Source organism: Lactuca serriola, chromosome 6 (assembly GCF_051521515.1).
Source record: "Lactuca serriola cultivar US96UC23 chromosome 6, Lser_US96UC23_V15, whole genome shotgun sequence".
NCBI lineage: Eukaryota > Viridiplantae > Streptophyta > Magnoliopsida > Asterales > Asteraceae > Lactuca > Lactuca serriola.
Window position 1 is genome coordinate 98,718,326 of NC_136413.1, and position 72,089 is coordinate 98,790,414.

Below are 72,089 nucleotides of genomic sequence, written 5' to 3' on the forward strand. Positions count from 1 at the left end.
CTAGCGGCTTACAACAACATGCTGGTGCAACCATAATTGACAATTCAGCAACTCAACTACCATTATATCTAGCAAACCCCAAACCAAGACGGCCTCTTATGGTGCGTCACATCTCCATTCATGAATGAACTCCTAGAGTATGAGATCCCCAATACCACAAAGTTGCATCACTACAAAAACTATAATGGTACCACAGACCCAAACAGCCACATCGACACGTATGAGTGGAACATGACATGCAAAAAAGCTTGATGAACGCTTTTGGTGCACGTATTTCCCCACAACCCTCGATGGCAATGCATGGACGTGGTTCAAAAAACTCTGGCCAAGGAGTATTTACTACTTTGACCTACTAAAGTACCTTTTTTGACCAACTTCATGCAACTACACAAATACAAAGGGGACTCCCACTCCATCATCGTATGCAAACAAAGAGAAGGAAAAATAGTCAAAGAATACTTTTCTTGATTCATTAATGAAACTCTAGATGTACCAGAAAATGATGAAGGATTGATAGCAGAAGCATTCACATGGAGTCTCCTTCTTGGCCCACTTTCCTACAAACTCATGGGAAAGAAACCTCAAACACGAGCGAAACTGAAAGAGAAAGTGGAATGATACCTATGACAAGAAGAAGAAAAAACCTCAAAACAAGCATACCTTAATGCCATGACGGCCCCAGCCGCGAAACACTGCCACCCAAATCCCCATTATGCCAATCGAGGGGGAAATAGATACCACTAACGAGACAGACATTTTGACTCTTCGCAAGAGAAGATAGACAGGGGTGGTGGGAAAAAGTATACAACGTCACTAATAAACTAACGGCAAAAGTAAAAAAGCCACGCTACTATGAATACCACAAAAGTAGAACACATGACACAATCAACTGTTCAGTTCTGAAGCGAGAGACGGATGAAAAGCAGTTAAAGGGGAATGCCAACGTGCCCTAGCACATACGAAGAAGTCGCACCCAGTCACGCATGTAACATACCGTCGTTTTCTGTATTTTAAAAGTCAAATCAAGTCAATTTCCGTCAAATAAAAGATAAACTTAATGATTTATTATTTTAATGAATTTAACATAAAGTTTGCATAATTATATATCATACACTTAAAACACTTTGTAAAAGTGTTGTATAATTTAAGAAGTAAAGATATAAAAAATCCGAAGATCCTCTTACTTGTAAGCCTTCGCTATTCCTTCTTCTTTCTTCTACTCGGACCGCAAACCTCTTTGGGCCGCAAACGACTCACAGGCCGCAAACCTTTGCATGACCGTGAACCCTTCGCTGGCCGTAAACCTTTGCTTAACCGTGAACCCTTCTTAGCCGTGAACTCGAGGATCTTATCTCCTCGGGATGTGTTTACTATCGAACACTCATAAGTGTATATACAAATATGACTGATTTATACCTCATTTCACACACTCCAACCACAAACACTCTCATTCTCTCTCAAGTATCAAAGGCCAAAAACCTCCTCTCTCCTCATGAACATCAAGTATTCTTCATATTTATCAAACAATCACCTTCCAATCTTCATATCATTGGGCCGAAAACACTTGAATCTTCAAGTGTTCTTCAATTCATCAAGAGCATCAGCTGAAAATCCAAGGACATCCTCACTTTATAGCCGTAAACTCAAGAACATCAAGTGTTCATAGGCCATGAACACACAACTGACCATGAACAGCGATAGCCTTCAAACTTTTCTTTTAACACTCTTATTTGTAAGTTAAACTTGAAAATTAGTTCGATTCCTTATTGTATTTGTGATTACATTCACTAAAAATATACATATATTGCATTGAATTCTTATCGGACTTGGAATATAACTCGTGGGAAGAACATCCTAAATCAAACCTCTAATCGAATCACTCACAAAAGGTGACTTTATACCCCTACATTTTTATGATGTTTAACTGTTTTAGGGGGGGGGGGGGGATACAAGTGAAACACAAGAAAATTGTGTTAATATCTCAAAAGTTTTTAAATGCTTTTAATATATTAAAATTGTTATAATTGTTAAAAATTTCATATTTATATCTATGTAAATTATATAATTAGGATTCAGAAGATTTAGAATATGTAATTTGACCCCATTTCATGTTCCTTATTTGGTTGTGGGCTTGGGGTAAAGTTTTTTAATCGACGATCTAATAAATCACATATATAAATATTACATTTATATAAATATAAAATGGTTTTCAAATTGTCTGATACTACATGGGTACAAATAAGGAATTTAATGAAATAGCAGTATTACAGATTCTTACAGTAAAACAAACAACTAAACTATAATATGTATAGTTTAGAGGACTCATTAGTTGGTTTCAGGGTTTAACGTACATAACAGGAAACCAGAGATAGTACATGACGGAAAACAAACAAAGGACAATTGTTAGAAAACAAACAAATTACTTTACTGAAAACAAACATATAAACTAGATTCTATACACTTTATGAAACTTACTTACAGTGTATTTATTACAAAGTAAGTTTTCATTATTCTACGCGTGCTCATCAATATGGCATTTGTGAGACAAACTTCATGCACTTTTCTAAGTACCAACCAAGTCCTGAAATAATAACCAGAGTCTCCTAGCAGGAGAGCGCGACACTTGTATATTGATCTATATGGGACTGAAAATCCCACACCTGAACTGGTAGCTACAGTTAGGCAGGCATGCCTAGGCTGACAAATGTCTTACCATTTACGACGCCTGAAGAACGTCGTGTTCAGGAGATCATTGGTCATATATTATGGTTATAATAACTCACAATTTGGTATTGAACAAAATGATTAGTGTATGAATAAGTAACACTTCACATAGTTTTATTTATTTATAAAACTATAATACAGTAATTTACAAGTATAAACACAGATTACTATTTCAATATAGAGAAAACATATTTTTCATGGTTTTATGAGAACTAAAATACATTTTACAAATTCATAGTACAGAAAGTATCACATATTTTGCTTATAAAATAACATAGCATAAAATATAGGATTTTCTAGGAAAAACATGTTTACCTTATCAATGAACAAGAAAACAAATTTCAGTTACAAACATATTTATGAACTCACCAACTTAATTTTTGACACATTTGTAAAAGCTACTTGTATTCTCAGGAAAACAGTAATACAGGTACAACCACCGCTTTTGAGAAGATGGAGATCTATAAACTCATGTCTTTTAAGCTTGTACTTTTGGGTTCATATACATTTTTTGATCATAGATGTAAAACTTATAAATTTGTAAATACAATGGTTGTTGTTGTACTTTGATTAATATTATGCATTGTTGTTATACTATGCATGAAGTCCTCCGCCCCCGAATGTTTCCGCCGTTCCGGTTTGGGGTGTGACAAATTAGTATAAGAGCATTGTTTATAGTGAACTCAGTATATCAAACCATAAAATATATACAAACTATAAATGCTATGGGGCTGAAGCGCTCTGACTACAAGTATACCTTTAAAATTCAATATTTTATAAGAAGTTTACTAACATACATATATACAGGAAACTATGTCACAGCAATAACAATACAAAAGTATTTGGATGTTGGACACTAATGTTAAACCTGGACAGTTATGTAATCATATCTGGGATCAATATAGCCTGATCAACTATATTTATTTGATATATGACCAACATGTGTTTGGGAGTGATAGTGGTGTTGCAACAAGTCTAAAACTTACCTAAGTACCAGAAGAACTCCATGATAAAACATAAAAGATAAAAATACTATAAGAGTATTTTATGACACAAAAACAACAAGATACAAGAGAGTCATCCTTACTAGGAACAAACATGAGAAGACAAAAGAATCATTATTGGTAGAGCTATATATATTAAGTATATATTACAATTATTTATAATTAAGGTTTTATAGACTTAGAATCTATACGATCTAGCTTTATTTCCTATTCCTTGTTTGGTTGTGGACTTAGACCAGGATCATTTATTCGAAGGTCTATTCTACCCAAGTTATATATAATTAGTATACACTTTGTAGTCATAGAAGTACCTAGTACGAGTCATGCCATACAAAATACATTAATTGTTAACTATAAGTTTCTTATATGGAAACTTGAAATTGTTTATTTGGATTTATCAAATCTACTAGATGTCTCTTATCTCCCTATTCTCGTTTAGATAACATGGATGGATTTCATCTACCAGGAGATCCGTACTTTCATAATGAAGGGAAAGGAAGACGGCACAATGCTGAACCAAAGGATGATCCTGCAGATCCAATAGAAGGGGATCTTCCTGAAGATTCTGACACAGAATCAAGAGCCTATAACCCACCTCAAGTTACCCAAAATCCTATTCCTTGACAAAAGTTTTATGGTCTAACACCTTAGTGGGTAGTGAACTTAGATAGGTAGAGTCATGAGCAAGGTCAGGATCGTCCTTATAATGGAGATCGAAGCTTTTACAATCTTGACGAAGGAGGGTCAGCAAACAGAGCCCTTACTGTGTTAGTTCATCGGATTGCGCATAATGATGAACAAGGAAGATCTACTATCGATGGAGTCGTACAAGTTAGTGCTACAACTAGATCTAACACAGTTTGTCTTCACCACCTGATTAGAAACCATGAAAAAAACTTGAATATTGTGACAACCCGATATTTCGACTCTATGTAATGACCTAAAAAGTCAAGTGTTGTAACCACTTTTGATATAATGAAATTAACTTCAAAAAATAAGATGTGCAAAAGTCTCTATAGGGATATCTATTATGCTACATAATGTGTCAACGTTTACAGAAATACTAAGAACACTAAAATCCGTGTTATAACGAAGAAGTTATGACCATTCTAAGATTTCCGACAAAACCGGCAACACCGATTAAACGAAAAACGCGAAGTTTCAATACAATAGTTTTTAGCCTTAAGTATCTAAATGAAAGTTGTAGATATCATTAAACCGTGAGCGTACATAAAAAGAACGTCCAAATCTAACTTCGTATGAGGAAGTTATGATTTTTCTAAATCCGGATATAGCAGTAGACAGCTAAAAACTCGAAATAGAGATCGAGAGACTTTTGGCCGAAACAATGTGACAACCCAAAATCTATTCCGTCATTTTTAACCTCCTTCCATTAATAAGCCTCATTTTAAGTATTCGTCCGTTAACCTTTTTGGAAGAGTTTAATTAAATTAGGACTTTTATAATGACTTGGTAAGGGTTGAAACAAGTTAGAAACACCCCAAAATTTTCCTTTGAAAAATTTTAGTTTCAACCAAATCGAAATTTGACAGTTTAATCAGGTACGACCAAAAAGCCCCGTCTAACGGCAGTATCCGGTAGATTTCCACTGAGCCTTAACTCAAGCCCCTATATAAGGGAGAGTAAACTCCATTTCACCCTTTTTTACTCTCTCTCTATACTCTCTCTCTACAACTTGTTTTTCGAGCCAAAAATCGTCCGTTTCGAGCCCCAAACTAGTAGGTAAACTATCCTAACTTGTTGTATAGCTTATCTTGCATGCAAATTCGTGTTTACAACATAAAATAGGGACAAAATCATGTGTTTACGGCCCAAGAACACTCTTGGACCGTGAACACCATTTAATGGGTTTTTTAAGCCCCAAAACCCCTCCAAATTGCCCCTAAGGCTTAGATATGACTTGTAGGCTTATGGAATCGGACTTAGAACACCTTAAACTAGCATTTTGGGGAGTAAACTTGAGTTTACTGTCCAAGAACATGCTTGGGCCGTAAACTCCTCTTCATGGGGAGTAAACTCATATTTGAGTGTTTAAAATCCACTTAAACACACCAATAGCCTTAAATTAAATTCTAGAATCGACCACCAACAAGTTAGGGACCTTAAACATAATTAAAACAACTCCATAAGGAGTTCACGGCCGTACACCCCTCATGAATGGGTACCTGGGCCGTAAACTCCTATAAAGGGGTTAAATGGTGCCCTAAACTCCCCATTTGACTTGGAAAAATGCATAGGATTTTATTCTCTACCATTTAAGACCTTAAAACACCAAAAGAATGAGTGTGTAGGAGCTTACGGCCGTAAACTCCTAGTTTAGGGCCGTAAACTCCTCAAATGGTCCATTTGATTCCTTAAATCCATTCATACACTTTGTATTTGGACCTAGCCTAATTCCACAATTGATATAAGGTCATTTAGCATCCTAGAACACTCCCACCATGAGTTTACGGCCGTAAACTCATGGGGACATGGTCTTAGGGCCGTGAACTCTATATAGAGTTTACTCTTGAAGAGTAAACTCCATTCCTAAGCCATTCAAGCCTTTAGATGTTACCCGAGACACCCCTATCACTTAACCAAAGTGTTTTCCGTGCTTTAGGATGCGTATACTTGTTTAATAGGTATTATATGTACTAATTGTATGTAAACATATGTTATCATATGTTAATAGGTCACTAAGTGTGTTTAAGTTCTTACTTGACATCGAGCATCCAACCGGCACCTTCGTCGGATCCACTTACATCAGGTGAGTTCATACCTATGAATGAACCTTTTAAATGTTTTTACATGCTTTTATTGGGGGGAATACAAGTTAAACATGCCAGTTATCATATCAATCACATGTGATTGATAACCCGCATGCACAAGGATTTACCACACTGTTAACTGTTTTACCGAGAATGACACTGTAAATGGTTTTCTAAAACGTCGTTACTTGTTCAGCTTTTACTTATAATGTTTTATCAAGGTTTCATTTTAAAACTTGTTTATGAAAGGTTCCCAAAGGATTTCTAAAGGTTTTCAAACTTATTTTACAAAAGAATACCAAGTTGTGATTTTCTTAAGTATAAAGATTTTTTTTCCAAAGTTTTCATCAAGGTTTTCTTCCATGTTTTTATACTCTTACTTGTTAGATACCGCTGCTTCACTTCCACTTAGTTTAAACTCCTACTTGATAACGCCTTCACTTCGTGATACGCATATCCTTGTTATCACTTTTACTTCACCTATACTGGTTACACTTATGCTTCACGTTTCGGCTATACCTCACGATTCGCTTATACTTCACAATTCGGCTATACTTCACGATACGCTTCCACCTGTTAAACACTTAAACATAGTTAGTTGTATGCATGTGCCTGTATAGATGCATATAAATAATGTTTGAAGGACTTAGGAAGGCTTGTTCACCCTATTTCCTTTTCTTCGTTGAGATGTGGTCTGGTGGGATCGGATGTCCGTCCGAAGGTCGTTTGATCATTAGTTATATATTATGTATACAAGCATAGACATATAGGGTTAAATTAGTCAGTCCAGTTGTGAGTCTCTATCATTGGTCCAGTATTTTACATCAGATCTCAGTACACGAGATACATCTTCAGTACACGGCCTTCTCCGTTGTCAAGTTGGTAACCAGAGTCTCTTGTTGGGAGAGCGATATTATGTGTATAGATCTATACGGGATTGACACCCCCGCACCCTGACTGCTAGCTACAGTCCACGGCCTACCAAGCCAAGGGGTGACAAATGTCATATTCATACCGACGCTTGCAGGGCGTCAAGTTCTCTAGTGTCTATCAATATGGTTACGAGTATCTCGGGGTTACCTTATAATTCATGGCTTTAAGGTAAAGGGTTTTATACATAATATTCATTGTGTTCACTGTATTCATTGTATTCACTGTGTTCACTGTCTTCACTGTATTCACTGTGTTCACTGTATTCACTGTATCCACTATGTTCACTGTATTCACTATGTTCATTGTGTTCACTGTAATCACTGTATTCACTATGCTCACTGTATTCACTGTATCCACTATGTTCACTGTATTCACCGTATTCACCGTGTCCACTTCTTTAGACCTTGCTAGCTGTATCTTTCATTTGATACTGGCTAGGGTCTGTATTCACTGTTTTAGACCTTGCTAGCTGCATCTTTCATTTGATACTGGCTAGGGTCTGTATTCACTGTTTTAGACCTTATTAGCTGTATCTTTCATTTGATACCGTCTGGGGTCTGTGTCTCCTTTTGTTAGACTGAGACAGGCGTGTCGTTCAGTCGATACTCTCCTGGAGTCTATGATTCTTTTTGCCTTAGTCAGCAGTCCTCACTGCTGAGGCGTATGTTATTTTCCCTGATATTCTCCTACTTTCTTAATAATCAAATCATGTATGTTGATAATGATAGTGTTTAAGGGAAAACTACTTTTTACCACATAACTCTGACCAGTCTTGGTAGAAGACTGCTTTTAATTAGAAAATATAGGATTTTCTAGAAAGGACTCTATTTCACTGTATACTTGGAAACTACTACTTATATAAAGTTATTTGTATAAAATGACTCTAAATACTTATAAACTCACCAGCATTTGTAAAAATGCTGATACTCGCTTTTCAAATAACTTGTATTCTCAGGTCAGCATTAGACAGGTACATTCCAGGAGCTTCTGTTGAAGACGGTTTTGTGCCAAGCTGCATCTATACTAGTTTCTGTATTACTTTGATGATTCTATACAATGTAAACTATGTGAAACTATTACTATTAATGCAATGGTTGTTGTACTTTGATTACTATACTACATATGTTGTGATACTTGACATGACGGCATCCACCTCAGAACGTTTCCGTCGCTCTGGTTTTCGGGTGTGATAAACAACCTTAATGAGAATCGAAGGTCTCAACAATAGTAGGGCAACGGTAAAAAGTCTGACGAAAACGGACATCAGATGAAGAAGTTATGGATTTTTAACGGACTTTTCGTGTCCCGGCCCATTAAAAATACATAATTAAAAATAAATCAAAATTTGCCAATGAAGTCTAAACGAGATTTGTAGAGTATATTCTCACCTACGCGTGTATATAAAGAACGTCGAAAACAGAGCTCGTACACGAAAGTTATGGATTTTACAAGTTTAAGGCTCAAATCCGAGGCTGTTAGGTCTGCCACGATGCGGCATAGTTGGCCACGACCCGACAAGTGACTGAGGGCGTCCTATCAATGGAAGAGGATATGGCAGCCCACCACGACGTGTCCAACCCTTTGCCACGACGTGGCACCCAAAATCTACCCCTATAAATAGAACTCTTGGGGTGTCGGGTTTAGGTGCTCCATTCTTTTATCTCTCGTGCCGAAACTCTGCGGTTAAGCTCCTGAAACCTTCCCGAAGCCCCGGTTTTCACACTCAAGTGCTGAAGGAAGATTCTACACTCCCGAGATTCCTGAGAATCCTGAGAAAATCAACACTTCCAAGTCGAAGTTCTGCTCGGTTATCATCTCGTTTTCTCCAATCAATCAAGTGAGTTTATACCCCTATAAACTACACTTTCAGATGTTTTATCGACGCTTTTTATACACTTTTAGCGGGGGGAATACAAGTAAACACACGGTTATTATCGTGTGTAACATAAAGTTTCACTATATACTCTTTTTATCAAGTGAATCATATGTGATTCATAAGTACTACATAGGAACTTTCGTATGCAATATATATTCTCGATAACATCTTGTCTTTTGGAAATAAAACATGTTTATATATGTATATACGAATCAAACAGTTTATTTATAATTTAAATATATGTGATCATTTATGTCACTTTAAATGTTATACTTTACATAACAAGTGAGCATTACACTAGGATTTACTATACGAACGAAACACACACTTTGAAAAACTATAATAGGTATAGTTTACGAGAAAATCATGAACATTTACATACTAGATACACTATATCAAAGAGATATTTTCATACACAAGAACAAATGGATATTTTCATACGTAAACCTGTTTTATACTAAGTTTTGTGAGACGTTTCACGTACTTTCGAGTATACACTTTAAGTCTTGTATTATATACCATAATCCCTTGTAGGGGGAGCGTGATTCTTGTGTATAGATCTATACGGGATTGACAATCCCGCACCTAAGCTGTTAGCTACAGCTAGGTCGGCAGGCCTGAGCTGACAAACGTCATAACTTTCCAATGCCTAAAGAACGTTGTTATAGGCATCCTGGTCAAATAGTATGGTTATAAGACTCACATGGAGTATTAAAAACACATTGATTTATGGGGTTTTTCAAATACCTTAGCGATTTATACATAAATCTACTATTTTAGGCACGAAAAGCACTATTGCATTACAGTTTTGGAACAATTGAACTACCATCTACTATAGCACAAAATATGGGATTTTCTAGGAACATTTAAACACGTACAAACCATTTTCATTCTATTTCATACAAACATTGTCACTAAATACTTATGAACTCACCAGCTTAAATGCTGACCTACTCTTTCAAAACTACTTGTATTTCTCACGGATTCAGTAATACATGTAAACTACTGCTTTTGAAGACGGGATGATGCGGCGTTAGTTTAATTTCATTTTGACATCATATTGTAATTTCTTTTGAAACAAGTACTTTCTACAATGTAAACTTTCAAATTATATATATGATGGGTGTGTTACTTTCTTTACTATGTATTCAACTGTTTCGATACTACATGAAGTCATCCGCCCTCGAACGATTCCGCCGTGCTGGTTTGGAGGTGTGACAGATTTGTATCGGAGCATTGTTCATAGTGAACTAAGTGTATCGAACCACATAAGATATACAAACTAGAAATACATAATGGACTAGAACTCTCTGACAAAATGTTTCTACTCCTAAAACCTTGTTTCATTTAATTTAGATTATTTTGGGTCGTAAAAGTACAAATACATGCATACAACTATATATTTTCATGGTTAGAACTAAACAAGAAGTATTAAGACAAGTTGGACACTACGATTAGGCCTCGAAATATGTAATCGGATTTGGGACGAATATAGCCTGATCAACTATATTTATCCGAGATTGGACTAACGTATGTCGAGGAATGGTCGTAGTGAGCAACAAGTCAAAACTTACCAAAATAAACACTAGCATCAAAACATACAAATTTAAAATACTATAGGAGTATTTGGTACATGCAATAGTTAAATCGACATGTTTAGTTTTACATGTTTCAAATTTTGTTCAATTCTTATAACCCTATTCTCGTATAGTCAAATGGCTAGATTCTATCCACCAGGGGATCCCTACTACCCGAATCAGGGCAATGTTGGATGGGTAGAGGAGGACCCCGAAGAGGATGAAGAACCTATCGAGTTGGATGAAGGGGTTGACTCTGGGATAGACTCAGAACTAGAGGTGATCAACCCACCAGTCGCTCAACCTCCCGCAGTTAGGAGAAACTTTCAGGGACCCACTCCTGTTTTGGGAAGTCACCTCCACCATTGGAGTCAATAGTAAGGAGTGCGTCCTCCCTACGACATGTGTCGAGACTTCTACGATGTCAGCGGCGGAGGTTCAGCCGACTGAGCACTCCCAGTCATGCTGGGCAAGCTAGCCAACCAATCCTATCAATCCGGGGTTCAAGCTAACCAGATTCGTGAAGTCAACGTGGAAGTACAAGTTCACACTTCCGACATCCGTCAACTGGATAGGTTACAGGATGATACCCAACTCCACGCCGACACATTCCAAGCACAAATGATTGCATCCTTCTCTGAGATGAGGGAACAGCAAGCCGCCTTCGATAGGCGTCTTATGGAAGCAAAGCAATCAGATGCGGAGTCAAGCTCCAAGCGCAACCTACGTCGCAAGTAGTGCTTGCGGATTCCCAAAATTTTGTTATAGAATAGGAAATCGGCTAAAAGTCTTACCTTCTTTAACTTCCTGTAATCAGAGACCTTCAGAAAGGTCAAAATTTTCTAACTTTGGATGTAACGCAACCATATGTTTAATATATATAGGGCATACCTCTTTTGTGTGTTAATTCTGTGCATTTCATTCGAGTTCATGAGTTTGTTTAATTCAAACTCCACTGGTGAATCAAACTCAAATCCATGTGTTGGTCAAACGAAATTCTCGAACTATTAAAGATAGTTAACTCATTATCATTCAACTCTCAACCACCAAAACTTATAATTTTTTATTTTTATTTCTTGGCAGCGTGATGCCTCCTTGTCCAAACCTAAGACCCATGTCGTGCATGATACCTCCACCACCACCGCCTCCATCGACGGAAAATGCCGCATTGATAGCCGTAGTAACAACGGCAATGGCCCAAATGAGTAACAATGGTTCTGGTGGGGGAGTAAATAGTTCTAGGAATGGCCAATATCCAGGTCGTTCAGGGGATTGTACATATAAGGATTTCATGAATAGAAAACCCATTACTTTTAATGGGGCCGGAGGAATAATGGCTCTATCATAGTGGATAGAGAAAACGGAAGCAGTTTTCGAGATTTGCTCTTGTCCGGAAGGGAACAAAGTGAAGTTCGATGGCTGTACTTTCTCTGAAAGAGCTCTAACATGGTGGAATGGCCATGTCAAGTCACTAACGCTAGTAGTGGCTAACTCTATGGGCTGGGAGAATCTAAAACAAATATTACTACAAGAGTACTGTCCACGGGGTGAATTACAAAAGCTCGAACAGGAACTTTGGGGCCTTACCATGGTAGGCTCAGACATCACGACCTATACCAACAGGTTCAGTGATTTGGCAATCCTTTGCCCAGGGATTACTACTCTAGAGAGCAAGAAAATAGAGAGGTACATCTGGGGACTGTCCCCCCAGATTCAAGGAAGTGTACTAGCTTCCAAACCAGTCACTTTCGATAGAACCAAACAGGTGGCACAAGCCCTCGTTGACCATGGAATCTGTCAAGGCTTCGCAACTACCGCTCCGGAGCAACCCAGAGGAAGCAACAACTACAACAACAACAATACCAAGAACAACAAGAAGAAGAAGTTCTGGAACAAAAGGGAGAGTCAGCCTTCACATGAACCTTCCAAGAAACAACAGATTGTGGCAGTCCATGCCGCTACTGCCCCCACTGCTGCTCCAATTACCACTACACCAGCAAAGCCATATGCTGGAAACCTGCCGAAGTGCGCCAAATGCAATTTCCACCACAATGGAAATTGTCGGGAGATGCACTGTAACAATTGCAACAAGAAAGGGCACATAGCCCATTTCTATAGAGCAACAGCACAACCGATCACCCAAGTCCAAGGAGTCGGTGTGGTTCAAGCATGTTACGGGTGCGGTGAAGCTGGGCATTACAAAAGAGACTGCCCTAAGGCAAGGAATGTGGGTGGCACGAGACGAGTGCTAGCAATAGGGAAAAACGAAGCGATAGCTGATACCACGGTGGTTACAGGTACGTTTCTCCTCAATAACGTTTATGCATGCATACTCTTTGGTTATGGTGCAGAGAGGAGCTTCGTGAGTCATAGATTCAAACAGATACTAAAACAGAACCCTAAAACACTGAATAAGATATTTACAGTACAAATGGAACACGGTAGAACAGAAAGCACGAGCGATATGTACATAGGCTGCACACTAACTCTAAATGAACATTCATTTCAAATTGATCTAATGTCGATCACTATAAAGAGATTTGATATCATCATCGGTATAGATTGGTTAAGCCTACACCATACCGATATACTTTGTCACAAAAGGGTCGTTCGCCTGAATTTGCCAAATGGCGAAACTCTTGTCATTTATGGTGACAAACCCGGTACCAATTTACAAATCATCTCTTGCGTCAAAGCCCAGAAATACCTACACAAGGAGTACCATGCCTTCTTAGCACATGTGGTAGACAAGGAAAAAGAAACGAAAGATATCAAGGACATTCCGGAAGTCTGTAACTTTGCCGATATTTTCCCTGAAGATCTTCCCGGAGTTCCACCGAAACGTCAAGTCGAGCGCAGAATCGAATTTATTCCCGGAGCTACACCAGTAGCTAAGTCACCATATCGTCTAGCACCGGTAGAGATGCATGAGTTATCCAGCCAATTGAATGAACTGCTCAACAAAGGATTCATCAGGCCGAGCTTCTCACCTTGGGGAGCACCAGTCTTGTTTGTAAAGAAGAAGGATGGATCTTTCCGCATGTGCATCGATTACTGGGAACTCAAAAAGCTTACTATCAAGAACCGATACCCACTACCACGCATCCACGACTTATTCGACCAACTCCAGGGGGCGACTTATTTCTCAAAGATCGACTTAAGATCCGGGTATCACCAACTACGAGTCTTGGAAGGAGATGTTCCCAAAACAGCTTTTCGAGCTCGTTATGGTCACTACGAGTTTGTAGTGATGCCCTTTCGTTTAAAAAACGCACCGGCGGTGTTCATGGACTTAATGAATCGGGTGTGTCATTCGTTTCTAGACAAGTTTGTGATCGTATTCATAAATGACATACTCATCTATTTGAAGACTAAAGAGGATCACAGTCAACACCTCCGACAAGTCTTGGAAATGCTAAGAAAAGAGAAGCTATACACAAAATTCTCCATGTGCGAATTTTGGATTCGGAAGGTTGATTTCCTAGGTCACGTGATTAGCAAAGACGGAATACACGTGGACCCTTCCAAAATCAAAGCAATCGAGAACTAGTCAGCTCCAAGAACCCCAACAGAAATTCGACAATTCTTGGGCCTTCTTGGCTACTACCGAAGGTTTATACAGAACTTCTCGAAGATTGCGAAACCACTTACCACGCTGACCCAAAAGGGTGTTAGTTTCAATTGGGAAGAAAGACGAGACACTGCATTCCAAACACCGAAGCAAGCTTTATGCAGCGCACCTATATTGTCCTTGCCAGATGGAACAGAAGACTTCGCGGTCTACTGTGATGCATCTAATCAAGGTCTTGGATGCGTACTAATGCAACGAGGTAAGGTCATCACTTACGCCTCAAGACAACTCAAGACGCACGAAGTCAACTACACTACCCATGATCTTGAAGTAGGAGCAGTCGTTTTCGCGCTAAAGATCTGGAGACACTATCTTTATGGCACGAAATGCACGATCTTCACTGATCATAAGAGCCTTCAACACATTCTCAACCAAAAAGAACTCAAAATGAGGCAGAGACGATGGGTTGAACTACTGAATGACTATCAATGCGAGATTCGCTATCACCCAGGAAAAGAGAATGTAGTAGCTGATGCTCTTAGTCGAAAAGAATACTCAAGTCGCCGAGTGAAATCCTTAACCATGACGATCCATTCACATCTCAAGACAACGAGGTAAGGTCATCACTTACGCCTCAAGACAACTCAAGACGCATGAAATCAACTACACTACCCACGATCTTGAAGTAGGAGCAGTCGTTTTCGCGCAAAAGATCTGGAGACACTATCTTTATGGCACGAAATGCACGATCTTCACTGATCATAAGAGCCTTCAGCACATTCTCAACCAAAAAGAACTCAAAATGAGGCAGAGACGATGGGTTGAACTACTGAATGACTACCAATGCGAGATTCGCTATCACCCAGGAAAAGAGAATGTAGTAGTTGATGCTCTTAGTCGAAAAGAATACTCAGGTCGCCGAGTGAAATCCTTAACCATGACGATCCATTCACATCTATCCACACAAATCAAGGAAGCTCAGAGGGAAGCCTGGAAAACAGAGAATGTGGCAGGTTAAGCCCTAAGAGGAATGGACAAGAATCTCGAAGTCAAGGGTGATTACTTCATGGATCGGATCTGGACACCGAAGTTCGGTGGATTCAGAGACGTGGTCATGAACGAGGCACATAAGACTCGATACTCCGTACATACAGGTTCAGAAAAGATGTATTTAGACATCAAGAAACTGTATTGGTGGCCAAACATGAAAGTGGAGATCGCTATCTATGTGGGCAAGTGTCTGACTTGCGCCAAAGTCAAGGTAGAGTACCAAAAGCCATCAGGATTACTACAACAACCCGAAATACCCAAGTGGAAGTGGGAACGGATAACCGTGGATTTCATAACCAAATTACCCAAGACAGCAGGTGGGCTAGACACCATCTGGGTAATCTTCGATAGGTTAACAATATCCGCACACTTCCTACCCATAAAGGAAACCGATAAGATGGAGAAACTAACTCGAATTTACATCCAAGAGATTGTAAGACTGCACGGTGTACCAATATCCATTATCTCCGACAGAGATAGTAGGTTCACCTTGCATTTCTGGCAGTCACTACAAAAATCTCTTGGAACGAGGCTAGACATGAGTACCGCTTACCATCCACAAACCGACGGTCAAAGTGAGAGGACCATACAAACCTTGGAAGATATGCTAAGAGCTTGTGTAATCGATTTTTGTAAAGCATGGGATACCTATTTACCACTAGTTGAGTTCTCATACAACAATAGCTATCACTCTAACATTAAAGTTTCCCCATTCGAAGCCCTCTATGGCCGCAAGTGCAGATCACCACTGTGCTGGACTGAAGTCGGCGACACGCAACTAGCCAAGGGACAAGTACCCGATAGCACTCTCACGGGCCTGGAAATCATAAGAGAAACAACTGAGAAGATTGTTCAGATTAGGGAACGACTAAAGGCTTCAAGAGACAGACAAAAGAGTTATGCGAACAAAAGACAGAAACCCTTGGAATTCCAGGTTGGAGACCGTGTCTTACTAAAAGTCTCACCATGGAAAGGTTTAATATGTTTTAGAAAGTGTGGGAAACTAAACCCAAGGTATATCGGACCATTCAAGATCCTTGCAAGGATCGGCCCGGTAGCCTACAAACTTCGTCTACCGCAGGAACTCAATAACGTACACCCTACCTTTCATTTGTCAAACTTGAAGAAATGTTTGTCCGATGAGACCCTCGTCGTCCCTCTAGATGAAATTGAAATCAACGAGAGTCTTCAATTTATAGAAGAACCAATTGAAATCATGGATAGGGAAATTAAAAGAACAAAACAAAGTCCCATACCCATTTTGAAGGTCTGCTGGAATGCAAAGCAGGGACCTGAATATACTTGGGAGCGCGAAGATCAGATTAAACAAAAATACCTGCATCTGTTTCCCTAGTCCACAAATAATTACCTTACATTAAATTTCGGGACGAAATTCCCACTAACGGGGGAATGATGTGACAACCCGATATTTCGACTCTATGTAATGACCTAAAAAGTCAAGTATTGTAACCACTTTTGATATAATGAAATTAACTTCAAAAAATAATATGTGCAAAAGTCTCTATAGGGATATCTATTATGCTAGATAATGTGTCAAGGTTTACAGAAATACTAAGAACACTAAAATCCGAGTTATAACGAAGAAGTTATGACCATTCTAAGATTTCTGACAAAACCGACAACACCGATTAAACGAAAAAAGCGAAGTTTCAATACAATAGTTTTTAGCCTTAAGTACCTAAATGAAAGTTGTAGATATCATTAAACCGTGAGCGTACATAAAAAGAACGTCCAAATCTGACTTCGTATGAGGAAGTTATGATTTTTCTAAAATCCGGATATAACAGTAGACAGCTAAAAACTCGAAATAGAGATCGAGAGACTTTTGGCCGAAACAACCTTAATGAGAATGAAAGGTCTCAACAATAGTAGCGCAACGGTAAAATATCTGACGAAAACGGACATCAGATGAAGAAGTTATGGATTTTTAACGGACTTTTCGTGTCCCGGCCCATTAAAAATAAATAATTAAAAATAAATCAAAATTTGCCAATGAAGTCTAAACGAGAGTTCAAGAGTATATTCTCGCCTACATGTGCATATAAAGAACGTCGAAAACGGACCTCATATGCAAAAGTTACGGATTTTACAAGTTTAAGGCTCAAAATCCGAGGCTGTCAGGTCTGCCACGACGCGGCACAGCTGGCCGCGACCCGGCAAGTGACTGAGGGCGTCCCATCAATGGAAGAGGATAAGCCACCCAACCACGATGTGGCCAACCCTTTTCCACGGCGTTGCACCCAAAATCTACCCCTATAAATAGAACTCTTGGGGTGCCGGGTTTAGGTGCTCCGTTCTTCTATCTCTCTTGCGGAAACTCTGCGGTTAAGCTGCCAAAGCCCTCCTGAAGCCCCGGTTTTCACACTCAAGTTCCAAAGGAAGATTCTACAATCCCGAGATTCCCGAGATTCCCGAGAATCCCGAGAAAATCAACTCTTCCAAGTCGAAGTTCTGCTCGGTTATCATCTCGTTTTCTCCAATCAATCAAGTGAGTTCATACCCCTATAAACTACACTTTCATATGTTTTATCGATACTTTTTGTACACTTTTAAGGGGGGGGGGGGAATACAAGTAAACACATGGTTATTATCGTGTGTAACATAAAGTTTCACTATATACTCTTTTATCAAGTGAATCATATGTGATTCATAACTACTACATAGGAACTTTCGTATGAAATATATATTCTCGATAACATCTTGTCTTTTGGAAATAAAACATGTCTATATATGTATATACGAATCAAACAGTTTATTTATACTTTAAATATATGTGATCATTTATGTCACTTTAAATGTTATACGTTACATAACAAGTGAGCATTACACTAGGATTTACTATACGAATTAAACATACACTTTGAAAAACTATAATAGGTATAGTTTACGAGAAAATCACGAACATTTACATACTAGATAAACTATATCAAAGAGATATTTTCATACACAAGAACAAATGGATATTTTCATACGTAAACTTGTTTTACACTATGTTTTGTGAGACATTTCACGTACTTTCGAGTATGCATTTTAAGTCCTGTATTGTATACCATAATCCCTTGTAGGGGGAGCGTGATTCTTGTGTATAGATCTATACAGGATTGACAATCCTGCACCTAAGCTGTTAGCTACAGCTAGGCCGACAGGCTTGGGGTGACAAACGTCATAACTTTCCAACGCCTGAAGAATGTTGTTATAGGCATCCTGGTCAAATAGTATGGTTATAAGACTCACATGGAGTATTAAAAAACATATTGATTTACGGGGTTTTTCAAATGGCTTAGCGATTTATACATAAATCTACTATTTTAGGCATGAAAAGGACTATTGCATTACAATTTTGGAACAATTGAACTACCATCTACTATAGTATAAAATATGGGATTTTCTAGGAACATTTAAACACGTACAAACCATTTTCATTCTATTTCATACAAACATTGTCACAAAATACTTATGAACTCACCAGCTTAAATGCTGACCTTCTCTTTCAAAACTACTTGTATTTCTCAAGGATTCAGTAATACATGTAAACTACTGCTTTTGAAGAAGGGATGCTACGACGTTAGGTTAATTTCATTTTGACATCATATTGTAATTTCTTTTGAAACAAGTACTTTCTACAATGTAAAATTTCAAATTATATATATGATGGTTGTGTTACTTTCTTTACTATGTATTCAATTGTTTCGATACTACATGAAGTCATCCGCCCTCGAACGATTTTGCCGTTCTGGTTTGGGGGTGTGACAAATATTACCGAAACTTTACGAAAGGAACTAGCTGCAAGCCGAACTGAAGTAAGAGAACTTTGAGAACATCAAGCGATGTTAGAAAGGTGTATGTATTCCACATAACGTTAGTTGCTTAGGTTCAGGGCTAAATTTAATAGGAATCTGAATCGTACTCCTCGCGAGTAGAGCATACTTTACTCACTCTTTTGGGATGTCATTTAAATCCATGTATATACACTAGTGATGTTTTCATATACATAGTACGACCTCGAAATTTCATTTTCGATAGATTAATATGTTGTAAAGTTTTCAGTTAAGTTGGTTTATTGTAGACCTACTACAAAGTCAAATTTTCTAAATTCTATGTATCTGATATACCAATATATGGCAAACATCTTATTTCCTTTGAAAAATCACTATCCAATTTCACATTATCATTTTACAATTTATTCCTTGTAATGGACTATTATGTAAACTTTTTTTTGAATACATGTAGAACTAATGTAATTAATTTAAAGACATTTGATTTTATTATCACTATTAATATCTTACTACCTTTCCATTTTTATATGTTGAAGCTAAAGATGCCTCCCCAAAAGAATCTGAGACATGTCAATGTCAATGAAGCACTAACACTACCTCCACCACCACCCTCACAATACGATGCTGCTGTCTTCCAAGCAGTAGTAACTGGCGCCATGGCTGCTACCATGATGCAAGTAAATGCCAGTGGTACTAGTGGAGCTGGCAGTGGAGCTCACAATTTTAATCATAGTGAAAGTCTTGGACACCCTCGTGAGGGTTTATTTAAAGAATTTACTAATGCAAAGCCCAAAACTATTGATGGAACCAATGGTGTCATTACTCTGACGCGCTGGTTTGAGAAAACAGAATCAGTGTTTGAAATTTGTTCTTGTCCAGAAACAAGCAAAATTAAGCTTACAACTTGTACCTTCTTAGACAGAACCCTTTCCTGGTAGAATGGCTATGTTAAATCCTTATCCCTTCCAGTAGCTAATGCTATGGGTTGGGATGATTTAAAAACCCCTATGCTAGCAGAATATTATCCCCGTGGCAAAATTCAAAAATTAGAGGAAGAACTCTGGAGTCTGACAATGAAACACTCCGATATAATTGCATATACTGCTAGGTTCAGTGATTTGGCTATTTTGTGTCCAGGGATGGTTCCTACCAAAAGTAAGAAAGTTGATAGATATATCTGGGAATTCTTTAATCAGATATAAGGAAATGTAATAGTTGTTAACCCTCTCACTTTTGACAGTGCCAAGCGTTTGGCACAGACACTAGTAGACCACGGAGTTCGACAGGGCATTATGATACCTATCCCGGAGAAACCCAAGGAAGGCAGCAGTAAGAAGAAGAAAGTATGGAACAAGCGAAAAGGGAAATCATCTCAGGAGCCCTCAAAAAAGAAACAAACAGTGGCACCACAAGCTGCTATTGCTCTTACTGCTATTCCAACCCATGTTCCTACCACTGTGTCTGTACTCCAGCAACTCCAAATAGGTATGTTGGATCATTGCCAAAGTGCAATAAATGCAACTTCCATCATACAGGAGCTTTCAAAGAAATGCATTGCAAGAATTGTAACAGAAAATGGCACACTGCCCGTTTCTGTAGGGCACCAACGTAGACTATTTCTCAAGTCCCTGCCACGGGAGTGAGTCAAGCATGCTATGAATATGGGGAAGTAGGATATTTCAAGAGAAATTGTCCTAAGTTAAAGAATGCTAGTGGTATTGGGAGAGTCTTGGTGATTGGCTATGAAGAAGCAGTAGCGGATCCTAATGTGGTGACCGATACATTCCTTCTCAACGATTCTTACGCATGCATTCTTTTCGATATTGGTGCAGACAAAAGTTTCGTAAGCCATAAGTTCAAACACCTTCTAAAACGAAATCCCAAAGCACTAAAAGTTACATTCACCGTTGAGATGGCCAACAGAAAGAACGAGAAAACCAATGACATATACATAGGATGCACACTTAATCTAAATAACCATTCATTCCAAATTGACCTTATGCCGGTCTCAATTAAAAGTTTTGACATCATAATTGGCATGGATTGGTTAAGTATTTACTTTGTTGATATCCTGTGTTACGAGAAAGCCATCCATCTTAATCTGCCAAGTAACGAATCTCTCGTTATCTATGGTGACAAATCTAGTACAAATCTTCAAATCATTTCTTGCGTCAAGGCTCAGAAGTATCTTTGCAAAGATTATTGTGCTTTCTTAGATCACATTGTACAAGAAGTGAAAAGCATCAAGGATGTCCCTGGAGTCTGTGATTTCCCTGATGTGTTCCCTGATGATATCTCAGGAGTTCCTCCAGAACACCAAGTCGAATTCCGAATTGACTAGATTCCTGGAGCTACCCCTGTAGCAAAAGCCCCGTATCTTCTTGGACCCTCAGAAATGCAAGAACTGTCCTGCCAATTGAACGGACTACTCATCAAAGGTTTCATTAGATCGAGCTTCTCACCCTGGGGAGCGCCGGTCTTGTTCGTGAGAAAGAAGGACGAATCTTTGTGCATGTGCATAGATTACCGGGAATTAAAAAAACTTACCGTAAAAAAACGATACCCTTTACCACAGATAGATGACCTCTTTGATCAACTCCAAGGATCTAGTTTCTTCTCTGAGATTGAACTGAGATCAGGATACCACCAACTGCGAGTCCAGGAGACAGACATTCCAAACATTTCTTTCAGAACTCGCTACGGTCACTACGAATTTGTAGTGATGCCCTTTGGCCTAACAAATGCACCTACATTATTCATGGACCTTAGGAATCAAGTATATCGACCTTACTTGGACAAGTTCGTCATAGTCTTCATTGGCGATATACTAGTCTATTCTTAGAGTAAGGAAGAACACAACCAAATTTGAGGGCAAAAAAATTGTATGCAAAGTTCTCCAAATGCGAGTTCTGGATTCGAAAGGTGGAGTTCCTAGGTCAAGTGGTCAGTAAGGATGGAATACATGTTGAACATTCCAAGATCAAGGCTATCGAAAGTTGGGCGACCCCAAAAAGCCCAATATAAATTTGACAATTTCTAGGTCTCATTGGCTACTATAGGAGATTTATTCAGAACTTTTCCAAGGTTGCAAAGTCACTTACCACCTTGACTCAAAAAGGTGTATCATTCGAATGGGAGGAGAAACAAGAAACTGATTTCCAGACCTTAAACCAAGCCCTATGTAGTGCACCGGTCTTATCCCTCCCAGAAGGGATGGAAGATTTTGTAGTCAACTCTGACGTGTCTAATCAGGGGCTAGGTTGTATTCTTATGCAGCGAGGAAAGGTTATATCCTATGCCTCGAGACAGCTTAAGAACCATGAAGTTAATTATACTACGCAAGATCTTGAACTCGGAGCAATGGTTTTTGCCTTGAAGATCTGGAGACATTATCTATATGGTACAAAGTGCACAGTCTTTACTGATCATAAAAGCCTTCAGCACATCTTTGATCAGAAAGAACTCATCCTGAGACAACGACGATGGGTAGAGCTACTAAATGATTACGAATGTGAGATTTGTTATCACCCTGGCAAGGCCAATGTGGTAGCAGGTGCCCTTAGTCGGAAAGAGTACTTGGGCCGCTGAGTAAAGTCTCTGTCTATGACTATCCATTCCCACTTATCTGCGCAGATCAGGGAGGCTTAGTTGGAAACCTTGAAACATGAGAACATAACAGGTGAAGCTTTAAGGGGGATGGAAAAGAACTTGGAAACTAAGGGTGATGGAGTACATTATTTTATGAATCGAATCTAGACACCGATGTTTGGTAGCTATAGAGATGTTGTCATGAATGAAGGTCATAAAACTCGATACTATGTTCATCCAGATTCAGACAAAATGTATTTGGACCTAAAGAAACTCTATTGGTGGCCAGACATGAAAGCAGAGATCGCTACTTTGTGGGCAAGTGTCTAACTTGTGCCAAAGTCAAAGTAGAAAATCAAAAGCCCTTAGGTTTACTTCAACAACCAGAAATACCTTAGTGGAAGTGGGAGTAGATTACAATGGATTTCATAACCATGTTACCCAGAAAAACGGGTGGCCATGATACCATTTGGGTTATTGTCGATAGATTAACCAAATCCGCCCACTTTCTACCAATAAAAGAAACATATAAAATGGAGAACTTAACAAGGACGTACATAAAATAGATAGTACGGTTGCATGGTGTGACAATATCTATTATCTCTGACCGATGTAGTAGATTTACCTCGCTGTTCTGGCAATCACTGCAAATGTCCTTGGGAACAAATATTGACATGAGTACCATGTGCCATCCTCAGACTGAAGGGCAAAGCGAGAGAACAATTCAAATGCTTTAAGGCAAGTTAAGGGCCTATGTGATAGATTTCGGTAAAGCTTGGGACACCCATTTACCACTTGTTGATTTCTCCTAAAACAATAACAATCACACTAGAATTAAAGTTGCACCCTTTGAAGCTCTCTATGGTCGTAAGTGCAAATCCCCTCTTTGTTGGGTTGAAGTGGGTGATATGCAACTATCAAAGAACCAAATACCTGATAGTACTCTAACTAGTCCCGAGATTATTCACGAAACTAAGAAAAGATAGTCCAAATCCGGGAACTGTTGAAAGCTTCTCGAGATAGACAAAAGAGTTATGCGGATAAAGGACGGAAACCCTTGGAATTTCAGGTTGGTGACCGCGTTCTGTTGAAGGTCTCACCCTGGAAAGGAATGATACGTTTTGGTAAACGTGGCAAACTAAATCCAAGGTACAATGGCCATTCTAGATCATTGCTAGAATTGGTCCTGTTGCTTACAAACTCATTCTACCACATGAACTCAATAACATTAATACCGTATTTCATGTCTCAAATCTAAAGAAGTGTTTGTCCGATGAGACTCTTGTTATCCCACTCGACGAAATTGAATTAAATGAGAGTCTCAACTTCGTAGAACAACCTGTAGAAATCCTAGATAGAGAAGTCAAGAGAACTAAACAAAGTCGTGTCACACCCCCGAACCAGATGGCGGAAGTGTCCGAGGGCTCTTGTGACTAAAATTGAATACCATCACAATGAATATACATGAACCATAACATAATTCATCGCCATGCATTGAAATATTACAACTGATATTGTTTACATCTAGTACATTGTTTTAGACATTACAATTTCACAACATAAACTATCCGATAGATAATCTAAGAAAAACATCCTGACATTACTTGATACTTATTCTTCGGCTTACCTGTTACCTGAGAATACAAGTTATTTTGGAAAACGTCAACATATGAAATGTTGGTGAGTTCATAAGTAATGTTGTAGTAAAATGATTTGGTGTAGTTTGTAAAACCCAGAAAATCCGATATTTTCTGAAAAGATCATTGTTCATAAAAAGTGTGAAGATCCGTGAATATATGCTTGTTGATTTTCAAAACATGTATAATTGTTGAACTTTTGTATAAATCACGCAAGTGAAAATGTTGAACTTCCCAGGAAAACCCGATGTTTTCTCAACAAATAAAATATAGTGACTTGTCTATTGTTATACCAATACGTCGAATGATTTTGATTACCCGAGTGGCATTGGATTAATTAGGGTTGTGAGTTGTTATAATCACGCATTAAAGAAAATGACTAGTTTATAACTACAGTTTACGAACGATCCTTAAAGGCGTCGGCCATTACTACTCACTTAATCCACCCACCATGATTACTCTTGTTTATTGTCCTTAATCTGTTTACTTTGATTTCTCATAAGCCCAACAACCGAGGAGATAGGAGAGTACGAAGTCCCCTTATTTCCATGAGTTATTCAAGGCTATCGGGAACGCGAAAGACACTTGGCCCCACTCGCATTTGACTTCTCGACCTCACTAGCAGTACTAACGGGCCACTAGGGCCCAATAGCACATTAGAGCTATTGAAAGTCCTTTTACTTGGAATTGGGTCACAGAAGGCCCAATATCACGTAAGCATATTCGCTTTAGGCCCAAAGATCATGTTAATGGGCTAGCAAGGCCCAACAAGCATGATTTAAATCTTCTAAGCCCAAAGTTTGTAAGTGAGTTCATCATAGTTATCGCGTGTTTATTGAAATGCTTTGGTTTATCAATTTTGTTTTGTTATTGATTCGAGACGGAATCAATTCGTTTTGTAATGATATTTGTTGTTGATAGTGTATTTGTTTTTTCGTTTCGTCGGTAGTCGTGGATCTTGTATTTTGTATTAATGACATAATTTGTTTGAAAATGGAGTTTGGTCCTTTTCATTACCCTCCTTTTATAAAAATAACACTTTTGGTCCTTTTATATAAAAGAATTTCATTTTTAGTCCTTAAAACACTTTTCTTGACACCTTGGTATCATTTATTTGATGAAAACACGATTTTAACCCAAAGTTTACTTAGTTGACAGCTTTAGCCCCTCTAAAATAGTGATTCTCAGTTAAGGGCCCATTTTTCACAACTTTTACAGTTTTGACCCAAAATCTAAAAAGTTTGCATTTTTGGTCCTTTTTTATAATGAAAAGCATTTTTGAACCTTATAAACATTTTGTTATGCTAATTACCCCCTGGTTTATAGAAAGTTACATTTCCAGCCCCTCAAACTTATAAATTTCGCATTTTGAGGCTTATTGGGCCGAGAAGCCCATTATTAGCCCATTAGGTTAAAAATTTACATTTTAAGTCCCTTGAAATTTCTAGAATTCAGAAAAATATTTATAGAAAATGTTTTGACCCCTTTAAACCTTCAAGAAGTCATGACTTGTTGATTTTTACCCCAAGTTTGTATTTTTGACATTTTAAGCCCAAAAATGGGTTTTATGTTAAAGTATGTTCATCATAACCTTATAAACTATTTTTCTTGACTTGTTTAGTGTAAAATAGCTTAATTTATGTTTATTTCCTTTGTCATGTCTTAGATCTTGGATTTACACCCTTTTTGGTAACATATTCATCACAAATCGCATGAAATCACACACATACATGCATCAAATCACACATAGCATACATATACACATAGATCTACACATTTTCTTGTATTCTCCCCCATAAAACTCATAAAAACCAAAAAGAAAGGGGTATGAAGCTCACGTTGAGTTGTGGTTTCGGTTTTGAAGAAGATTTGGAGAAGTTTGGTGCTATTTTTGGCACTAGCAAGTTCCTTGTATGGATCTCGAACTTAGTGGGTTCTAAGATGCAAGATCATGAATTTGAATGGATTTAGAGGTGATTTTTGATGAAAAGAAGTGAGTTAGATCATAGATTTGTCATCAACTTACCTTAGAGGATGAATTACTTGGTGAAAGCCTCTTGAAACACAAGAAATTTCGAGATTTTTGGATGAAGGAGAGTGGATGATTCTTGAGTGGTTTAGAGAGAAATTTAGTTGGGAAGTGTGTGTGTTTCTCTTGCTGTCGGCCGAAGAAAAGAGAGAGAGAGAGAGAGAGAGAGAGAGAGAGAGAGAGAGGAAGAGAGAAGATTGATGAGATGTTACTTGGATGTATGGGAATTGCATGGAGAACCATTAAGTAAAAATGAGGTGGCAATGAGAAAGTCAACGCCTCTTTCTCTTGTGGGTTTGGGCCGAAAATAGATAGGGAAAGAGAGGAGATTTGGGCTTTGAATGATTAAGCCCATTTCATGGTTAAGTTAGGTGATTTTTGGCCCAAATAAATATAAATATGATTTTTATGACCCATTAGGGCTAAATTAGGTTAGTTATGACCCAATAAAGTCCATTTAGATATTTTATTTCATTCTAGGCCCAATATGGCCCAAAATATTAAAATAAATGAAAGTGGGTCCAATTAGAGCCCATTCAAGAGTTCTAAGCCCAAGATAGTCCAATTGGAAGCTTATTGGTCCCTTGGGCCCAATAAGGAAATCCTTGTCCAAAATGGACTTAAACAAGGATTTCTAGGGTTTCCAATTATTTGTTGACTATTTGCAATGCTTGTATGAGGTGTTTGATTGAAATTCTGTTGTTATTGAATAAGCATCTTACAAGTTTTCACATTTTTGGTTCACATTTGTTATCATTGTTCAATGTTGACAAGGCATCAAAATTCCTAGTTGTGACAAGTCGTATCCTAATTGTGAAGGTTCATTGGAATGCAAAACATGGACCTGAATTCACTTGGGAGCAAGAAGATCAGATGAAACAAAAATATCCACATCTCTTTCCCTAATCTTAGTGTATCTGTATAATCTTAGATTTTGAGACAAATTCCTTCTAACGGGGGGATAATGTAACATCCCGTTATTTTCAATATTGTAAAAGTCAACTCAAGTCAATTTCCATCATGTAAAAGTTAAACTTAATGATTTATTATTTTAATGAAGTTGAAATAAAGTTTTCATAATTATATATGATACACTTAAAACACTTGGTAGAAGTGTTGTATAATTTAAGAAGTAAAAACATAAAAAAATATGAAGACCCTCTTAGTTATAAGCCTTCATTATTCCTTCTTCTTCTTTCTCCTACTCGGACCGTGTCACACCCCAAACCGAATTGGCGGAAACATTCGGGGGTGGAAGATGTCATGTACAGTATCATAACAATGCATAATAATAAAAACAAGCAACAACATCCATTGCATTAATAGAATAGTTAAATACATGTGTGTTACTTTGTAAGGTTTAAATGACACCAAAAATGTCCAATCAAAATAAAGACGAGTCTTGGATCCACTCCGTCCTTTAAAAGCTACATGGGTGTACCTGCCTTACTGGTTCCCTGAGAATACAAGTTATTTTGAAAGAGAGTATCAGCATAAATGCTGGTGAGTTCATAAGTATTTAGTGTCAGTTAGTAGTTAAAAACCATGAAATGTTTGTATTTGAAACCTTGAAAAGTTTCCCAAAAAATCCTATATTTCTTGCTTATAAATAATGTAGCCTTCTACCCGAGGCTCGACCGTTTTACATGTTTGTTTTTGTATAAAAATGTAATGTTTAAATGTATACTTGTAATAGTAGGGAAAATATGGTAGTACTTTGTTACAATGTAATAGTACGTTTTCTCCCATTTATTGCTATCATCTATTAGGAAAATAGAATGTTTTATCTCAGCAGTGACACTACTGACTATGAAATGATAAAAATGAAGACTCAAGGTCGTATTAAATGTACCATACTCCTTGGAGAGTCTTATTGCCTTTAATCCCTATTTAGTTAATTAAAGGTTTAGATGTGAATTAGTTTGTAACCATGCTGATTGACTGCTGAATACCTGACGACCTTTCGGTGTCATAAAATAGTGAGGTTACATTTTGTCACCCCTTGGCCTTACCGACTAGGATTGTAGCTAGCAGCTGGGGTGTGGGTGTGTCTATCTCGTATAGACCTATACACATGATGCCCGCTCTCCCTCCAGGAGACTCTGGTTACAATGTGATACAACAATGTATTATTGTATCATGAAGTAGTATTTCACATTCTAGTTATCGTATTGTAGTGTTTGTATAGTATGTTATAGTGTATTGAATGTTCTCTCTGTACTAGTGTATTGTATGTTCTCTTGTATAATATATTGTATGTAATCTTAGTTTCTCATCATAGTATGTTCTTTCTGTTTCTCATAATAGTAAGTTTGTATCGACTCATAAATGAACTGACTCTTGTATGTTTCATTGTACTAGTAATAGTGAGTAATAATCTCTTAAACTATACGTATTATAGTTTACTAGTAACGTTGTTTGAATGGCTGCGTATGTACTGAACTGAAATAAAAGCTTTTATATCTATATACATATACATAATATATAACTAAGGTTCAAACGACACTCGGACAAACAACTGAATAATCTATGTCCACAACCAAACATGGAACAGGAAATAAAGTGAGTTATCAGTCCTAAGTCCTTTCAACCTTATTTATATAACTTATATCTATATAGACATGACTTTTACAATATATCTGTTTAAAAGAGATTAATAAAGTGTTTTAGCATAACAAAGTTTGATAAAATGTTTCGCAGTAGATATTTGCTAACATAGTTTTGAAGTATAAGAAACCTATTAGTTTGTTCTAGTTATAAATCACATGTGATTGATATAATAACTACAATGTTTCAACTTGTATTCCCACACATAAAAGCATTTAAAATCATTTAAAAGCTAGATTAAGGGGCATGAACTCACCTGTAGTGAGTGGTTCGGATGAAAGAGTGGTATACGATGCTAAGTGTCAGGTGAAGTCTTGAGCACACACAGATCCTATTTAGTATATAATGACACATATATGTATAAAATTAGTGCGTATACAACTAATCAAGTAAGGGAAACACCTTAGGGACTAGGGTACCCTTGAATGGAAAAGTAAAAATCACAAAGGACTGTGTATAAGGTGAGTTTACGGTCACACTTGGAGTTCACAGCCAAGTGTTCACGACCACAAGTGTTTACGGCCAATGAGTTTATGGCCATAAACTCATGATGAAAAGTGTCAATGGGGGTGTTTTAAGGTCTTACAAACCACAAGTAAGGGTTCTAGCATCAAGTCCAAGCCTTAAGAAGAGTTTAAGACTCATATACACCTCTAACTAGGGTTTATAGCCAAGGGAGATGCTCTTGGCCGTAAATGTGACATCCCCATTTTCACGGCCAGAAAAGACCGATTTTGTTTATGCTTTATAAAAATCAGAGTTCTTCTTTTAATAAAAATGTTGCGGAATTTGTTCCCATAAAAACACGATAAATACGTTATCAAAACATTTTCGAAGAAACGTATTTTATTTATGTTAAAACGTTTAGGATGTCATCGTCAATACAGAAACATAAGCATAAACAGAACTTACAATTATTTACACTAGTGATCTACATCTCTTTAAATCTCTCAGTGTAATGTCACTTCATATCAACACCTGTGATATAAATAAACTGAGTGGGTCAGGTTGGGAAACCTGGTGAGCACATAGGGTTTTCAACCCATAATAATATAATTATTATTTTTAAACATCAAACAATCAACCCAATTACCCATTCCTGTTATCCTCACATTACGTCCCTAAAACATCTAACACAAGGGACCTAGTCTAAGGATTATCATTGGGATGGACACTACTGCTAAGGGGATTCCTTGGCAATGAAAGTCCTAAAGGAAACCATATGGGGGATGGAGTACACCTGGTGAGCACACAGTTCACACAGTTTGAATAAACACACAGTTCGAATAAACACCTACAGGTTGCGAGCCTGCTAGTGTTCCACTGGACTGTCTAGAATAGTCCGTGGTCGTCATCTATACTCCGCTAGATGACTAGATCATCAAGAACAGCTATAACGAGGCCTCTCATTATTTTATTTTGTCACACAGCAACTATTACATCTACCCATGTTTTACCCAACACATTTTGTAGATATAAAATACATATACAGTTTAAATCATTGAAAATATGTATAAAACGTTCATCCAACATAGATAGCAAGTATACAGATAATATACACACACACCATGTAATTTATATAAAATACTTCATATATATGTGTAAGCTGAAAGTAACTATGCACTCACCTGAAAGGTGGTGACTCAGCACTCGGACAACGCTTCGATACTCTCAAAACGATTTTCCTTCGATAAAACCTAGTACCAATACCACTAGGGTTTAGTCTAACGATAACCGCGACAAATTAATTAGTCTGACTATTATTGAGCGTTAATAACACTCAATATAACTTATAATAATAGCTCAAATAATTATTTTAAGGACCTAATAACATTCCTATAATTATTTGAAAGCTATATTAAAAATTACATAAGCGTAGCACACTTACAGCGAATTTTATCGAAAACCGGAACTTAATTGGAGCAGCGTTTCGAAACCAAAAAACTCCTTTTTCTCGGGACTATGGGAGCCTCGGGGCTTCCCTCGGGGTGCTAGGGGTTTACCTAGGCTTAAGAGAGGGTTAGGGGGTTAGTGAGAGAAAGTAGAGAGAGAAACCTGTGATGGAAGGTGTGAAAAATCTGAGAGGCTTCACTACCCTTTTATAGACCGCAGCCTCAGAGTACGCTGGGCGTACCGAGGACCTTATGCGGGGCGTAACTTCGGATAAGATGACCAAGTGGCGAAGGCTCGGTGGTGCGACGTGGCTTCTCCTGGACCGAGCATGGCTAAGCGAACGCGGCGCGTACGAGACCGAACGTTGGGCGTAGTGAGGGGGCTACGTGTTACGATCCGAGGCGACTTCAGCGATCATCATCGGACGGCTGGGAAAGCGCCACGTCAGCGACTTCGTATCAGATCTCGCAAAATCGACTATAATCTTTAAAAATTTGTAACTTTCGCGTACGAGCTCCATTTTCAACGTTCTTTATATCCACGCGAAGGCGGGAACGTAATCTACAACTTTCGTTTAGACTCCGTCGGCTAATTTTGACTCGATTTTAAATTTTATATTATTAACAGGTCGGGACAGGATTGGTCTGTTAAATCCTCATAACTTCTTCATTCGACGTCTGTTTGTGTCCATCTTTTTCTCGTTACGCTACTCTTAATGAGATCTTCGATTCTCGTTTAGGTCGTGTTGGCTAAAAACCGCTCGATCTAATATTCAAATTTCGGGTTGTACACTACTAACTCGAAACTTCGAAAAATCATAACTTCTTCATACGAAGTCAGATTTGGGGGTTCTTCTTATCGATGTTCCTAGTTTAACATATTCTACGACTTTTGTTTAGATCACTAAGGCTAAATCTCGCTCTATCGTAAATTCACTATGTCACACCCCAAAACCGAGAACGGTGGAAACGTTCTAGGGCGGAGGACGTCATGTAATGTATCACAACAATGCAAAGTAGTAAACAAGCAACAACATCATCCATTGCATTAATAGTATAATTTTAATTACATTTGAGTTCTTTCATAGTATAATTCTACAAAATGAATATTCAAGAATAAAAGATGAGTCTTGATCGCTCCGTCTTCACAGAACCTGGTATTCGTATCTGTCTATCCGTATCCTGGGAATACAAGTTATTTTGAAAGCGAGTATCAGCAATAATGCTGGTGAATTCATAAGTATTTATGTGACTTTGATTTGTAAAGCTGTAAAGAAAGACCTGTAAATGTTTTTGAAGGAAAGTTTGTACCAACGAACATGTTTGTAAGTAATTGTAAACGTTTGAAAACCCTAGAAAATCCCATATTTTCTATTAGTATAAAATGTAGCCTTCTACCGAGTCTCGACTGTTTTGGATGTTTGCTTCAGAAATCCAATATTTGTTTATAAGTGGGTGGTAGTTTAAAAGTCCCAAAAATGTACTACCATGATGTTTTTCATGTCTAAAACAGTAGATTTGTGTACAGTTATAATTGCTAAGGTATATGATAACTCCGTAAATCAACGTGTTTTTAATACTCCATGTGAGTTTTATAACCATGCTATTGACACTGACGGCCTGTAACAACGTTCTTCAGGCATTGGAATGTTATGACATTTGTCACCCCAGACCTGCCGGTCTAACTGCAGCTAACAGTTTAGGTGTGGGATTGTCAATCCCGTATAGATCTATACACAAGTATCACGCTCCCCCTACAAGGGATTATGGTATATAATACAGGACTTAATAATGCATATTCGAAAGTACGTGAAGCGTCTCACAACCTAGTATAAAACAGATTTACGTATGAAAATGTCCATTTGTTTTTATATGAAAATACCTTCTAGATATGGTACTTGTAGTATATAAAATTTTATGAATATCTAGTATACTATCTCATGTAATTATATTCCTTGAAATGGTATGTCTTGAAGTTATAGGCTTTTGTAATTGTATGTCTTAAGATTGTATGCCTTTTAATTGTATATAATTGTATCTCTTCGCATAGTATGTAATGTATTTGTATAGACTCATGAACAGACTGAATCTTGTGTGATTCCTGGTACTTGGAATGGTAAATAGTATATCTTGACTATACCTATTATGGTTACTAGTAGTGTGTGTGTAAAATCGAAATATGCCTTTGCTACCCAAAGGTACTGAACCAACTGAATAGAAAACTTTTATGTCTATATCTATATACATGATATATATATATATATATATATATATATATATATATATATATATATATATATATATATATATATATATAACCACACATGTATAGGCGTGCATTTGACAAATAAAATATAAAAGAAGTTTTGTATAACCTTTGAGAAGTTTAATAAATAAGAAGTGATGACTTGATGTTAGTTTATAAAACGATTTGAAAGTAGTTTGTTTGGTAAGAACAATTTTAAGTATAAGAAGACCTTTGTTTGAAATACGATTCTAACGGTGTTTGAAAGGAAACATAAGGTATGTAAGACAGTTTGATAAAGAGTTTTTAACATGTAAAAAGGTTTGTCGTAAACTATTATAGTTTTTCCAAAAGTTTGTTTCGTTTGTATAGTAAACCCTAGTGTGATGCTCACTTGCTATGTAATGTGTAACTTTTTGTGGTGACATAAATGAACACATATACTCAAAGTATAGATAAAGTGTTTGATTCATATACTTATAACAACATATTTAATTTAAAAAGACAAGATGTTATCGTGGTATGTTTTCCGTATGAAGGATTCCATATAATGGTTATGAATCATGTGACAACCCGATATTTCGAGACAATGTAATGTAAAACCAATCAAATTTAGGTCAAAATATAACGTTCCTAAAATCTTATTTGGGATAAATAAAGTAGTAGGAATCGTATCAAGGTTTTCGTACATATAAAGAACCCTAAAATCCGTGTTATAACGAAGAAGTTATGACCAACCGAAGATTCTCGGCAAAACCGGCAACACCGATTAAACAAAAAATGCGAAGTTTCAATGCAATAGTTTTTAGCCTTATGTATCTAAATGAAAGTTATAGATAACCTCAAACCGTGAGCGTACATAAAAAGAACGTCCAAATCTGACTTCGGATGAGGAAGTTATGATTTTTCCAAGATTCGGGTATAGCAGTAGACAGCTAAAAACTCGAAATAGAGCTCAAGATACTTTTGACCAAAACAACCTAAATGAGAATCTAAGGTCTCAACATTAGTAGCGCAACGGCGAAAAGTTTAACGAAAACGGACACCGGATGAAGAAGTTATGGATTTTTAACGGACTTTTCGTGTCCCGGCCCGTTAAAAATAAGTAATTAAAAATAAATTCAAAATTTGCCAATGAAGTCTAAACCAGAGTTGTAGATAACATTTTCAGCTATGCGTGCATATAAAGAACGTCGAAAACGGAGCTCGTATGCGAAAGTTACGGATTTTACAAGTTCGGGGTCCAAAATCCGAGGCTGTCAGGCCCCCACGACGTGGCACAGCTTGGCCGCGACCCGGAAAGTGACTGAGGGCGTCCAATCAACGGAAGGGGATAAGGCTTGCTCCCCACGACGTGGCCAACCTTAGCCACGACGTGGCACACCAGAAATGCCCCTATAAATAGAACTGTTGGGGTGCCGGGTTTAGGTGCTCCATTCTTCCATCTCTCGTGCTGAAACTCTGCGGTTAAGCTCCCGAAGCCCCGGTTTTCACCTTCAAGTCCCGAAGGAAGGTTTTGTGTTCCCGAGATTCCCGAGATTCCCGAGAATCCCGAGATTTTCCCCCGCTTTCAACTCTTCCTGTCAAAGTACTGCTCGATTCTTCTCTAGACTATTTCAAATCAACCACTTCAATCAAGTGAGTTCATACCCCTTAACTAATGTTTTAAACTACTTTTAAATGTTTTATAGGGGGGGATACAAGTAGAATCATGCTAGTATTATATCAATCACATGCGATTAATAAGTAGAATTATGCTAGTTATTACATCAATCACATGTGATTAATATACAACATTCAAAAGATTTGGCTACTCATTAGCCGTTTTACCAAACAGTTTCCTTCAAATGATTTTTATAAACATTTTATATGTTTTAAACTACTTATTACACTATACATCTTACTCGGTACATTACCTTTCAAACTTATTTACAACTGTGTTTCAAACAAATGTTTCCTTATACTCAAAATTGTTTTATCATACTTATGCCTTCAAATTGTTTTATAGATCGACATCAAGTCGATCTTTTCTTAAAATAATATTTATGTTTCAAATGTCTTACAAAATTTATTTATGCTTTTATATTATAAATTGCATGCCTCTATATGTATAGTTATATAAGAAATGTTTAAAAGACTTAGGAAGGCTATCCACCCTATTTCCTTTTCGCGCCTTGAGATGTGGTCTGGTGGGATATTGGGTATTCGTCCGAAAGTCGTTTAAATATTAGTTATATATCATGTGCACATATATAGTCATAAAAGGTCTTTCCAGTTCATCCCATGCCCTTAGTTAGCAAGGGTATACATCCATGACCATACGTACCAGTTAGACTGCTAGTAAACTACCATATGGGTAGTTTAGGAAGATACTAGAACAATTACTAGAACGCGATATCATACAATGAGTCAGTTCATTCATGAGTCAATACTTTCTAGAACAGTACAGTACATTACATATACAACTATACTAGGAAGAGAACATATACAACTATACTAGAATGATTACATTACTATACTTGCTAGGTAGAGAGCACATACATTACAGCTAGAACGGTACAGTACATTACATATACAAGAATACGTTAATAATAGTGATTTAAATCGGAGCATGACTTAAATGTCATGGCCCGAGTTGTAGCCACAGTCTCTTGAAGGGAGAGCGTGAGTTTGCGTATAGATCTATAATGGATTGACTATCCTACACCTTGCTGCTAGCTACAGTGGGACCTGCAGGTCTACGGGTGCCAAACGTCATACCTTATTTTCGACTATACGTTGTCGTTGTAACCAGTCTATAGTATGAGTTTGTGTATACATCTATACTGGATTGACTATCCTACACCTTGCTGCTAGCTACAGTGGGACCTGCATGTCTGCGGGTGCCAAACGTCATTCCGTTATTACGACCATTCGTATGTCGTTGTTATCAGTCGATAGTATGGTTCAATTTATCACATAGTGCCTTAGCCTAAAATCTGGTTCAAGGTAGTTAGTACGGTAGTAGTCCTTTTAGAGCTATGTTGTAGTACTACGTTAATTTTCCCATTACATATTTTTAGTGATAACCTCACTTAAACATAAATGTACAAACTATATTTTTGGATAATGATAGTTATACTTTGGAAAATACTTACTCTTACAAGCGACACACACACAGAATAGTTAGGTCTTGGTAGAAGACACCTTCATATACTAGAAGGAATCATAGGGATTCTAGGGTTTTTCAAACACTTACAATTCATATACACTTTTAAATTCTTACAATACATAGACTTACAAATTCTTACATACAACTTAAGACACTAAATACTTATGATCTCACCAGCTTCAGAGCTGATACTCGCTTTCAAAATTACTTGTATCCTCAGGTCATCATAGACAGGTACCGATGCAAGGAGAAAGGAAGATGGAGCTTGTTCAAGACTTATCTTTCATTTTGATTTATGCTTTGGTGTTTATCAAAATTTGACAGAATACAATTTTATAATAATTATTTTAATGCAATGGATGATGTTGTTGCTTGTTTACTACTTTACATTGTTGTTGATATTATACATGACGTCCTCCGTCCCAGAACGTTTCCGCCGTTCTCGGTTTTGGGGTGTGACAAATCATATATGATTTACTTGATAAAAATGAGTATTTAGTGAAACTTTGAGTTACACACGATAATAATCGTGTGTTTACTTGTATTCCCCCCCTTAAAAGTGTATATATAAAAAGTGTTGATATCACATTTAAAAATGTAGTTTATAGGGGTATGAACTCACCGAAGAAAGTGCGTGATTCGAAGAAAACGAGATTTTCCCGGGCGGCACCTCGACCGGAAAGTGACTAGATTCTCGGGAATCGCGGGGCTTCGGACTTTCGTTGGGGCTTGAATATGAAACCGGGAAGTCGGGATGTTGTCGGCACGAAAAAAGAGGCGAAAATGTGAGAGAAATGAGGGATTTTAGTATCAACAGCCGGCACCCTCGTAATCTATTTATAGGAGCTGGAGGTCCTCGGTACGCAGGGCGTACTTCGGAGGTATGCGGGGCGTTCCTCGTACGCTGGGCATACTCCGAGGGTACGCGGGGCGTAAAAATGCGTCACGGCTTATGACTCCGGTCTAGCTAGCGTAGAGCACTCGAGTCGATGGGACTTGACACTGGGACTAGTACGCGGGGCGTAATCTTGGATTACACTGGGCGTAATCTAGTCTCCCATCTTCTAAATTCCGTAACTTTCGCGTACGGGCTCCATTTTTCACGTTCTTTATATCCACGCGTAGGTGAGATTATGCTCTACAACTTTAATTTAGACTCCGTCAGCTAGTTTTGACTTTATTTTTAATGATATATTTTTAATAGGCCGGGACACGACTTTTGTTTAGAAACTTCGCAAAATCATAACTTCTGCATACGAAGTCAGATTTGGACGTTCTTTTTATGTATGTTCACGGTTTAATGTAATCTACGACTTTTGTTTAGATACCTAAGGCTAAAATTTATTGTATCGAAACTTTGCGTTTTTCGCTCAATCGGTGTTGCCTGGTTTTGCTGAGAATCTTCCGTTGGTCATAACTTCTTCGTTATAACTCGGATTTTAGTGTTCTTTACATGTACGAAAACCTTGATACAATTCCTACCACTTTATTTAACCCAAATAATATTTTAGGAAAGTTATGTTTTGGCCTAAATTTGACTGGTGTTACATTATATTGTCTCAAAATGTCGGGTTGTCACATCATCCCCCTGTTAGAGGGAATTTCGTCCCGAAATTCGTGTTTAAGCAGTATTAATAATCATGCTACGGACAGAAGTTTTATTTGCTACTCGTGTTTTTAAGTAAACATTCGTCTTCGTTTGGCATTCCAGCGAACCTTTCATTATTGGGATACGACTTTGCTTCTTTCGTTTGACTTCACTGGTATCATATCTTTTTCTTGTCGAATGTGTGTTGAGTGTTTTTGTGGTTTGTGAGAGTATTACACCTTGTCCCCTACAAGTAGTGTCTCCAGATCTTTAGAGCAATTACTGCTGCTCATGATTCAAGATCACGTGTTGAATAGTCAACTTCATGTGTCTTAGGTTGTCTTGAGGTATGGGCAGTGACTTTTCCTCTTGCTTGAGAACACAACCAAGCCCTTGGCTAGATGTATCGCATTACACCATGAAATATTCTATCCCCTTTTGGGAGGGATAATATTGGTGCGATGCATCAGACTTACTTTAGCATTTGGAATGCTCTTTCTTGTTTACAAACAAGTCTGGTGCTCCTACAAGTGAGAAACTTGGCCTATGGAATCCTCTTATGAGGAGTTTGCTAAGATATCTGGGAAGTTCCAGTATCTTAGTTGGAGCTAGACGATAAGGTGATTTCGCTACTAGGGTAGCCCCTGGAACTAAGTCGATTCTGAATTCGACTTGACGTTGTGTTGGTAGTCTCGTTTGTCCTTCTGGAAAGGTTTCGGGAAAACCACGTACTTCTTGGATGTTCTTGAATGTCCTTCACTTCTCGACACGCCTCGGCGATGTGTGCAAGGAATGCATGATATTCCTTTCATAAGCATTTCTGAGCTTGCATACACGAAATGATGAGAGGGTTCGTAATTGGTTCGCTGCTGTAAATAACTAGAGCTTCGTTGTTTAGGGAGGGTAGGACGAACTACTTTATCAAGGCACCTGATGTCGGCTCGATGTAGACTTAACCAATTCCTACTGATTATGATGTCAAAATCTTGGGGTGGATTAGCTGTCGTGAAGATCTAAAAGAAAGTATGACTACTCATGAGTTAGGGAAAAGGATAGGTATTTCTAAGTTTATTCTTACGGAAGCATGATTACTCGTAGTCTTAGGCAGTCTCCGTCCTGAAGTTCATATTAGAACTCATACCCGGTTCATCAATCATAGTCTCGGGTATACGAGTCGTATATAATTAAGATTGAAAAGGTGGGTCTTTGGATTGAACTTAACGTACTGCACGAGTGGTACTTCGGGGAGGTTTGCTGAGGTTTCTTTGGAAAGGATAAGAAACATGAGGTACTCTATGCATGAGTACTCCGGTGTTCTGGAATGACGGCTTCGCTAGAAAGACGTTTTCGGAGAAGGAGAATTGTGCACGAAACTGGTATTGCGAGGATCGAATTGAGTCGAGTTGTATGATGACATCGGACTTATTCGGAAATAAAGGTATTAGATTTGATCATAAGGGTGTTACAGACAAAACACAACAGTGCAACTTTTAACAGAGTTACAGTACTTTGGTTTTACTACAAGACTATTGTTGCGAGCAAGGTATACTACAAGAGGCAAGTATAAGCAGCACAAGGGTCCCCTTTACTGACGGGATCTCTCAAAAGATAAGACTCGAGTTGCACTAGTTTTAAACATGTTTAACAGCATACTGAATGTTGGCGATTGGAAGTGAGTCCCTATTATAGTTGGGTCCTTTATTGCCTTTTCCTAATCTGAGGTCAAACTCCTCCTGTTCCACTGTCATCTTTCTCTGTTGGGCAATCCCTCTTGAAGTGTCCCATTAAACCGCATAGATGGCATATCCGAGAAATTTCGACATTGGTGGTTGAAGTAATGTGTTTGACCCGAGTCCTGCAGAAGCAGGTAGTGTGTCCGTTCTTGTTGCAGGTCTTGCAGTGTAACAGACGACAACTACCTAGGTGATGGAAGCTGCACTTATTGCACTTCGATAGGTTTCCAACATACTGTCTGGCCGGGTTAGGGATAATTGGGATACTAGTAGTGTTGGTGGCAGGAGTTGCAGATGTCGTGGCTGTGAAGGCTGCCACCGGTGATGGTTTCTTGTTTGTCCCTCGAGGTGGTTTGCCTTTAACTCTATCCCAGAATTTTCGTTTATTGCTCTTTGGTTTGAGGTTCGGAGTGTCGTGGTAGTTTGTTACTCGTGGGTGTACTTGGTTGTTACTTGGATTGGAATTACTGAAAACCATCCCACTAACATTTGCGTTGTTAGCGTTAAGGTGAGTCAGAACAGCTGTCACGACAGCTGAGACTGCAGCTTGAAAGGTAGCTGCATCAATCTAAAGAGTTTGTGTTTGGCCGATGGGTTGATTACTTTTCTTCGGCGATATGATTCTGTAATACGAGAGAAAAAGGAGTTCATGAGATATTATGGTTGAACCTAGATGTATTTCGATCGCTTAAGTAAAGAGTAAGAGTATGTTCTCGAAAGTTTGACCTACATCCCTATGATGCAGTCCTAGTACGGATTGAAATATGTTCATGATGGTTTGACCTACATCCCTATGATGCAGTCCTAGTACATAGTAGAAGTATGTTTGTAGAATGTTCTTAAGACGTTTGTCGTTCAAGCCGAGGTATCGTTGGTTGGTGAATAACATGATCCAACCACTAAAAGAGACTTTGAAATATCTCCGGAATTAAATTACTATCGTCCAATGACTTGACTAAAGCATGTTTCAGATCGACTTCAACGAAGGTATGATGAGGGTTTTTGAACAAAGAGTGACACGGAAATTAGCCAACTGTCAATATCATCGATGTTTTGAGATGTAATCAATTTTAGGAAAATTTGTCTTTGAAGAAGGTCTTACATCATATCCAAAGTAGAAGGTCTTGGCCGCATAAAGGCCTAACTAATCAGTACTTACAGTACAAGATAGTTACATAGAAAAATGCTACATAGGACATACACAGGAACAACGATTCCTTTAAACAAGGTAGGGAAATAAAGCCTTTCTTTCTGGCGGAGGTCATCCTTCTGGTGAACTCTCAGTTTAGCCAATTAACGTTCCATTATTAAGAAGGTGTCTTCCGTACACTCTCTGGCGTACTCGTTTCTCTATGACTTCGGCTCGTGTTTTAGCTAATGCTTGCAGCAGGGTCTCATGGTCTCTGTCAGATCTCTCACGAGTGTTTTCAAGATGATTGGTGTAGATGTTGTGCATTTTTGCGTTGGTATTTAACCTCTTTGATACAATGGAGAGTCGTCCTGCCTTGAATTTCATTTCGACCAACTCTTCGGATCAGGATTGTTGGAACTTTGTCTGCTGAGCTCCCTTCACTTAAGTTGTAGTAGCTTCGGTCTCCTTTTGACGACATAGGTTGATCTTGCTCTGCGCTCCATGTTTCTAGGCATACTACCCAAGGAGGCGTCGAGTCATGAAGAGCTAGACGGGGGTTAGGGTTTGACTTTGGAGCTACCGGGGGTAGGTTCTCATCCTCGAGTTCAGAGTTATCATCATCCGAAAGGTCTTCAGTATGGTGATCATTCAAAAGGGATTGGATGATCATTCTCTGGTTCTTCTCTGAACCATCCAGCATTGCCTTTGTTCGGGTAGTACGGGTCGTCGTGGGGATAGGGTCCAGCTATGTTATCTAAGCGATAATTTGTGGTATAAGAATCTAACACATAAGTAGTTTATAGAATACACAAAATACTCCTATAGTATTTTAGGTTTACGTTCTATTGTTCCCATTGTGGTATTGTGGGTAATTTTTTTTTTGACTTGTTGCAACTCACAACCACACTTAGGCACATGCTAGTCAACCCTTGGAAAATATAGTTGATCAGGCTATATCATCCCAATTTTGACTATATGTCTCTAAGTTTACTTGTGCTGCCCAACAATCGTAATACTTTTGTTCTGTCTTAGTGACACCGATTTTAGTATGAATGCATACATGTATACTTAGTTAAATATTTTATTATTTAAAAGTATAGACTCTTTATCAGAGTATTTTAATCCCTATTGTATTTATAGTTTGTATATCTTTTATGGGTTGATATACTTAATTCATTATAAACAATGCTCTGATACCAATCTGTCACACCCCAAAACCGAGAACGGCGGAAACGTTCTGGGGCGGAGGACGTCATGTAATGTATCACAACAATGCAAAGTAGTAAACAAGCAACAACATCATCCATTGCATTAATAATATAATTTTAATTACATTTGAGTTCTTTCATAGTATAATTCTACAAAATGAATATTCAAGAATAAAAGAGGAGTCTTGATCGCTCCGTCTTCACAGAACCTGGTAGTCGTATCTGTCTATCCGTATCCTGGGAATACAAGTTATTTTGAAAGCGAGTATCAGCAATAATGCTGATGAATTCATAAGTATTTATGTCACTTTGATTTGTAAAGCTGTAAAGAAAGACCTGTAAATGTTTTTGAAGGAAAGTTTGTACCAACGAACATGTTTGTAAGTAATTGTAAACGTTTGAAAACCCTAGAAAATCCCATATTTTCTATTAGTATAAAATGTAGCCTTCTACCGAGTCTCGACTGTTTTGGATGTTTGCTTCAGAAATCCAATATTTGTTTATAAGTGGGTGGTAGTTTAAAAGTCCCAAAAATGTACTACCATGATGTTTTTCATGTCTAAAACAGTAGATTTGTGTACAGTTATAATTGCTAAGGTATATGATAACTCCGTAAATCAACGTGTTTTTAATAATCCATGTGAGTTTTATAACCATGCTATTGACACTGACGGCCTGTAACAACGTTCTTCAGGCATTGGAATGTTATGACATTTGTCACCCCAGACCTGCCGGTCTAACTGCAGCTAACAGTTTAGGTGTGGGATTGTCAATCCTGTATAGATCTATACACAAGTATCACGCTCCCCCTACAAGGGATTATGGTATATAATACAACACTTAATAATGCATATTCGAAAGTACGTGAAGCGTCTCACAACCTAGTATAAAACAGATTTACGTATGAAAATGTCCATTTGTTTTTATATGAAAATACCTTCTAGATATGGTACTTGTAGTATATAAAATTTTATGAATATCTAGTATACTATCTCATGTAATTATATTCCTTGAAATGGTATGTCTTGAAGTTATAGGCTTTTGTAATTGTATGTCTTAAGATTGTATGCCTTTTAATTGTATATAATTGTATCTCTTCGCATAGTATGTAATGTATTTGTATAGACTCATGAACAGACTGAATCTTGTGTGATTCCTGGTACTTGGAATGGTAAATAGTATATCTTGACTATACCTATTATGGTTACTAGTAGTGTGTGTGTAAAATCGAAATATGCCTTTGCTACCCAAAGGTACTGAACCAACTGAATAGAAAACTTTTATGTCTATATCTATATACATGATATATATATATATATATATATATATATATATAACCACACATGTATAGGCGTGCATTTGACAAATAAAATATAAAAGAAGTTTTGTATAACCTTAGAGAAGTTTAATAAATAAGAAGTGATGACTTGATGTTAGTTTATAAAACGATTTGAAAGTAGTTTGTTTGGTAAGAACAATTTTAAGTATAAGAAGACCTTTGTTTGAAATACGATTCTAACGGTGTTTGAAAGGAAACATAAGGTATGTAAGACAGTTTGATAAAGAGTTTTTAACATGTAAAAAGGTTTGTCGTAAACTATTATAGTTTTTCCAAAAGTTTGTTTCGTTTGTATAGTAAACCCTAGTGTGATGCTCACTTGTTATGTAATGTGTAACTTTTTGTGGTGACATAAATGAACACATATACTCAAAGTATAGATAAAGTGTTTGATTCATATACTTATAACAACATATTTAATTTAAAAAGACAAGATGTTATCGTGGTATGTTTTCCGTATGAAGGATTCCATATAATGGTTATGAATCATATATGATTTACTTGATAAAAATAAGTATTTAGTGAAACTTTGAGTTACACACGATAATAATCGTGTGTTTACTTGTATTCCCCCCGCCTTTAAAAGTATATATATAAAAAGTATTGATATCACATTTAAAAATGTAGTTTATAGGGGTATGAACTCACCGAAGAAAGTGCGTGATTCGAAGAAAACGAGATTTTCCCGAGCGGCACCTCGACCGGAAAGTGACGAGATTCTCGGGAATCTCGGGGCTTCGGACTTTCTTCGGGGCTTGAATATGAAACCGGGAAGTCGGGATGTTGTCGGCACGAAAAACGAGGCGAAAATGTGAGAGAAATGAGGGATTTTAGTATCAACAGCCGGCACCCTCGTAATCTATTTATAGGAGCTGGAGGTCCTCGGTACGCAGGGCGTACTTCGGAGGTATGCGGGGCGTTCCTCGTACGCTGGGCGTACTCCGAGGGTACGTGGGGCGTAAAAATGCGTCACGGATTACGACTCTGGTCTAGCTAGTGTAGAGCACTCGAGCCGATGGGACTTGACACTGGGTCTAGTACGCGGGGCGTAATCTTGGATTACGCTGGGCGTAATCCAGTCTCCCATCTTCTAAATTTCGTAACTTTTGCGTAGGGGCTCCATTTTTCGCGTTCTTTATATCCACGCGTAGGTGAGATTTTGCTCTACAACTTTCATTTAGACTCCGTCAGCTAGTTTTGACTTTATTTTTAATGATATATTTTTACTAGGCCGGGACACGATAACTTCGTTAAAAACCCATAACTTCTTTATCCGACGTCCATTTTCACAGACTTTTTATTGTCATACTCCTATTGTAGGGCTCTCCAACTTTCGTTTAGGTTGTGTTGGCTAAAGACCGCTCGATTTCTATTTCGAGTTTTTAGTTGTCTACTGCTAGGTCAGAAACTTCGCAAAATCATAACTTCTTCATACGAAGTCATATTTGGACGTTCTTTTTATGTATGTTCACGGTTTAATGTAATCTACGACTTTTGTTCAGATACCTAAGGCTAAAATTTATTGTATCGAAACTTTGCGTTTTTCGCTCAATCGGTGTTGCCTGGTTTTGCCGAGAATCTTCGGTTCGTCATAACTTCTCCGTTATAACTCGGATTTTAGTGTTCTTTACATGTACGAAAACCTTGATACAATTCCTACCACTTTATTTAACCCAAATAATATTTTAGTAAAGTTATATTTTGGCATAAATTTGACTGGTGTTACATTATATTGTCTCAAAATGTCGGGTTGTCACACACTATTTACGCTTCCCAGTGTCGTGCCGGTTCCATCGCGAAACTTCGACGGGTCATAACTTCTTCGTTATAACTCGGATTTCAGCGTTCTTTATATGTACGGAAACCTTGTGACATATTCTACAACTTGGTTAAGATTATTTACTCTAAATAATCTTTTGTCGAAAAGTCATTTTCGACCCCTATTGCCTCTAAATTGACTAGCCCGGATCTACGGGCGTTACAGTAAACACCTCTTTTTCTTGGGAATGGATGATTTCAAAGTTTTTAGCATGTGATTCAACTAGATATCGAGTATAGGGAAGTAATACTTATGATTTAGGAGCTTAAAAGGGTTATTTTCGGACCAAAACACAAATGTGTTCTTGGTGTTCTTAAAGATCTTCAATATCTAATCCCAAAAGATGAAGTTAGTTGATTGAATCAAGGGGTAATGCTACATAAGAGATGTTTCAACTAGACAAGGGATAAAACAATTACATTTTTGGAAGAAAAATGATGATTCTTGATGATAGTTGAGAGCAAATCCCAATTTCTTGGCTTGGAAATGGTAAAAGTGTTGGAAATATGGCTAAGTATCATGTATATAGGGGGAGTTCTTGGCCAACCAAGTGTTTACAGCCAGCCTTGAGTTTACAGACGTAAAATCTAGTTTACGGCCATAAACTCCAATCCTTGGAGTTTTCCGGCTTTATGAAGTGTACTGAACTCTAGAATATACTTCATATCATTCCTTATGGTGGGTACTTGGCTTAAAATGCTCAAACAGACTCTAAACAGTGCCAAAAGTTAGCATAAACGAGTCTGACTATGACTAAATTGAATGGTTGTACAAGAAAAGGAATTTCGGGTTGTCACAGACTACAAACCTCTTCAGGCCACATATGAATCGCAGGCCGCAAACCTTTCGCATGACCGTGAAACCTTCTCGGTCGTGAACCCGAGGATCGTATCTCCTCGGGATGTGTTTACTGCCAAAGACTCTTAAGTATATATACAAATATGATTGAGTTTTCCCTCATTTCACACACTCCAACCGCAAACACTCTCATTCTCTCTCAAGTATCAATGGACGAAAACCTCTTCTCTCCTCATGAACATCAAGTATTCTTCATATTTATCAAACAATCACCTTCCAATCTTCATATCCTTGGGTAGAAAACAATTGAATCTTCAAGTGTTCTTCAATTCATCAAGAGCATCAGTCGAAAATCCAAGGACATCCTCACTTTATGGCCGTAAACTCAAGAACATCAAGTGTTCTTGGGCCATGAACACACATATGACCGTGAACAGCGACAACCTTCAAACTTTGCTTGTAACACTCTTATTTGTAAGTTAAACTTGCAAATTAGGTTGATTCTTTATCATATTTGTGATTATATTCACTAGAAATATACATATATTGCATGAAATGCTTATCGGACTCAGAATATAACTCGTGGGAATAACATCCTAAATCAAACCTCCAATCGAATCACTCACAAAATGTGACTTTATACCCCTACATTTTTATGATTTTTAACTGTTTTAGGGGGGGGGGGGGAGGGGAATACAAGTGAAACACAAGAAAATTGTGTTAATATCTCAAAATTTTTAAATGCTTTTAATATTTTTAAATTGTTATAATTGTTAAAAAAATACATAATTATATGTATGTAAATTATATAATTTGGATTCAGAAGATTTAGAATATGTAATTTGACCCCATTTCATGTTCTTTGTTTGGTTGTGGGCTTGGGGTAAAGTTATTTAATCAAATCTAATAAATCACAGTTATATAAATATTACATTTATATAAATATAAAATGGTTTTCAAACCGTTTGATACTACATGGGTACAGATAGGGAATTTCATAAAATAGAAGTATTACAGATTCTTACAGTAAAACAAACAGCTAAACTATAATAGGTATAGTTCAGAGGACTCATGCAATGGTTTCAGGGTTCAAAGTACATAACGGGAAAACAGACATAATATATAACGGAAAATAAACAGAGGACAATTGTTAGAAAAAAACAGATTACTTTACTGAAAACAAAAATATAAACTATATTCTATACAGTTTATGAAACTTACTTATAGTGTATTTATTACAAAGTAATTTTTCATTATTCTACGCGTGATCATCAATATAGAATTTGTGAGAATACCTTCATGTACTTTTCTAAGTACCAACCAAGTTTAGAAATTATAACCAGAGTCTCCCGGAGGGAGAGCGCGACACTTGTAGATAGATCTATATAGGACTGACAATCCCACACCTAAACTGCTAGCTACAGTTGGGAAATCATGCCTGGGGTGACAAATGTCTTACCATTTACAACGCCTGAAGAACGTCGTGTTCAGGTGATCATAGGTCATCTAGTATGGTTATAATAACTCACAATTTGGTATTGAACAAAATGATTAGTGTATGAATAAGTAACACTTCACATAGTTTTATTTAATTATAAAACTATAGTACAATAATTTACAAGTATAAACACATATTACTATTTCAATACAGAAAAATCATACTTTTCATGGTTTTATGAGAACCAAGCTACATTTTACAAATTCATAGTACATAAAGTATCACACATTTTGCTTACAGAATAACATATCAGAAAATATAGGATTTTCTGGGAAAAACATGTTTAAATTATCAATGAACAAGAAAACAAATTTTAGTTACAAACATACTTATGAACTCACCAACTTAATTGTTGACACCTTTTCAAAAACTACTTGTATTCTCAAGGAAACAGTAACACAGGTACAACCACAACTTTTGAGAAGACGAAGATCTATAAACTAGTGTCTTTTTAAACTTGTACTTTTGTATTCATATACATTATATTTTGATCAATGATGTAAAACTTATAACTTTGTAAATACAATGGTTGTTGCTGTACTTTGATTAATATTATGCATTCTTATGATACTATACATGAAGTCCTCCACCTCCGAATGTTTCCGCTGTTCCGGTTTGGGGGTGTAACAACGCCAGAAAATGCCCCAAGGCATGTCACACCCTGGAGACTAAGCCCGTTGGAACCTAGCGTTCCTGAGACTAGGGCACTCGCGAAAAAAGGCTCGGACCCTCCAGGGGCGCCTTCCACTCCGGGACAAATATAACAGTATCAGGCGACAAGGTAGATGCTTAGAGCATTGCCGCCTGAACCAATCATCGACTCTAACAGATTAAAGAGCACGATCCCCCATTCAATGTCCCCAATCTTGTCGGTTTGACGCCCTTGTCCTATACGGACTACCAGAAGGGTGTAGTATAAAAGTCATGTTGAGTTTAAGTGATTCTTTCATTGGGCTTAGTAGTTCGGTCCATTAGAGTTCTCAGTTTGGGCCTGTCCAACCATGATATGTTTAGGGTTTAGTGTGTGTGTGTATATATATAATATATATAATATATATATATATATATATATATATATATATATATATATATATATATATATATAAACAAGGCTTTTGATTATTATCTTTCATAGTATTGTAACCCTAGCCTATCTCTACAGTAGCAATTCACATTGAATTCTTCTGAGATAGACCATATTAATCATTCGACACACGTTTGATTCATCTTTGTGTTCATTGTTTTCTAAGTCTTGTCATTATCATTTAATATCTGTTTGAGTCTATCAATCTAACAGAATTTTATTGTCATCAATTGGTATCAGAGCAGGAAACTGTGTAATATATATGCATCTATTCTGTTGAAAGGACATTTTTTTAGGGTTTCCACTTTTATCGAATCTGTAGAAGATGTCATCTCTTCATTGATGCTATTTCTACTTTTGATAAAACCCTAATTCAATCTTTACAAGTCTGATTCTTAGCAGATATCTAAAAAGGTCATCATGTCTCTCGATGATTCACAAACAAATCCGATAAATATCTCCAACAAGATTGGATCCACAACTAGAATCCCTATTCTTTACACTCAAGATTATGAAGTCTGGACACATCACTTTGAAGACTATGTCGTTGGTTCTGAAGACAACAATTATCTTATTTGGGAAGCAATAACAATGGGTCCTTTTGTTCATTCTGCAACCAAAAGAAAAATAAAGACTCAAAAGGAGTATAACCAACTCTTAACTGATGTGGAAAAAATTCCTCAAGACGGAAATGAAAAGTTGTTGTGCAACGTTAAAGCCATGAGAATGATAAGATTCACATTGCAGTCCGACACCTTTCGTCTGGTAAGCACATGCACCACAACAAAAGAGATCTAGGATAGACTCAAAGAGTTGTATTCAACCAATGAGGATTTGGAACATTTTATCCAAACTCTATTGCTTTCCGAGTTCGGTGCTTTCCAACAAAATCAGATGAATAACTTGTTTGGGATTTCGATCACTTCGACCATCTTCTAAGCAAGATGATCAAGCACGGTATTGGAAGAGAAGTGATTGAATACAAGGTTACATTTCTGAATGGTTTAAGACCCAAATTTATGGCTGTGGCATCAACTATGAAGGCCCATGAGCAGTTTAAGTCCTATTCATTGGCAAAGATGGTGGGTATTCTCAAGTCTCATGAAATTATTGTGACAAAAGAAGTGAAAGTGGTGTCCGGTATTGGATCCTTGTCCCTTCTCTCTAAGGCGAAGAATGTGGTAGAAGAGGAAGACGAATCAGAGATTTCAGAATGCGATCTGAAAAGCGAAGAGTACGCGATGATGGTATCCAACCCAAAGAGGTTTGATCGCAAAAAGTTCTCTATTGCTAAGAACCGAAACTGGCAGGGAAGCTACAACTCAGATAAGGCGAAAGAGAATAACAAAAGCAATCCTCTGAATGAAGAAGAGAAGAAGGAGAGCAAACTAGTAGGAGACTTTGGATACGATTGCAACTTCTGTTGCGACAAAAATCACTTTGCCAAATATTGCATGTTAAGAAAGCTGTCAGAAAAGAAGGAGGGTGAAGATGATGAAGCGTATCATATTGCGCAAGTTGGAGGAGATAAAGAAGAAGAAAGCTACTAACAATTCTATGAATTCTTTAATTGTGCAGGAGAATGTTGCTGATGATGAGTTCGGTGGCGTGGAGGTCTAGTCTACAGTTTCTGAGGATGAAGAGGTACGTAAACCCATGCATGGCAGTACTTTCGTGGCGAAAGAAGGGAAAACTGAGTCCCATGGGAGATGCTTGATGGTAACTCATGGAGTGTCACAGATGAGGGGCTACACAACTGAGGAAGAGCGTGAAGAGGCGAATCAGAGTGAAGATAAGTGTTTTTCGGCCAAGCCTGTGAGCGAAAGGATCAACGACTGTGATCAGTTGATCAAGAAGGTACAATCAATACTCGAATCACTTAAAATACCTGTAACAAACTATGAAAAGGAATTAAACGATTTAAAATTCAAATTTTCTTGTTTAAGTGGAAGTCTAATGCAAACACGCCTCACAGAAGCTAACCTAACCGATCAACTTAGCAGGGTGACATCCAAGAGTGAGGAGCGACGGATGTGGATCGAGAAGACATAGTTAGATTTAGTGAGAACGAGAGACAAGGTGATTTATTTACAGCGTGACAATTTGAATGTTTTAAAACAAAAGAATATTTTTTTTAATAGCTAAACGTCTTTACACTAATATAACTCAATTGCATTTGTATTGTGATATTGGCAAAAACGTTCACAAAATGATTTTACCGTTTCTTCAATTCAAGGAGGATGAAATTGATGTAGATTGCTACAATTGTGAATTTATTGTATCATCTGATGGTGTTTTAGATGCTTACAGGATCGGTCTGGACAAAATTGAGTCCTTTATAAAGTCCAAAGACCATAAGGACATGCTTAGGAATCTAATCAGCATCTCACAACTGGTCGTGGGAATTGGCTTGAAAGTTTCGTTCGATGATGAAGGCTCAGAGATTGTTGAAAAGAAGACGAAAACTATCCTGTTAAAATCCAAGTGAAAAGGAGAGATGTGTCCTCTAAATCTTAACCCAATTCGAGGAAAGCCAGCTGTATGTATTTTGTCAAAAGCACACTCTGACGAAAGTTGGCTCAAGCACCGAAGGCTCTCACATCTCAACTTTAAGGACATTAATAAGTTGGTTATCGGTGATCATGTACGAGGACTTCCTCATCTCAAATTTGATAAGGAACACTTGTGTGTTGCATCTAAAATGGGAAAGCAAAGCCGAAAGAGTCATCTCACACATATGAACATAAAGATCGTTGAACCACATGAACTTCTACACATCAACTTGTGTCGTCCTTCTGCAATCGAAAGCATTGGTGGTAGTAAGTACATTTTGGTAATTGTTGATGACTTTTCACGGTTCACTTGGGTTTTCTTTCTTAAAAAGAAATCAGAGGCGACTCCTAAGCTTAAAGCGTTTATAAAGCAAGTGGAACTTTAAATGTGAAAGGTGATTTGAAACGTTCGAAGTGACAACGGGCTGGAATTTAAAAATCAAGAGTTCGAAGAATTTCTTGTTGATAAGGGAGTATCTCAGAATTTCTCAGCACCCTATACTCCACAATAGAATGGAATAGTTGAAACACGAAACTGCTCTTCGTGTGAAGTAGCCTGAACCATGCTAAGCTTTGCTTCCTTACCTTTGTACTTCTGGGCTGATGCCATAGTTGTTGCCTGCTATACCCAGAACCGATCCTTCCTCAATAAGCGCTTTTCCATCACTCCATACGAAATCTTGAATAATCACAAGCCAAATGTCAAGTTCTTCCATGTGTTCAGTTCAAGGTGTTTTATTTTCAACTCCAAAGAGAACCAAAACAAGTTCGACGTAAAGGCAGGTGAAGCGATCTTCCTTGGTTACTCACTAACTTCAAAGGAATACAAGGTTCTGAGTAAGCGTTCAAAGCAAATTGAAGAAACCTATTATGTCACCTTTGATGATGATTATGTGAAGAAACTTCAATTAAGCAAAGGACCAACGGGCGAAATTTTTCCAGCATCAGGTCAAGTCTCGGTTCCAATTTCCAATCTATTTGAAGAATACATGTTACTCTTTGATGAACCAGAAAGAGCAATAAATTCTAAGACAAAGGTAGCTGACAACAAGATCGACAACTTAAACACAATTATAGATGACATAGTAAAAGAAATGGAAAGCAAACATCAAAAACCAACCGAACAGCCATGTCCAAACGAACCTCCAAAAGAAATCTCTATATTCTAGGAGGAGGGTTCATCCACATCAGATAGCCCTGATTCGTCTTTCCAGGGAGAAAATCCATCACCGACACAGACCCATGACGTTCCATTCGAGGGGGAGAATTTTGATCCTGATGTTGAAACCGTCTCATCCTTCGAGGGGGAGAATCACAATACGAATGATGATTAGGATACTCAATAGGAATTGGAAGAAGAAATCAATGCCGAATTGGATTCCGCCTATGATCCAAACTACCCTCCTCTCACGAAAAGGACAAGAGATCATCTAAAAACATAATTAATTGGTGAATCATCTGAGGGAGTCCTCAATCGGTCGCAAATAAAAGCGAATCAAACTGCTCTGTTCTCTCAAGTAGAATTTTTCATGTTTAACTCATTCTTATCTAAAATAGAACCGAAAACGGTTAATATTGCACTCGATCACTCAGATTGGGTACAGGAAATGCAAGATGAACTCCACGAGTTTGAGCGAAATAAAGTTCGGAGATTAATTCCCACACTAAAGGATGCATCAGTCATTGGCTTAAAATGGGTTTTCAGAAACAAAATGGATAAAGAAGGGAATGTGATTCGTAATAAAGTGAGGCTAGTTGTGAAAGGATATTGTCAGGAAGAATGTATAGAATATGAAGAAACCTTCGATCCCGTAGCAAGGTTAGAATCAATGCGAATCTTTCTGGCATATGCTGCACACAAAAACTTTGAAGTACTTCAAATGGATGTCAAGTTTGCTTTCCTGAATGGGGAACTAGAGGAGACTATATATGTTGAGCAACCACCAGGTTTTGTGAACGAAAAGTATCCTGATCACTGCTATATTCTGGATAAAGCTGTCTATGGGTTGATGCAAGCTCCTAGAACCTGGTATGAAACCCTTACTCGATTTCTAAAAATGTCCAAGTTTAAACAAGGTTCGGTTGACCCAACCTTCTTTCGCAAGAAAGAAGGTGACCACTTAATGATCGTCCAAATTTATGTCGATGATATCATCTTCGGTTCCACGAATCCCAGTCTAACAGCTGAATTCAGGAAGTTGATGGAGACTAAGTTTGAGATAAGTTCAATGGATCCAATTAACTTTTTCCTTCGGTTGAATATTAGACAGGGAGATGAAGGAATATTTATCAATCAGGAGGCTTGTATGAAGACCTTACTAGCTAAGTTTAGCATTATGGGAGATTCCAAAGTAAAAGTTCTTATGGCATTCAGAACGAAGTTAACACCATCTTTGGAGAAACCGACTATTGATATGACTCTCTATCGGCAGATGATAGGGTCTCTAATGTATCTAACAGCTAGTCGACCAGACATAATGTTTTCTGTTTGGATCCTGCTAAATTAGGATTTTTCGTTCAAGCATTCTCTGATGCTGGTCTTGGAGGATGTGGTTTGGACTGAAAGAGCACTACAGGAGGATGTTAATTCCTAGATGGTAAGCTCGTCAGCTGGCAGTCCAAGAAACCTACATGTGTTTCACTCTTTATAGCCGAAGCTGCGTATATTGTTTCAGCATCTTGCACTTCCTAGGTCATTTGGATCCAAAGCCAATTAAGAGATTATGGCCTGAATACGAAGAAGATTCCTCTTTATTGTGACTCTGAAAACACCATAAGGATATGTCATAATCCACATAGCACTGAGATATCACATCATCAAGGGTCATGTAGAAGATGGGAATGTTGAAATTCACTTCATTCGGTCCTCTGATCAATTGCCTGGCATCTTTACTAAGGCCTTGCCTGAAGCATCATTTAATAACATACTACAAGGCTTAGGAATGATGGAAGCTGAGTCAGATCCAAAACCACACTCGTTTCATTAAGAATAACTTTCGTTTTCGCTTTCTTAAAATTTTCTAACAACCGAATTGAGCCGAACGCTCGGTCTATTTCGGCTCTTGATTTTTCGAAAACCGAAATGAACCGAAGGCTCGGTCTATCTCTCCTCTTATATATATATATATATATATATATATATATATATATATATATATATATATATATATATATATTTTTAAAAGCGAAGGATTGTTTCAACTCATGGTTTGGTTCTTACAAATCTGTTGTATACTATATATATCTTTTGTTCTCTTTACTTTATGTCTTCAATTCGTTATTAAAACTCAAAAATATTTTATTTTTTGTTTTTATTTCTTTTTCAGAAAATTCATAAAACTCAAAAAATATTTTGTTTTCCATTTTTATTTCTTTTTCAGAAAAATTTCATAAAATCCAAAAATATTTTCTTTCTATGATTCAGTATTACAGATGTGCTTACATGATGGAGCTGGGGTAGGTATAAATTTTTATCTATGTACTAGCTAAGTGTCCCTAGAAGCATGCTGCTGCATGTCGACCGAAGCCTACAAGACTCTAAGTAAAGCCTTACTGATTCGATATATACCAATCGTTTCTTCCCAAATAGGCTGATAAAATCACTCAAGTCATGAGCTACCTTACTCTTCTCATAATATGTTAAAAGTTATTTGCTTAGTCTATTTTAATGGCAGAGGTACTTTTTGCTTTTTACCCACCTATTACTATTTCTCCATCTCATTTCGATTCATAATCGTAACCCTTGAGACTCTCAGTTTTTACCATTGAGGTTTATGGTTACTCAAACTCTGTGTTGATGATCTTAGTTTCGTTTCACAATGTGCTAAGTGAGACCCAAAAACCAATACCTTAAATGAGTTGATGGGATGTTCTTGAAATCTTTCTATTTTTTGAGATCTTTATGAATTGTCTAACACCAACATTTTTCTTCTCAAAAGATCCTGTTTTTATTTTAGATTTCAACATCATTCTCACTGAGTCATTGAATATATTAGGTTTTGGACCCTAGTTACTCACTGGGCAATGGAGAACTTTCAAGTTCCAACAATGGTAGACTCCTTAATGTCATCGATTTCTACTTTTCACATGACGAAGATCATCATTTCTGATCCATCAAAGTTCGTCTTTATTGGTTCGGTTCCGGAATCAATGTACCGTTTTGTCTCACTTGAAAGCAAATTGATGAATGAGTACAAGAAGCTACTGTTGGGTTTTGAGCATTCTAACACTACTATGGTGTACATGCAACCCTATAAACCTTGGATCTATGTTTTCTCTATTATACATGCAAATAAGAACTTTCCAAGGCTTTAATCCTAACTAGCATACTATGAGGTAACTATACTACAAAGACTAGTTAGATGACATACCTTTTGGTGTAGCTTGATGTCTTCAAGCTTTAAGAGCTTAGCCCCAATAGTGTGGAAGCCTCAAATGGAATCACAAATCACCAAAACACCTTGGAACACTTTAGAGAATATGGATACTTGGTTCTCTCTAGTGAAATTGGCTAGCCCTTTTAGTGTACCCACACTAGTTCCCATTTCACCAACCAAGGACATCTTTATATAGTGTGGAGGATTAGGGCTAAACCCTAATACCCATGACCTTTCATTTCCTAGGATCCATGGGTTAAAGCTCCATGGACTATCCATGAAGACTTAGCCCAACCTAAATGAACTTGGCCCACTACACATATATATCTAAGAGTCCATATTTAATTAGCTCATTTTGATCACTTAATTAATTATAGATTAATTCTTGATCAATACTATTTAAATAATATGATTATATTAATATATTAGAACTTATAATATATTAATATAAATCATAAATATACTATTCTCAAAATACTATCCATATAAATTATGCCGGTGAAGTGCAACCCAAATGTACCATGCCAGGTCGGGTCAAGTACATACCAAATATAGTTATGGACTTAGACATTAATCCAACAGTCTCCCACTTGGATAAGTCTAAAACTATTATTGAGTATGACTTCAAAACCTAACTGGCAATCGTAGCTCTTAAAGCCGCTGTCGAACTCTAATCTTGTCAATGAACTTGTCCATCAGATAAGGGATCATATATTCCTCCATTCTAGATATCATATGGACTGAGACATAGATTATAATCATTCTCTCTGTCCATTTGTTGTTTCCCGATTTCCGATTCACAATGACTGACTGATTGAACAAATCAAATCAGACCTAACTTGGCCAAGCACTCACATGTATCATCATTAAATGGGCCCACAAATATCGCTTTTATCTCGAAAATAAAAGGAATGGATAAACTTCGACTCATATGGCTTGTTCTACTACTTGTTGAATCATACACAAAGACACGTTTTATAACACCGAGTTACCGAATGCGTTTTCGTGCAATCAATGTACAACCAACTCATAGTAACAACTCATATCTCTAGGTTTGAAGAATATAAGATATTATCGTCTCATGATCACTCGTGATAAAATCCATGAAGTGATTCGAATGAGCGCGGGTTGAATCCAATACTCAGAACTTATGAGCACTCATGAGTGTTGTAGCCCTTTGTCCAACATCTTAGACCTCTACAAGCCAACCCATGACAGTCTTAATTCATATCTACTTCCAACATATGACCGACTGTGGATGGTTTGAATAACTTAGTCATTCCAGAAGAATAACCTAGTTTATTCTGGAAGTCAAAACATGCAAAGTGAAACACAAGAATAAATGAATCAAATATGGTATCAAACCCTATGAATATAAATAAACACTTTTATTTATCACCATACTAATTACTCGTTACTCATTGTTTCGGTTTTATCAACTTTATACTTGAATTTAAAACAATAGTTGTCCCATGCTCCAAGCATGTACACTATGTTTTCTAAACACTAGTCATGCCATACACAAAGTATACATACTATGTTTGTCTATAATCTTTACTTTGTGAAATAGATCAATTGAGCATAACTCCAATGATCATCTTTTCACAGTCCCAAAACCTTACTGCAAATGCAAGAATTCCAAATTCATGCCATCTACTGAAATCTGTTAGATTCTAAACTTATATGCATTGATCCTCTTGTAATGATTATGCACAAATTCAACCAGACTTGGCAACAATCATTACAGAGTATTCCAACGGAGATCAACTCCTTGGAAACATCCTTCTTGCATTAAGTTTTCTAATCTTATAGATTGAATACTATTTAACTTTGAACCATTTCCATATTCCATTTTGACTATCACTTCCGAACAAGAGTTGCCTCTTTTCAGACTATGTCAATATGGTCCTTCCAAAGTCAACACTATATTTCCAACTGTCCTAGAGCAACCAATCCTTGGTAAACCTTGGATTGTCCTCAACAATTGCTTAATCATTTTAGTCATATCCAATTCTAGACCTTTTCCCTTCTTAATGCCCCAGGCATTTGGAAAATTTTAGAAAGGATGAATATAGCACATGTAATCGATCCTATATCCGAAGCATATGGGACACGATTCATGATGTCTCACATAAAGACTAAACCAGTCTTTTGCTATAATATTTCCATTTCTATTTGCCAAGTTCTCATAATTCAGATTATGAAAAGGGATGCCGTAATCATAATCGAATTTTAGAACGCAAATAATGAACCCATATATAGAATTTCCTTATGTTGAGCCATTCCAACATGAAATTCATATATATATTCTTGACTAAATACGATTAAGACCTCAAGCTAAGCTTTTAGATTTGAGATGAAGTATAATATCCTCTCCCTTAATTATAGCAAAACAACTTTGTTCCCAATTGAGACCTTTTGTTTTTCTATAATTAACATTGCTAACTTGCAACCTTTATCATAATTATCATGCTCCCACTAACATGATGATTAATAGCATAACACTTATGCTCCCACTAGCTTTGACATGTACCCAGAAATCAACTGGACTTCTAGAAATCAATACTTTATTGACTTTCTTACCAAAGTTCAGATTTCTGATACTAGATTGCCTTGATAAGACTTTATCAAAATCACTCACCTCTCTTAGATAGCTGACAAGTGTGTCTAAACAATTTCAGAACTACGAAAAGGGATGCCGTAATCATAGTCTAAATTGTTTAGACCTTTTGCCATTTCTCATAAGTCAATGTTAGTGTGCCGGTTAACCACACACGCTCCACTAACGACTTTGAGAACTACAAAAGTCACAATTGCTATCTACTTAAAATCTACATAGTGAAAGAGTTTCCTTACCATCATTTTCATGAATCGAAGAGAAACCTTATGACACTTAGATTTTATGGTGTAAGCGTTCCTATACATGTGAATTTGTCAAAACCATAACCACATGACTAGGTTAGTGACAAATCCTAACTCATATGGATTGAACTTGTGCAATCTTAACTTCTTGCCACCTGGCAACTCAAGGGCCTGCCATTGCTTTCAAGTAGTTATCCAAACAATTGAGAATGTGTAGAACTCAAATGTATAGCCAATTTAACTGGAATGGGCACAGAAATGTCAACACGATAGGTTATAAACCTCTAGTTGTGTACTAGTGATGAAATACAGGTTTTTGTTCTTGATTACTTCTTGAAACCCTTTCAGGATCTTTTAGACTCCCACTGTCTCCTTGACCTATAAGACTTTCTTGCCAAATATTCAAGAGATAGTGTGTGGATTCTAATCAAGAGAGACACTTAACACAATTAGCCTTAGTTGATCTTTGTTTTATCCAAAATATCACAACTTACCAATTTCAAATGTACAAGAGTAGAAAACTTTTACTCTTACATTGGACAAGTGTTTTAAACCTTCTTTAAGACATGTCACTCAAGTTACAATCTTAGAGTATAACTCTATGAACTGTTTTCAAATGAAGTATGAATCATCTTCTTGATTTAACAACTTCAACAATTCATAACTCCTCTTCTTAACTCTCAGAATGTACTTAGAGGATGAATTGTGATAAGCTCTCAAAATCATTAAGATGATCATAAAACATAATAATAAAAGGACTCTCCCATCTTTTCAGATTTGAGAAACTTTTATCCTTCTGCCTAATTTGATTCTTCTTATTCGTTTTGTCATACATTGAAAAATTTTCCAACGCTTCAGAATTATACTTAAGCTTGTAAGTATAATCATATTTACTAAACCTTAGTAAATCATGACGAATAGTCTTATCCATCTTTTGTGGTGGACTTTGACAAGTGCACAAGAAAGTGTACTTGATCCCTTAGTCCTTCTCTTGACTCACACATCCATGTGAACAAGCAGTTAGTCTTAATTTTCCAATGCTCGAAAGTTCTCATTTATCATACTATACAACTTGCATGATTCCAAGTTTCTATCCAACTGAAACTTGGGTGATGAGAATCTTTCCTTATTTGGTAAATTTAGAAACTACCACAAATGAAAGACTCTAATTCATATTTCCAATATTGCTATCAATGGAATCATATAAACAACATCTTTTTTTCCAAATGCCATTGTAAGGATATTTTTTTTAAAATAAATAAAATTAAAAACTTTTCTTTTATTTTGAAACTTTGCGGAAAAACTAATCCTTACAATGCAGATGAAAACTTGTTGTCATCTATTCCTAAGCAATCTATCATAACTCTTAAGCACGTGCTCAAAATTCTGATCACCGAACCATGCGATCGAAATCCATCTTCGTGATCAGAATCAGCATATACTTCCTTTAAGTTTCTTTACATTTCTTTGATTCTTAAAACATCAACATGTGACCCAGCCACATCATGTAATAAGAATATCCAAGTAGGAACTTAATAGAGTTAGACCATGGACTTTACCTGAAATAAAGTCAAACTTATTGACTTTATCATCCATAGGTAAGTTTGGCAGCTTCATAACCAAAGCCCCTTCCTTTGGCAATAGAAATATATGGATCCTTAGGTAATAGTACATGGGACTATCTCAGACTTAGCCTTTCTCTTTACCATTTGGTCAACCAAGTTGACTATGGCCAATCCTTTTCCATTAGGAAGAGAATGCATTTCTGGATTTCCTGTGTCACTATTGTCCCTGTCCATAAAGTTTTGGGAAGTTGATCTCCTAATCAAATTTGCTTTACTAGTACACCAAATCATTTCTGATTTAGCAGAACGAAGCAAATAGATAGGATCATTAAAGGTCTTGTCATAGTCTATCTCATAGGAGTCCTAAAGGAACTCACTATGTGACTTAGAAAGTGATTGAACCACTAACTTTCTCAAGACTTTGACACCCAACTCTCCCGGCTTGTCAGCATGTGACTTCATCTCCAAGATGTGATCACACCTAGACCTTGCCTTGCCAATAAGGCTTGAGTGACCTTGAACTTGTGGGTTAGGGAGAATAATTGGAGGTGGTGGAGGAAGTGAGGTTCCAAGATATTTGGGAAGATCATAGATGTCTGAACTTGACATCTTTTGGGAGATATTCAAGATAGTTGATTTAAAATCCTTAATATAACACCCAATATGAAATATTAAGGCTAGGGCCCAACAAACTATTTTATAACTTGGAAGAGGGATGCCGTAATCCAAGCTATAGAATATTTGAAGGTAGGTGAATGACGATTCACCAATTTCCACCATGAAAAACGAAATAATTAATTAGGTTTTAGTTGGATTTGAAATTCCTAGATCTTTGAAATTCATTGAACTTTCAATGGCATGTTTCGATCTCGAGTATGCCCTTCAGGTTTTGTGACTGGGATGCCGAGGATCACAAAACAAGGTGTGAAGTAACCATGCAAATTACTTGGTACCCTTAAGTGTTTAGCCCTCAATCGATGTGCCGTTTAACCACACACGCTCCATCGATACTCTGATAAGCATTAAGTTACCACACACGCTCCACTAACGGACTTAAACAAAGTGCAAAGTGTAATTTCATGGATTAGCACCTTATTCACATTTTCCTAAGTAACTAAGATTGGGTATTATTAAGACTTTAGTTACTTAGTATTTATCATTAATACTTTTAATGAAGGGAGAATTATAGTCCTGTCAAACCCGTTCGGCTAACGACCCTCCACCAGTCAAGGAAGCGGTGGGTGAGAGTGGACACCCATTAAACTGCCATTTTATAGGCAGTAACCTTATACCCCCCTTATAGACCGGCTTCGTGAATGAGGCGTACTAGCGGTAAGAGTGACTTTACTCTTATACATACATACATACATACATATATATATATATATATATATATATATATATATATATATATATATATATATATATACATATATATATATATATGTATATATATAAATATATATATATATATATATATATATATATATATATTAACTTATAATATTATAAAGTATAAGGGTTGAATTTTAACTTTTAAAGTTCTAAGGGCTAAAATGGAATTAAAGTATTCATAAGTGAAAACTTTTCAAATGCCAAAACTTGAGGGCAAGTTTTGTAACTTTCAAAACTTTTCTATTCCATAACTTATGTGTTTAAAGTAGTTTTACTTAAAAAACTCTTCAAGTTCCATAACTTGAGGACAAGTTATGGAAGACTTTAAACTAATAAAAGAATTAATTTTTCTTTATTTTATAACTTATGGAATTAATTAAGGTTACACTTTTTTTTTATTTAATGAAGAGACTCTTGGTTCTCCATAACTTGAGGAAGAGTTATGGAGTCATAAAACCATTTAATAAGGAAAGACTCTTCATTTTTTTTTTTTGTAACCTAAGGCATTTTTTTTGAGTTTTTTAGATTCATAAATGTGACTTTTCATATAACTTGAGGACAAGTTACAAAAACACATTTTATGAACAACTTTTAGATTAATTCGGATTGAAAACTATTAACACATATTTTTCATTAATCTAAAAAATAACTCATAAAACAAGGTAACACAAAAAAAACTTTTGGATTCCATAACTTATGGAGTTCAATGTTTGTTTTATGATGAAACTTTTCATGTTCCATAACTTAAGAATAAGTTATGGAATTCTGTAAAACATTAACACCAAATTTTGTAACTCCATAAAAACTTTGAATCAATTTTTTTAAACCTTTTCATATCCATAACTTATGGAGGTTTCAAAAAACTCTTTAGATCAAATTTTTAAAACTAATAAAATAATCATATCATTTTATCCTTTACTAAATTTGACCTAATTCAACTCATATAGCAAATGATTCAAATTTTACAAATAATTAGTTTTTCACAAAAAAAGTAATTGTCTTAAAATTTGACAAACGTCATGTTTTTTTTTCTTTTTTTTTCAACTTTGAAAATAAAACATTTGCATCAATATAACAGAAAACAACCCATAACTCTGATACCACTATTGGGTTTTGAGCATGTAACACTCCTATGGTGTACATGCAACCCTATAAACCTTGGATCTATGTTTTCTCTATTATACATGCAAATAAGAACTTTCCAAGCCTTTAATCCTAACTAGTATACTATGAGGTAACTATACTACAAAGACTAGTTAGATGACATACCTTTTGGTGTAGCTTGATGTCTTCAAGCTTTAAGAGCTTAGCCCCAATAGTGTGGAAGCCGCAAACGGAATCACAAATCACCAAAACGCCTTGGAAGACTTTAGAGAATATGGATAGTTGGTTCTCTCTAGTGAAATTGGCTAGCCCTCATAGTGTACCCACACTAGTGCCCATTTCACCAACCAAGGACATCTTTATATAGTGTGGAGGATTAGGGTTAAAACCTAATACCCATGACCTTTCATTTCCTAGGATCCATGGGTTAAAGCTCCATGGACTATCCATGAAGACTTAGCCCAACCTAAATGAACTTGGCCCACTACACATATATATCTAAGAGTCCATATTTAATTAGTTCATTTTGATCACTTAATTAATTATAAATTAATTCTTGATCAATAATAATTAAATAATATGATTATATTAATATATTAGAACTTATAATATATTAATATAAATCATAAATATACTATTCTCAAAATACTATCCATATAAATTGTGCCGGTGAAGTGCAACCCAAATGGACCATGCCGGGTCGGGTCAAGTACATACCAAATATAGTTATGGACTTAGACATTAATCCAACAGCTACCTCCTTCAGGACCAAGGCAACTTACTCCTGAAATGAAAAGTTCGCTTGACGCAGCAGACAAACTAACGAAACGAGGGAAGAAGCCTGAAAAGAAAGGGGAGAAGGAAGGTCAATTCTCTAAAGTTTCTGCTACCAAGAAGCGAAAGCCTGATCAAGCCGCTCCTTCAACTCCAAAGAAACAAAAGACAAAGAAGAAGGCACACAAACCCAAGGCTCCTTCATTAAGTGATTCAGACTATGTTCCTTCTGATCCTCAGCCCGAACCCGAATCCGGTGATGAAGATGTCTCTCAACACGACAGTTCACTTCGCGGTAATTCGCTTCCTCCCTCACCTAATCATGAGCGTAACCAAAACTCACATCCTCCTTCTCCTACCCAATCGGTTTCAATCAATATTGCTCCATGTCCTCCTCCCATTTATTCTTCCACTACAACCGCAATTCCCATTCCAATTCCTTTATTTACTAAGGTTACCACAACTATAACTACTACCGCTACCACACAACCTTAAGTTTGTGTCATTGTATCTGATATGGGGGCACCTGCTTCAGAATCTGAACCCCCAATTACTTCAAAACCTTTATCCCCACCCCCTCACACCAATCTGACACTGTTCTTGGTGGAGCAGAAATGGAGTTTGATTCGGTTTATTTTAGCCCACATCATGTTCAAAGCGATGATGATGAAGATGCTCCGGTCAAGAAGAAGCAACTAAAGAATCTGAATGACAAACTTGATCAGATGCTCTCTTCTTTCTCCTCTCCACCAGCTCAGGCGTATTCTGAAGCTGCAATCAAGGCTCTCTTGGCAACCTTTGTCAAAGAGCATGACTCTACCATTTCCAATGTAGTTAAAGCTGTGGATGCTTCCACTTCCTCCTACCAGAAAGCGTCTATGGCAGTTGATGAATCCACCAAAGATTGCAAGAAAGCGACTACAAAATTTGAAAAACTAATTTATGATGCTTATATTTTCCTTGATTCCCTTCAAGCTGCAGCACAGAAGAATGCTCAAATGGTTAATGCTTCGGTTGATACACTTACTAGCTCGCTTCAAGTTGAAAAAAACATTTTGAGGAAGCACTCCACGCCATCAAATCCGATTACATTGAGCCTCAAACTTCCATCAATCAACGCCTTGATAAACTTCAAGCTGATCTTGCAATGGAAAATAAACTCATGGATGAGCTTTCTCTTAAGACGACCAAAATCAAAACTCAAGCCCTGGCACTCACCCAAGCTCTAAAAGAGAATGAAGATCTTAAGTCAGGGCGAGCAGTCATCAAGAGTAGTGTTGGTGACGTGCATTCCCTTCTTCTGAATCTTCTGGAAGTGCATGACTCGGTTCTCACTATCACGGTTCGACGCCACTTGGCTGAGAAGTCGAGACCTGATCTAGACATTCTAAGCAGGATTGAAGGTGTTTCGGAGTCATTTGTCCCTTCGAAACAAGGGGGAGACGGTGCTCGCCAAGGTCAATCATAACCACCTCCAACAAGCAAACCCATCTTACAACCGAAAGTCACTACTAAGCCGAAGGGTAAGGAAGCTTCATGCAGTATGAAGGAGAAAGGTAAAAAGAAAATTGGTGATGATGATGAGGATGAATCAGAAGATTTGATTGAAACCGAAGTAAAAGCACCAAAAATCGAAGATTGGAAAATCAAGAAGAATGATCGAGAGCTTGAAGAGAAACTTCGTGTCGCAGGTATTGCTATGGAGAAGGAAAGAAAACAAAACAATGCCTTGGAACGAAGGTAGTCCATGTTCCCTTTTTGGACGATGGAAAAACTTTTGAAGGAGGTAATCGAGTCTCCAAGCACACAACTCGAACCGGTCCTTTCGTTTGATCTTAAAAATTCCAAGGATTCACAGTTTGACATGCCAATCACCAAAAAGGCATTTATATTTCATTGCTTCGAGTCAACTGTTGCCATACCTTCTCCTGACCCGAAGGTTGATCGAGACCTACTAGAGTATTATCTTACGTTCTCTCAACCGCAGTACCTGTCTTGGAGTAATCATAAAATCACAACAGTCAAGGTTTTGAAACCCACTTCAGCAGGGAAATCTATCAACGTTGAGTTTAAAGTGACCCGAGGCTCAGACAGTTCGGTCCATATGATCTCCTTTGCTGATCTGCCGAATCTGAATCCTTATGACTGGATCCTCCTAAACAAAATCTTACAGACCAATCAATAAGAGTATGAGCCTATCATTGATCATATCAAGCAAATGCTGGTCTACTATATTCTTGAAGTCGCGAAGATGGATCAGGAGATCAGTTATGCCCTGAGAAAGAAGCCCACTATCAAACCCATTGGGAAGGCAAGCGAAATAAATGTGATGACAAAGGGAAAGATCGACCCACAGTTCCATACGGTCATGTTCACCAGGGGAGAAGGTCAAAAATGCATGTTCGCTCTTGCTGACAAACACTTGTTCTCCACCCCATGCTTGGAGCATATTCTTGAAATCATATACAAGTGTGATCAGAACAGTGATGCAGACAGGAAGCTGTTTTCAGATATGCTTCGTTAGTACGTCAACTTCCATTAAACGTTACGTGCCCTCATTCCGAAGCTATTCAAGACCATGAAGAAAACTACCATTACTAAACCGAAGTGATCTCTCGCTCCAACTGACGCAAAGGGGGAGATTGTTGAGTTCAAGGGATTGCATCATTGGGCTTAGTAGTTTGGTCCATTAGTGTTCCCGGTTTGGGCCTGTCCAACCGTGATATGTTTAGGGTTTAGTGTGTGTGTGTGTGTGTATATATATATATATATATATATATATATATATATATATATATATATATAGTGCATGCATGCATTATGTAAACAAGGCTTTTGATTATTATCTTTCATCGTATTGTAACCCTAGCCTATCTCTACAGTAGCAATTGACATTGAATTCTTATGAGATAGAGCATATTAATCATTCGACACACGTTTGATTCATCTTTTTGTTCATCGTTTTCTAATTCTTGTCATTATCATTTAATATCTGCTTGAATCTATCGATCTAAGATAATTTTATTCTCATCAAGTCCACTCTAGGTGCCTTCGGAAGTAAGTGATTCTCTCTCAGTTTACTCATAATACAACTCCAAGTCTATCCACTGACTTGACCGTTGAAGCATTTTCTCGAGGGCCCACTCCTGGAGAACGGTTGTCAATCCTTTCTTATTGTGACCTCATTGGTTCATCGGAATCTTAGAAAGTATAGAGCATCGCCGGAGAGGAACCAGGTCACATCATTTGACGCCATACGTAGTGTGACCAAAAACAAATCAAAAGCACACTCTAAATCAGTGAAAAATGGCATCCGACAATACTAGGGGAACCGATGGAATGCCAACCAGCCCCATCAGACCTATGATGTCGCTGGAACAAACCACCACCCCGATTCCCACAATGCTCACTGGAAAAACGATGCAAGAAGGCGGCTCGATGATAACTGTTACACCAACAACCAAGCAATAACAACCGGTTGAAGGAGGACAAACCTCTTCCGCCTCCGTGTCAGCACAAGGCACTCCAATAAAAGTAACCTAACTAAAGGTGATATCAAGCAGTACGACGCTGCTAACAGTGAAAGATTTTAGCGCCACACCGAATTTCTTCTAGTAGCCACCACCAAACCAAATGGCAGGCACAGAACAAGTTATTTTCCAGACACCACCACCGCCAAACCAAATTGCAGAAACACAACCGATGGTTTTCCAGACACCACCACCACCAAACCAAATGGAAAAAACACAACCGATGTTTTTCTAGACACCACCGATAACCCAGATGGTGGGAGAAACACTAACGGTTTTCTAGAAACCACTCTTGAACCAAACGATGAGAAGCCAAACAATGGCTTACCCAACACCTCCATTCGTAACAAACATACCTATCACTGTCTCGCGCCAACAATACCAGTAGCTTGTGCCCAATAATTCCCTCACAAAAAACTCACCCCTACTGTCCACCCAAACCTTAACCTTCCTATTCCCACAACAAGCATTATATAGGCCAAACTCTGGCCACCCTCCAGCATATAACAGCATGCTTATGCAACTCCATGCTACTGCCCAACAATATAACCCACAGGGTGTTTTCCCATCCCAAACCAAGATTGCCTGTCACGTAGCGTGACATCTCCATTCGGCAAGGAGCTCTTGGACTACGAAATCCCAAACATGACAAAATTACAACACTTAAAGACCTACAACAGGACCACATATCCTGATAGCCAAATTGACACATACGAGTGGACGATGACATCGCTCAAACTGGACAAGCAATTTTGGCGTATGTACTTCCCAACAACCCTATATAGCAACGAAATAACGTGGTTCAATACGCTGCGACCAAGGAGCATATACAACTTTGGGCAGTTAAAATACTTATTCATGACAAATTCTATGCAACTTCGTAAATACAAGGGAGATTCACACTCAGTCATTGGCTGCAAACAAATGGAAGGAGAAACAATAAGAGAATACTTCACCGGGTTTACCAACTCCATGCTAGACATCCCAGGTCACAAAATAGGCTTAATAGTAGTTGCCTTCACATGGGGCCTCCTGCCATGACCCCTGTCTCAAAAGCTCATGGGAAAAAAGCCGCAGACATGAGCAGAGGTAAAAGAGAAAGTAGAACACTACCTGAGATAGGAGGAAGGTGAGGCAACAAAACAAGCATACCTGAATGCCATGACCGCATCGACCACAAAACGCCACAGCCCGACACCCTCTCACCCAGAAACCCAAGGCGGGGGCAGGCACTTTGGGCAAGGCAAGCGCTCACAGGGATGCTTTAGGCCATTCTAAAGAGACGAAAGGTGAGGCAGGCGGTCGGACATCTATGCACTCTATGACAATCAACCAGTGAAAAAGAAGATAGGGATGACTCTGTGAGTACCACAAAGTAAAACTCATGACACCATCAACTACTTAGTGTTAAAAAGGAAAATGGAAGAAAAACAACTGAAGAGGAATCTCATCGAGGTGGCATGAAGCCTTCGTGCCAATTTTGACACTAAGAACGCCAAAGATGCAGCCAGAGAGCACGACCAACCTCACAAAATCCTGATGATATGCTCCAAGTAGGGAAGGCATGAGGAACGTAACGATATGGATAGTCTAACTAGATCCATGCAAGAACTGCCATTTTCAACAAAGGACCCCGTCCGAAAGGGTTGGCGGGGAGACGACCCAATCATAATCCAAAGGTATATCAAAGATGTGACAGTCCATCAGGTATACACTGATACATACAGCTCAGTGGACATTATTTATGAGCATTGTTTTCGCCTTCTCCCCGATAGATGGAAGAAGAACCTCAAACCCACAACGGGGAGGCTAACAGGTTTCACAGGGCACAGCCTATGACCCCTACGCACAATTCATCTACCTTTCACGCTAACCAGCCATGATAAAGCAAAGAATAAGACATCCCTAATAGACTTCTTCATAATAAGACACCCAACAGAGCATAACATCATCCTTGGATTGACGGCCCTACTCAAGTTTGGGGCAGTCCCGTCAATGATTTTCAGGATTGGGCAAGGAGATATCTAACTTTCGTCAGAGTGTGCTTTTGAAAAAAGACATACAGCTGGCTTTCCTTGAATTGGGTTAAGATTTAGAGGATACATCTCTCCTTTTCACTAGGATTTTAACAGGATAGTTTTCGTCTTCTTTTTAACAATCTCTAAGCCTTCATCATCGAACGAAAATTTCAAGCCAGTTCCCATGACCAGTTGTGAGACGCTGATTAGATTGTGTTGTAATCTCTTTACATATTCCACCTTCCATTTTGAGAATTCTCTGTTTGTTATCATTCCATAGCCTTTGGTCGTGCCATAAGAATTATTACCATATTTGACACATCCACCATCCTTAAGGGACCGAAACTCCCTTAGCTCTTCCTTCCTTCCTGTCATGTGACGTGAGCAACTACTATCAATATACCATTGATCGTCGAACTGCTCGTCACTAATAACCTGTAAGATTTAAGCAGATTTAGGAACCCAAAGTTTCTTGGGTCCTCGTGAGCCTTTTACAAGACAAGGAATTGCAACAGAACGATCAACTATATAAGTTCTTTTAATTAAAGTGGTTTTATGTTTTCTTTTGATGGTAAAAACTTTGATTTTATTAATTTCTTGTTTTGGTTTATTTGAGTTTTGATTCTCATTTAGACCTTTTTGATTCCTAGGATTAGCTAATGTCTTCCTGGTATGAACTTCAGAGTGCGAGACCAACTTTCCTTTACCTTTGATATCCTTGACTGGGTTCGGCTTTGGTTGTTGATTGACTTTAGGACCGAAGCTGGTCTTTCGGTTCATATTTTAACCTAGTCGGTTTGTATCCAGTCATTTGTAATCTCTTTATCCGAAAATTTTAAATCGTGTTGGCAACTACCACCACAAGTGTAAGGTCCTTCTGCAATCGAAAGCATTGGTGGTAGTAAGTACATTTTGGTAATTGTTGATGACTTTTCACGGTTCACTTGGGTTTTCTTTCTTAAAAAGAAATCAGAGGCGACTCCTAAGCATAAAGAATTTATAAAGCAAGTGGAACTTTAAATGTGAAAGGTGGTTTGAAACGTTCGAAGTGACAACGGGCTGGAATTCAAAAATCAAAAGTATATCATTACTTGTTAGTAGCTTTCGGCAACTAGCACCACAAGTGTAGTGTCTGTAATGGTTCACATCCAAACCCAAACAACCAATGAGCTTGAAAAGAGAGAGAATAGTAGTAGAAATTTCGGCCCTAAGCCTTTAGAAAGAGGATGAACGAAATTCTAAACCCTTAGAGGTTTATATAGGAGTTTAGGATGGTTTTGGCTAAGGTAGGATTCTCCCAGATATCCCTAATCCCTTTACTTCCTCCCTAAGGAATGCAAGGCACCCTTAAAGCCCAAGGAAACCCTAGAAAGCCTTCAAGAATTTGTCGCCTCCCAAGGGAGGTTCAAGAATTGCTCAATTTTCAACTTTTAAACATTGTCACCTTTAGTCCTCCTATTTTAAATTAATCCAATTACTCTTAAAATTTATTTCCAATTAATTTCATATTAATTATTAATTAAACAATATTATTTCCAATTAATATATTATTTACATAACACATTAACAAATCATTTATTTTTTATTTCTAATTAATTTACTAACCACATAATAAACTAATAAATCAATCTTCTCTCTCTAAATTTTTCCTATTTAATTGCTAGGTTTGAGAGCAACCCAAAAGGATTGTGCTACCATCAATTCAATTTCATACCAATTATAGTTAATGGATTAGACCCCTAATCCACCAAGTATTAGTTTGAATAGTAATTGTGTTTGATTGATAGTCACCGATCCTATTAAAGTTATGATTTTCATTGACTATTGCTGAGTTATGTGTAGTTAAGAGGACTAATATAATGTCCATTAAACTATTAGGACTAGAGGTTCATAATATCTTAGGGTTAGGTAATGTTAATATGTGACTTTTATTGTAATAGAGAGTATTAGATATCCATTATATGCTTTGATTGATTGTCATTATCATTGATGAGAAATCACTAGATTATATCATTATATTCCAAATATCTTAAAATAATTTTGTGTTCACTACTTGTATGATCATAGTGTTAGTTGTACATTAATTATCAGTACTGAGATATCATATCAAGACAACTAGTCACATTAGAATTCGGTAACCAACTAATAAATCCATTACACTACTAACAATGTTAATCATTATTTGAAAAGTAATCCAATCTAAATTCGAATGGCAGAAGTGAAACATTTCCAATCAATTTATCTAGTTAGATTAGCTATTGATTTAGTTGAGATTTAATAACAAAACCCCCTCTTTTTATTTCTTTCATTTATTTAATGTAACTTATAATCAAATATTCTAATATTAATTCACGACCGTTCCCCAAGTGTTCGTCACTTGGACATACCACATTTATACAATTGCACGAATAGGTTCACTATCTAGTGTGTATGTATTAGTCCGGTTGCGATGAAATCAATTTTATAAATATAAAACATGAGAAATTAGTATATATATATATATATATATATATATATATATATATATATATATATATATATATATATATATTATATACTTATAAAACTAGCATTTTTTTCTTGAATCTCATGCATTTGAAACACCCATTCTTTTTTCCTTTCACCAAATTCATTTGAAACTCCCATGACTTTTCAATTTCTTTATAATAATTATTATAATTTGGTAATTAGGTTAAATAAATATCAAATCTAAAGTGTATTCATATATAAACTAAATTTCAATATTAAAATAATATATTTAATTCTACTTATAAAATTATGTTTTTAAGCTTTTAATATATTATACTTAATTTATTAGTTTTAATATATTGTTGTACGTAAACAATTATCATTTTAAAGGTATAATTTTTGAACAATTTGTATAAAATACTTAAATTATTAATTAAAATATAACATTATAGGCTCAACTTAAATATAAAATTTATTTAACTTAAACAACCCAAAAATTATTTTACAAATAGTTAAAAGTAATAAATTGTAGTGTCTTTCTAATAATGATTGTAAGTTGGTTAATAAGGTTAAATAAATATCAAACCTAAAGTATAATCATAAATACACTAAATTCCAATTTTAAAATAATATATTTACTTATATTAATAAAGTTATGTTTTTAAATTTTAACATATTATAATTAATTTATTAGATTTAAAATGTTGTTGCATGTAAACCATTATCAGTTTAAAGCTACAATTTTTTAACAGTTTGGACAAAATACTTAAATTGTTAATTTAAATATAACATT